This window comes from Ascaphus truei, chromosome 5 (genome assembly GCF_040206685.1).
Source record: "Ascaphus truei isolate aAscTru1 chromosome 5, aAscTru1.hap1, whole genome shotgun sequence".
Taxonomy (NCBI): Eukaryota; Metazoa; Chordata; class Amphibia; order Anura; family Ascaphidae; genus Ascaphus; species Ascaphus truei.
In genome coordinates this window covers 91,787,619-91,859,707 of record NC_134487.1, presented here as the reverse complement: position 1 = coordinate 91,859,707, position 72,089 = coordinate 91,787,619, and the positions used below count along the sequence as shown (strand labels likewise).

The 72,089-nt window shown below is 42.5% G+C and overlaps 1 protein-coding gene across 3 annotated transcripts; it reads right to left on the bottom strand.

Annotated features, from left to right (window-relative positions):
* Positions 1 to 42,647: 42,647 nt before the first annotated feature.
* NAP1L1 (nucleosome assembly protein 1 like 1) lies at positions 42,648 to 66,165 on the bottom strand. Of its 3 annotated transcripts, XM_075600215.1 has the most exons (16): positions 66,009 to 66,165; positions 58,505 to 58,541; positions 58,007 to 58,095; positions 57,118 to 57,220; positions 56,634 to 56,775; positions 56,461 to 56,541; positions 55,848 to 55,976; positions 55,451 to 55,522; positions 54,664 to 54,803; positions 52,729 to 52,874; positions 51,350 to 51,369; positions 50,591 to 50,713; positions 49,758 to 49,790; positions 45,409 to 45,459; positions 44,255 to 44,287; positions 42,648 to 43,348 (listed from the first exon to the last, which is right to left on the bottom strand). In XM_075600215.1, the coding sequence occupies exons 2-15, from the start codon at positions 58,519 to 58,521 to the stop codon at positions 44,282 to 44,284; spliced, it is 1,152 nt and encodes a 383-aa protein (XP_075456330.1). In that variant the 5' UTR covers positions 58,522 to 58,541; positions 66,009 to 66,165; the 3' UTR covers positions 42,648 to 43,348; positions 44,255 to 44,281. The 3 variants fall into 3 exon arrangements, with proteins under 3 accessions (XP_075456330.1, XP_075456328.1, XP_075456329.1); XM_075600213.1 differs by lacking the exon at positions 44,255 to 44,287; XM_075600214.1 differs by lacking the exon at positions 44,255 to 44,287 and having other exon boundaries at positions 55,848 to 55,973.
* Positions 66,166 to 72,089: the final 5,924 nt, after the last annotated feature.

The window sequence follows — 72,089 nt, the reverse complement described above, 5'->3', positions numbered from 1 at the left end:
ATTCCTAATAAATTGATTAAACCGAGTTGTGTGAAATTATTTAACCCTTGCTGGTGTTTATATCCCCTGCATGGGCCATATACAGAGGGGAGCAAGTTGGATAGGTATGTTTAGCCCTCTACAGTAAAATAAGTCCCAGGAATAGAGCTCATATTTACTCCTGAGTTAAATTAGTGGGGTTTTCAGAGAAAGAGGGGTTAGTCAGATCATATTCAACCCTGTACTATTTCTGTCTTTATGCTGTATATAGCTTAGACAGCGAGACATACAAAGGAGTAGCAATGAGGTCATAGAAATGGAATGTATAAAAATCCTTCATTTAACCCATCAGGGGTTAGGGTGGATAATGTAAATATCCATCTAGACTCCTTTTGCAATAATTTTTTATCCCAATCCAACCTCTAATGGTGGGTAGGACCCTATCAATTCCCTGAAATGTCAGTGAGTTGGTATTCCCCTGGTGATGTTCCCTGGCGTGTCTAGAGACTGGGGTGTCCAAACAGTTTTTGATAGAGCCTATATGTTCCAGTATGCGGCGGCGGCAGAATTCCCTGCCAGTTTTGCCCACATTCTGGATGCCACAACAGCAGGTGATCAGATAAATTAGTTCAGTTGTTTTACAGTTGAAAAAAACTTTTATGTGATATTCTTTACCATTGTTCAAAAAGGTTTTGCTGATTTTGATAAAGTGACAGGCCTTGCAGGACCCACACTTGTGGGTTCCTTGTGGTTTGGGTGGAAGCCATGTTGTTTGAAATTCACTTTTAGGTTTGGTGAAGTGGCTGTGGACCAGGACATCTTTGAGATTCCTGGACCGTCTACTCACCATAGATTGCTCAGTATTTAACACTTCTTGTAAATCTGGGTCCTGGAGTAATATATGCCAATGTTTGTTGTAAATATCCTTTATTTTATTCCATTGTGCACTGTATGTACCTATGAACCGTACGAGTTTTTTATCATCAATCTTGTTTTTGCACTGTAAGAGTGATTCTCTTGGAGTCATGAGTGCTCTATGATAAGCCTTCTTGATCGTTTTGTGGCTATAGCCACGTTGGAGAAATTTCACACAACTCGGTTTAATCAATTTATTAGGAATCTTTATGTCAGCACTACATTTACCTTGAGTTTAACTATCCGGCGCTGAGAGGCGTTCTTAGTAACACACATAGGAGGTTCTTCCCTCCGTCTCTCCTTCTCTCCCCCATCCCTTTCGGGGGAGCGTCACCATTAGAAGCGCTATGATTGGTGAGGAATCACAACCAATCAGAGAGCGCAGGTGTTTTGTAACCATGGCAACGCTCGCGCATAAAAACGTTACAGGAGCTCCTGGAACCCGCCCCCGATGAAGCCAGTTACGGTGAAACGTACGTAGGGTACGTCTGACGTCACCATCACGTGACGTCGGCTCATCGGAGAGGTGTTGGCCTGTGCTCCGTCTGAGTGCTTTGTAGACTGCGTCCGTGGGCAGCAACAGCACTCAGACTTTAAGGGTATACTAATCATGCTATCTAATATCTGTTCCTTTGGCTAATAGCAGCTTTTGTGGGGCTGTCAGAGTTATACTTACCTGGGCAGCTCCCTGAGCTTTAGAGCTGCAGACAACATACAGTAGAGGCAACTCTTATTCGAACAAAAACCAGTGGCAATTCCCCAAAAAACCCAGGAAACACCCAGGTACATTCTGAATACATGCCTTAAACTTTCCTTAAACTAGCCCCAGCATTTCTGCATTGATTAATGGCCTATCAGATTAACAGCGGGGGTCCCTGGCAGTCCCATTCAAACTGAATTGGAATGCCAGGGATCCCTGCTGTGTTAATCCTATGGGTCGTTAGTCAATGCAGAAATGCCTTAAACGTGCCTCAAACTAGCCCAGCACATACCCAGCACATACCCAGCACATACCCAGAATGTAACCCGGCTAGTTTACGGCAAATGTTAGAATAAACGTTGCCTCTACTGTACTAGCAGCCTAATGGTGGGGATTTATGTATGCTAATTTGGATTTATTATTGGCAATCTCTGGCACCTTACCCAGCTGGGTTAGGTTCCCCCAGGATTCATTAGCACCCCTTGGTCTGCCGTAGTGAGACAGTTCATTCAGGCAGCAAGCTGAGTGCTTACCCCCATCTACCATTTAGCCTAAAGGTGCATATACAGAATCTTATCTAAACTATACTTTGCCTATTCAGGATACACTTTATAAGTTATACCCACACCATTTGTGTGATACACTAAGTCTAGCAAACAGATATATATAATACTGTATTACTAGCACTTCAGCCCCATACCTCTTCGGCTCTTTTAATTGTTTTTATTACAGTTTGTGTTTTGTGTATGTGGTTCCCGAACAGTTTTATTTTAAGTGACTATTTAAATGGGCAGAACCATGTATATAAAAAAATTGAAGTAACTTATTGGCTGTATTAAAAAATGTCTTTACTTAATTAGTATATTTAAATGTTTAGTGTCCTATGAAGTTATTTTGAAAGTTCATGTGAAATTCATAATCTAACAAATGCTTAACGTCTTCCACTTGAAGATGCTGATCTGATGATGATCGTAATTACTTTCCAGAAGAATAAGAGATTGATGTTTTTCCTGTAGATACAAGGTCTAACCACAAAAAAAAACTAGTTGAAGATTATAAAAAAGGCCACCACAGCACTGAATTGCCATGAATTTTTTTTCCCTGATTCACACTTGTATTTTATTTACTGAATGAAGTAGCTCTATGGTCTTTCATGTTTTGCTATGTTATGACATGCCAACCATCTCACTTCAAAGCTTCTGGCATTTAACTCCAGGAAGTGACCTTAGTTATTTCTTTGAGCTGGCTCCAGCTGGACTACTGATCAGAGAGCAGCAGGCTATTATTAGGTTCTGAACCCGTAACCCCTTGTGCTGCCTGCTATATATTATTAAAGTCCCAGCATAGTGACATTACAGCTGCTATCCTCCCAAACGTCACAATTTCTTTTTACTAAGCCTAAACCTGGCGGTTTTCAGGAGCGTTCCGCGTTCTCCTTCCTGGCATTTTAATAAAATATTTCATATGGCAGCACCATTCTCGTTATTTATTGACTGGCTGGCAATGATGTGGCTGGAAGTCATGTTATTCTCCCCTCAAAATGTTAAGAGAACAAAGGCAAATATCTGTGAACAGAGGGGCTCATGAAGTTTAGACCAGCACAATCTTGCACCATGAAACCAATCAGCTCAGGTTATATAGAAATAAGAATGTGTGGATTCCTGTATCGGTATAATGCAACAAATAGAGGGACTATCCAGCTCATGTTCACTAAAACGAACCCAACAAGTGTGAATCTTAGAATTAGATTGTTTAAGAAAAAAAAAATATATATATATATACTATGTAAGGTTTGCATATTAATATAAAGGATTGTGTAACGCTCGGCCTGCCCACAAGCCAGACGAGACCCGGGGACTGAGGTGAAAAGGAGAAATACCACACACCTAACAGTAAACAGGGGCATGGCCGAAGTGTGGAAGTAGCGTAGTTGGTTCAGGGAACAAAAATAGAAAGAGTACCGTACTTGCCAACTCCAGCGTAGAAAGGTAAAGTCCGTAAGCCAGGTTAAGGTGTAGGAAGAGCAGTGTGGTAGAGTGTCCATAAACCTGGGTCGTGGAGCGTAGAGAGCAGCGTAGTAGAGGTCCGAAAGCCGTGTCCAAGGGATGTAGAAGACTGCAAGGTAGAGTCCAAAGCCAAATCCAAGGGTACCAGAGAGCAGCGTAATCAAAGTCCAAAGCCAAGGGTCAAAATCCAGAGAGGTAAGCAGAGAATCCAGGGACAGGAACAGGGACTGAAACACAAGATAGCCAGGCAGACGCAGACAGCACCAAAGTACAGAAGCTATGCAGAGCAATGTGGTAATGGCGAGGGGAGACTAAATAGTGGGCTGGGACCTATCAGAGGAAAGGGAGGAGTGGAGGTGCGGCCCAAGGGAAGCCCCGAGAGGGGAGAATAGTCTGGGGGGCGGACCTAATGGAGCAGGGGCACGCACCGATGCGCACGCCGCACCTGAGGAGGCGAGGTCAGATTCCCGGCGCCAGAAAAGGGAAGCCTGGGTCCGTGCACGCCCGTAAGGGTGACGCGCGCGACCCAGAAGTGCGGGAGCAGCCCCAGGGGAGACGCCGAGGGCCGGAGCACGCCGCCTGGGACCAGAGGCAGCGGGGTGAAGAGGTAAGGAGGCGCTGGTAGCGGGAGTCCCCGCAGCACGGGTCCTTACAGATTGCTTCCAGGACACCTCCATACAGTATCTAAGTCTTCCATTTCAATTAAAAAACCTGAGCATGATGGAGACTTTCAATTAAAAGTGACTTCATCGGGCGCGCACGTCTAGGGATAGAGCTCAGCAGACCGCGCAATCATACATATAGTAATATAACCCAAAAACGGCCTGAAATTAATTTTAAAAACATACCTACGGTACACTAAAGTACTCCAAAGAGTAAAAAAAGCTTTCACCATTGTGGTTTTAAGGTTTTTTTTTGCAAGGACAGCTGCCACTCCGCTGATTCGGGAAATGGCAGTGGTTCCTGCCGGGCCATGCGTGCGTCCTCAGACACGGATCTGGAGAGAGGAAGGGAGGTCGGCATTACAAAAAAGGACCTGGAAGAACTGCTAAACAGCATGAAGCTATCAGTAAAAACTCAATGACATAAAGTAGTGCTAGAGCTTAAGGCAGAAATATCTATGCTGAAAGTTAGACTTGCAGACCTGGAGCAGAAGGTTGATGAAGTATTGCAGTTACAAGTAAACACGGATGTATATTCCTCATCAGTTGGTATGGAAGTGGCAGTTCCCAAATAGGCTAACCATCTGTAACCAATCACAAATAACCCCCCTGGGTTTCCCGTATGGGCCCAGGTAACCCAGGTTAATACAGAAGATGGTACTTAAGTAATAAGGGGACCGGGACCGACATAAGCTAGGAACTAAGTGAATACACCTCTGTTGTAGTGTTATGTGTGAGCACTAATGGAAGCAACAGCAATCCTGTATGTTTGTTACAAAGAAATACTACGTCTATAGTTTGAATGTGAACGCTCCCCGTGCCTGGGAACCACAATAAAAGACTGTTTTATTACAAAACTTCCTGGCGCCCATTATTATACATCCTTGCTACCTCCTCGCCCAGCCGCTTGAAGCCAGTACGCTGAGTCAAAGTAATCCATGCTAAGTAGCCAAACATTACACAATGTAAACTCTCCAGGAGCCGGGCAGGGAGGGATGATGTCGTTTTTAAGATGGATGAAGAAATAGAGGACCTCAAAAACAATACGGAAGATTTGGAGAACAGAGAACGGCAACAAAATCTGTGTATTAGGAACATCCCAGAATCCGTCACAAATGACCAGATGCAAGAATATCTAAAAATATTCTTCAAATTAATTGACCCAGATTTGGAGAAGGAAAATATGTTGATGGACAGAGCACCAAAGGGCACTGGGCCCACAATTTGGAGATCGAAACAGAAACAGGGATATCATGATCAAGCTCACTTACTATACCACCAAGCAGAATTTTATTAGAGGATGCCACGATAAACAGGAAATACTCTTGGTGGATGAAAACTTGCAAGTATTTAATGACATTCAGGATAACTAGAGCGAGACAGAGAGAACTGAGACCCAGCACTTCCATGCTGAGAGAGAAAGGATGTTACTATAGGTGGGGATTTCCTTCAGACTCCTTTCAGTCTCAGGGGAAGGAAGACAGCACTCGCTCTGATATCCAAGGCAATTGGGGGGGGGGGGAATAAATGACTGCAGTGGACACAAGTTTGGAAATGGAGCCGGGTCTAAGTGGGCCCAAAATCCAAAAAGTTTAAAGTGAACACATTTTTCTACGAATGAGCCACACAGGGACTGAGGAGTTGGGGGGAGGGGGGAAGAAATACAAGCCTCTACATATGTGGCGTAAAAAGAAACTGGAGGAGGGGGTTAACACTAGAGATATGCAGATTTGGATGCACTGCGGATCGTCCGGTTCTTTTGGTTCGCAGCTTTCTGCAGATCACTATCTAAAAGAGCAATGTGCCATTTCGGATTTTGAGGGGAGTATCTTTTTTTAACAATCCGCAAATGGATTAAGAATCCGTTTGCTGATTCTTAAAAAATCCATCCGAATTGTATTCAATGACAGATTTGAATGAATCCACCTGGATTTTAAAGTATGCAATCCGTATGCGGGTTTTAGTGTGCGGGATAGATGTCAAAAAGATCCACGGAATTCCGGGAAACTGATTTTGACACTTTTGCCATCCCTAGTTTACACACACAGACTATTTGCAAAAGATCTCTGTTGCCTGAGACAAAGGGGTCCAGCTAGTTGAAAATATACTGTACTGCCTGTGGGTATCTCAGTGACAACTAAAAACATGAGAGGGAGACAATCATATAAATAAAGAGATAATGCTAGCACAATAAGGGGACTTTACCGCCAGATTTTGTGACTTTGGGTCCCACAACCTCTCCCCTATGTGAGACTTTGGTTACAGTTTTATAGAGTACAATGGAGTACAACCATACTACTGCCCGGGAAAGGTCAATCAAGGTCATGTGACTAAAGGTACTTGTTGTTGATGGTACTGTCTGGCACCTGTGGCAGGATGGCCTCACGGCGGGGTCAGTAAGACGCTAGACACGGTGGGAAACGTTCAACTATAGTGGTTTATTAGCCACAACCAAAATAACGTACGGGTGCACTGTCCCTTTAAGAAACTACTTTCTTGAAAATTAAAGCCTGTTCCCTTTAGGGAAACTAACTCACTTCTTGAGCCCTTACTAACAAGACAGCCAGCTTATCTGGTCATGCCCAAAACATGCTACACAAAGGTTAACCGATACGTATAAGAATAAAGTCTTATCTGTATAGCAGCTCCAGCAGCAAACAGGAACACGGTACCGGGGAGCAGGCTTTGTCCAGCCTCGCAGCAATCTGTATCTTTATCTTTACCCTGGGTTGGGGTCCCAGCTGGTCCCAGCAGTAGAGCTCCTCGCAGGACTGCGGGACCAGAGCAGCAGCAGCTGCTACGGCTTCCAAGCCGGGAGAGTTCTCTCCACCTTCCTGTGGAAAAACAAGCTCACCTTGTGTGAGCAACTTCCTGCTTTTTAAAGCACTTGTTTCACTCATGAGTTCAGCCCCTGTTTAATCAGTCTTCAGCTGTGCTTTCTCTGTCTGAGGAGATTAACACTCAGTGATCTGGCTGCAGCATCTCTCCATTCACTGTCACAGCCTACTGAGTCAGTGACTCTGTCACATATCCCTCTCCCCAGCGAAACATTGTCCTGTGGAGCGGCCCGTGCACCATTCCCGTGGACCAGCATCTTTGTCGCCAATGTCTGACGTCGGCCCTTCCCTCCCCCCTTTTTTTTTCTTGCCTTCCAATTTAGGCATTTTCTTTTTGGGGTAATTACCAGGCCATCTGGGCCTGAGGACTGGTACCTCACTATCTCCTTTAATTCAGATGCAAGACTGAAATCTTGTAAAACTATGGAGTCCTCCAAGGCTTGTTTGGCTTCGTTAAGCTGCACTCTTAAATTTGCAATCTTTAACTGTAATTTCCTTGATTTCGCGGCATCCGCTGGTATATCTACGCTAACAATTGGCTCTCGCAGCTCAGAGACTATTTCTGCCACAATCTGAATTCTCCGGTCATCATCTTTAACAATACGGAGCAATAATTCCACTAGACACGTTATAAGGGAAGTTGGTGTATTAGGTATTACAAGCATCTCTTGAAGGACAGCAAGAAGGCGTTTCCTGCCTCCTTCTTCACTGGTATCTAGACAGCCGACTATAAGAATCAGCTGCTGACCTATAAATTCTTTAATCAGCATGTCTTCAATTTGTGTCATATCTGCTTTTTGTTCTTCTGTGAGAACAGCAGGGTTTTGAAGATAACTTAAGAGATAGTCTGCATAGACAGTGGGCTCTGGTAAAACATGTTCCAGTGCAGCCTCCCCTTCATCATCCTTTGACTTTATCTCTACCGCCACCTTTTCCTTGGACTGCTTCAGTGACCCAAACGTCTGTCTTGGGCTTGTAAGCTTTTCCTCCAGCTTCATCTGAGAAACCTCCTGCTGGGCAGCAGTAGAGTCCAACGTAGCGTCCCGCTCAGACTTTAGAGACTCGAGCTCCTTGCCTAGATCACACTTTTGTTTCTCCGCCATCCTGCGGCCAGCCCGCTCAGACTACAGGTCCTTCCTCAGGTCTTGAAGCAGTCCTTCTGCCTTTCTTCTTTCACTCAGTGCGGCTGCTAGTTCATCTTCGTTAGAATTGAGTCGCGATTCTACGTCTTCTAGCAGACTCAGAGCAAGGCTTAAATCTGTCTCTCTTTCTTTATTCTGGACCTGCAGCTGCTGGTGCTCCTCCCGGAACTTGTCTAGCTCCAGCTGTAGCCGGGCCCCCTCATTGGTCGTGTAGTTCAGCCGCTTGTGGATATCAGCCATCTCAGTTTCATGGTGCAACATCAGGCAGGCCACCTGACGGACGGACACCTCCTCCGTCTTGGCGCGCTGCATCTCGTGCTCAGCCATCTGCGTTTTCAGCTCTTCAATCTGATGCTGCCAGTCCCCTCTCAGGGCCTTCACCTCTTCCTGGTGCTTACTCTGAGTTTGCATCAACGCCTCCTCCATCTTTTTGAGCTCTGCAGTTCTTGTCACCAGTATCACTGTTGCTTCTGTCCTCCAGGCTTCTTTCTCCTTGGCATACTGACCCATGGAGATGGAGTTGCCTCTCTGCTTCTCCAGCTCTTGCTCCAGTCTTTGGACCTTCTCATGTTCCCTCTCACACAGAGTCACCTGGCTTCTAAGCTCCGCCTCCAGCGATGCTCTTGTGGCGCTCAACGTGATCTTCAGCTGCTCCAGGGCGAGGCATTCTTTATCCAGCATTTTCTCTGCATTCTGCAGAGCAGCCTGTACTTCATTTTTTTCTTGCGCCAATTGTGTCTTCACTTTCTGCGCTTGGTGAAGCTTCTCAGTCCCATCACTGACCTGACCAGTCAGGTTTAAAACCTCTTCCTTCAGGTTTATATTCTCCATTTTCACAGTCTCTATATCCCTTAGGACCGTTTCATTGGCTTTCTTCAAAGTACCCAGCTCTGCCCCTAGTGATGCTCTTGTGGCGTACAGCGTGGCCCTCAGTTCCTCATGCTGTTCTGTGGGGACATACTGGGTACTCAGCCGTTCCTGTAGCACTCGCTGCTTCTCCTTGGCTGCTTGCAGACTTGCATGTAGCTCTTGCAGCTGGCTCTGCCATAAGTGCGTTGCCTGTGTGTGCTGCTGCAGGGAGACACGTTGCATCCTCTCTGCATTCTGCAGTGCTTCCTGCACCTCTAGCTTTTCCTGGATCAATTGCTTCTCCACTTTTCCTGCTTGGTGGAGCTTCTTATCACCTTTACTGATTTGATCAGTCAAGTCTGAATTTTTCTGCGTCAGACTTACATTCTCCTTCTTTACAGTCTCTAAATCCCTCAGGGCATTCTCATGGGTTTCCTTCAACATACCCAGCTCTGTGTTTAGACTGTGGCCCTCCTGGCGTGAGAGCTCCATCTCTGTTTTGAGCGCGCTAGCTTCTTGGTGAGAAACTTCTAAGTCTTTGATGAAGTTTTGCACATCTCTCTGGGACATCTGATAGCATAGTCTCCAGTCAGGACTTGTTCTCTCTGATTCCATGTTAGCAATTGCGGTGTTGGCTTTATTCAAGCTTGTCGTCAGCTCCTCCAACTCACTCCGCAAGAGTTGCTCTGTTTTCTTTAAAGCCGCATACTCTTGTATAGCTGGGAGTATACAGCTCTGTACCTCTGCATTAGCTTCTCGCTCCCTATTCAATTGTTTCTGCAAGACATCATAATCATGCTGGGCAGTTTGGAGTGCAGAAATTAAGGCCTCTTTTCCCTGGATCAAGGATTCAGCTTCCCTTTGCTCCTCTTTTTCCTTTGCCACCGTTCCTGTGACAATTCTGCCCATCACTCCGGTCTGCAGCACATCTCGGTGGCTTGCTGACGCCTGTTGTCCTGATATCGCAGGCTCAAGTGGTTTGGTCACTTCCTCTGTGACTTGAAAAATATTTTTCTTTTTCTTCTTTCTCTTTGTTTTATTAGTTCCAGACATCAGTGGTACTGGGCACACGCTCACTGGTATCAGCTTCCACATCTTGCTTGCACTCATAGGGCGTTGCTTACTTTTGCAGCTGTTTGTCTTTGAAAATTTTGGGGCACACATCTTCCATGTGACCTACTTTATGACAGGCCCAGCATACTAAATTCATCTGTGGGTACGGCTCTCCTCCAGGGGCCACATACGAGTCGTCATCATCATCACCATTGTATGGCCTGAAGGGACACTGTTTTGTATGGTTATGTACATTGCAAAACTGACACTTGACGGCGGCCATTTTAAAACCCCGGTTTTTTTTGTTTGTTTTTTCACACCCGACGAGGCAGACTTTGCACAACACACGTAAGTTGTATGAGCTTTACAATCTTTGAACATTCTGGGTTTTTCTTAGGGCAACTTCTTTGCAAAAATCCATTTTCACTTTCTTTTTTACCAGACAGGGCAAACTTTACCTCACAGCACTTGCTAGCTGCAAATTCACTCACTTCAACAAAAGGCATTAGCTTTACACAGCAATCCTTACATACCCGACAGGGCAAAATTTACACTCAGCGCTTGCTAGCTGTAACTTCCACGCTTCAGCAAAAATCATTTTTTTTTTTCCGCTTGAGTTCAGTGTCTCAACACATCTTCATCTACTGACCCCCAGAGGCGTAACATCCCACTTCTGACACCACCTGTGGCAGGACGGCCTCGCGGCGGGGTCAGTAAGACGCTAGACACGGTGGGAAACGTTCAACTATAGTGGTTTATTAGCCACAACCAAAATAAAGTACGGGTGCACTGTCCCTTTAAGAAACTACTTTCTTGAAAATTAAAGCCTGTTCCCTTTAGGGAAACTAACTCACTCCTTGAGCCCTTACTAACAAGACAGCCAGCTTATCTGGTCATGCCCAAAACATGCTACACAAAGGTTAACCGATACGTATAAGAATAAAGTCTTATCTGTATAGCAGCTCCAGCAGCAAACAGGAACACGGTTCAGGGGAGCAGGCTTTGTCCAGCCTCGCAGCAATCTGTATCTTTATCTTTACCCTGGGTTGGGGTCCCAGCTGGTCCCAGCAGCAAAGCTCCTCGCAGGACTGGGGACCAGAGCAGCAGCAGCTGCTACGGCTTCCAAGCCGGGAGAGTTCTCTCCACCTTCCTGTGGAAAAACAAGCTCACCTTGTGTGAGCAACTTCCTGCTTTTTAAAGCACTTGTTTCACTCATGAGTTCAGCCCCTGTTTAATCAGTCTTCAGCTGTGCTTTCTCTGTCTGAGGAGATTAACACTCAGTGATCTGGCTGCAGCATCTCTCCATTCACTGTCACAGCCTACTGAGTCAGTGACTCTGTCACACACCCCATTGGGAGAGCAGTGACTAAAGGTACCCGATTTGTTAGTACTGTCCGATATTTTTAATAAAATCACAAGACTTAAGGTATACTTTTTGTAGCTAACATAGCAGGCAACCAATTTCAATGTTTGCAAACATTTACGTTATTGATGAATATGATAGCCGCATCTAAATTCTTCTTCATCCAAGTGCAATCTGGAACCGGGAGAGCAAGAGTGAACAATCACTAGACTGGCATGTCACAACATCCAATAAAAAGGTTCAGTGCTTTGAAGTTTAAGATAGGTACTCGTGCAATCTAATTACAGGTGGTTGTCCAGCTAGCTACATGATTTAGAATTGCGTGCTTCTGAATCGGGGACTGCAGTTACAATGTATGCTGAAGAACCAGATATGAGGTTTAGTAATCTCAATCCTTATATGTATAGATCTCTGTTTCTTATACGTCAATACTTGCATGCATCACGTTTAAATACTGCTGCTGCTAATTCTAACACACTATGCCAACTACAAGAATCTTACAGTTATGATGTTAGTGATTACTATCTAGAAACATGTACTTAACTATTGATTTAATTTTTTGCAGTTCAAAAATTATTTTTAATGTTGTCTATTTTGCACATTTGGTTTGCACCGTAAACATGTGATGTTCTTCAGTTGTCAATCAATTGATACCACAGTATATGTACATTATCCTTACGTTCACTCAGCTTTATTCTATTTCTGTATGTGTTAATTAATGAATGCGTTACTTAACGAAATGCCATGGTATTTAGCGCTTGAATTAATGCATTCTTCACCTGGTTGATGTAAGGCACATTCACTTGAGACATGTATAAAAGTTGTATTGCACACTAGCTCACTCTATCTTGACAAAGGTCAGTGTTAATAACCGAAACGTTGATTCCTGTGAATTAGATCACTTTTTATAAAGACCTCTGGAGAGCCAGCTCTTCCTTCAATTTTGAGGATACACTAAACATATACTTATGGTCCTTACAGCCAGTTAAGATAGACGAATGCCTTAAATGTTTACCTGTTTCACATGTAAAGTTTTTGCAGAGGACCTGGTCACAAGGACACGGGTGAATTTGTTCCACTCAGCCCCTCCCCCCTTTTCCTCTGGGTGGATTCCGCTGTCCTACCTGACCATTGAAAAGTTTTTGATTATGTGTTCTGTGGGTGGTAACGTCCCATGACAGATGAAGTGCTCAGGGCGGTTTGCCTGACCTACTGGTCTTAATAAAGATTGGTCTGTTAAATTGTGTTAGGATGCCTTTTGTCCCTAATGTTCCATTTAATTTTAAGTTGTTTAATACCTGCCCCTCTGTTCCTCTCACCCCCCTATTTCCTGTTGCCACAGAGATGTACTAAGCCGCAAGGATAACCACAAACCAGAGAGTCAGTCCCCATAGAACTAGCTATGCATAACCCCAACCCAATAAAACTGATCTCTAAATGTAAAATTACTAAACTCAAGTAAAAAAAGAAGATTGGCATTAACGGAATTTAAAAAAGTGCAAGGAGATATTATCTTCCTTCAGGAACCCCATTTCAATGTACAAGACCCCCAAACAGTTTTTTTTTAACTTACCCAACAGCATTTTTCTCTTCTTTCAGTAGTAAAAAAGGGGGAGTGGTGATAATGATCAAACATGACGTTTCTTTTCAGTTGCTCTGGTCAAGGAGTAACCCAGATGACAGGTATGTAGTGGTACATAGCCTAATATCAGGAGTTGAAAGTACACTAAATCCTAAATACAAATGAACAATGGGGGGGGTGTATGATGTATTCTAGAAACAACTAATATCACATCATTAAAGTCAAAATAGTAGGGGATGACTTCAATATGGTACAAATCCAGAAATTGATAAATCACGCACACCAGGTTACTCACACACAGCTAATACAAACAATGAACATCCCCTCTGTTTCTTCCTCCCATCCTAGACCTCTTCTTAACTTTCCTCCTGCTTTCCTTGACTCTTTTTCTGATGTCTCGGAGGAGGATGTGTCACTGCTGATCTTCTCTTCTCCCTTTACAACTTACCTTCTTGACCCCTTTCCCTCCCATCTCCTAAAACCTCTTGCTCCTACTATAACCCCTACGCTCACACACATTTTTAACTCCTCACTCTACTCTGGTACCTTTCCCTCCTCCTTCAAACATGCAACAGTTATACCATTACGCAAAAACAGCACGCTTGACCCTATCTATCTTTCTAACTATCGACCTGTGTCCCTCCTGCCTTTTGCCTCTAAACACCTTGCACATTTTGTATTCTCTCACTTGCTCCACTTTCTCAACACCTATTCTCTCCCAGACCCTCTACAATTTGGCTTCCACACTGCTCACTCGACTGAAACAGCCCTCACTAAAATAACTAAATTACCTCCATGCTGCCAAAGACAGAGGTCATTACACTCTGCTCATATTACTTGACCTCTCTGCAGCATTTGGCACCGTGGACCACCCTCTTCTCTTTAACATTCTCCATACTCTTGATAATCATAACAAAGCTCTATCCTGGATCTCCTATTACCTTTACCATCGTACTTTCAGTGTCTCTTCTGCTAACACCTCCTCCTCTATCGATCTTTTTGTGGGGGTAAGCCAGGGCTCTTTCCTGGGACCTTTTCTCTTTTCTCTGTACACACTTTCTCTAGGTGACCTAATCACATCTCTTGGGTTTAAATATTACCTCTATGCTGACGACACACAAATTTACTTTTCAACCCCTGACCTTACACCTGCTGTACAGACCAAAGTTTCTGAATGTCTCTCTGCGATATCATCCTGGATGGCCCTCCGCCAACTTAAACTTAACATGGCAAAAACAGAGCTCCTCATACTTCCTCCCAAATCTGGCCCTACTTCCTCCTTCCACATTACTGTTGGAAGTACTATCATTCACACAGTAGCCCAAGCACGCTGCCTAGGGGTCACACTCGACTCCTCTCTCGCATTCTCCTCTCACATTCAAAATATATCTAAAACCTGTCGCTTTTTCCTCCGCAATATAACAAAGAAACGCCCTTTACTCTATTACTCTACTGCTAAAACTCTGACTCAGACCCTCATTCTCTACGTCTCGATTACTGTAACTTCATGCTGTCCGGCCTTTCTGCCTCTCACCTGTCTCCCCTACAATCTATCCCAAACGCTGCTGCCAGAATCTCTCTACTTTTTCCTAAATCTGTCTCAGCGTCTTGACTGAGCCCCTGTGCTGAAGCAGGCTATTTGACTGAGCCACTGATTGAGCCCCCTGTGCTGAAGCGGGCTCTTTGACTGAGCCACTGATTGAACCACCTGTATTGAAGCTGGGATATCCTTAAAACCGGACCTTTTGGTGGGTCTTGAGGACTGAAGTTCAGAACTCCTGCCTTAACTCATAGTAACCCCAAATATAATCCATGATGATTTGATGTATCATGTTTCTGCTGACCTCTGTATTGTCCCAGTACCTGACAGTTGTTCATTTTAGACTTTCTCCTTGACATTTGGAATACAATATCCAGCTAAACCATAAGAGATATGGGTAAGTAATACTTCCTGCATTTGTTTTTTCCTTGTCACATCTGTTCTATTAAATCAATGTACTTTTTTTTTAATATAATTTGAATAATATGCAGTCTGTTCAATAAATATTGATTGTGCTATTTATGTCCTCCTGTTTGCACTGCAAATAATTTATGTGAGTAATGTTGCCTCAATTGATTTATAGTCGAAAAGTCTTTGCTGCTTTGGATCATTTACTTCTTTTCTCCTTTCTTCTTTTCTTGCTGACTGATAGTAATGTTTTATGTGCTTTCAGCATTCACTGTGAATAATACTGGTAGGAAGAATAATATGTGCACAAATTTGATGCCATCGTTTTCTTTTGCATTCTTGAATGAAAAAGTCTACTACTACTACACCATTTGTTCACATTCATAAACCCTGAATGCACATGCGGATCCACCAAAACTCGAAGAGCTAATAATTCAAAATATTCAGTGTAAAGTGACAGTGCTACTTGACCAGGGAGGCTGCAAGGTGGCTCCCCCCCCCCCCCTCGTCCCGAACCCACGTGGAATGTACAAATAACGACAGAAACCGGAACTGGAGGTATAAAAGGCTGCGGTTATTTCTTTATAACAAATACCTTATGGCGTAAATGCCACTCCCTGCCAGAGTGCTCATTTGACAGGAGAGGGAGGGGACGGTCAGCTGGCCCTTGAACCGCTGACCTTGTGTCCCCTTAATGTCCAGGCCCCAGTGACCCGGTCGTTGTCGCGAGGGGGCTCTCGAAGTCATGTCTAAATGACCCTGCCCACTTGTACTCCCCCGGGCTCAAACAGTCCAGCTCCCAGTCTGGCAAGAACAAGCACCTACCCCCCCAAGAGATGCCACTGACGGGCCTATTTAATGCCCCCCTTAAACTAGGCCCATACCGCCAAATCCGCCTGCAAAGCCCCCTGCAAACTGTTGTTTAAAAGGTCTATCCCAATATATGACATGTGGACCCTGTCTGCCCTGAGTATACCCCCCAAGCTAGCATCGAAATCCGGGTGTCTGATTTCCAGGCCTCAGCACTGTGCTACAAACTTGTCTACGGCCCTATTCACCTTCTACCGTGCCCTGCCAACCGCCCGCAGTACCATCGGGCCCCTCCATGACTGCCTATAAACAATGTCCGACCATACGACCTGAACCGCCGGCCAACGGGCAAACATACGCGCTAAGTCCTGCTTAATGGAATCTATTAGGTCAACTGACCGCAAAGCCGCCACGTCGCATGAATGAGCAGAAACTGCGGAGGCCTCCTATCCCTGGCCAGCACCAAGAGCCACGGGAGCAGATGGCACCATCGCAGCCCCTTTCCCCCCAAACTCCCCCCTCCAGAACACCCTCACCAGATTCCGAGATTCGGTCCCTAAGGCCACCTGGCCGCCCGCTTTTCCGTTCAGTGTATCAGAGAGTCACCGATGATCCTGTTGAGCCACCGATGTGGCTGTTGAATCTGTGGGGCGGGAGGGGGGGAGGTGAGAAAGTCATACCAGCAAGACCTAGCCCCCGACTACAGCGGGCCTGACGTAGGACTGTTACCTGTCTGATTCCCAATGCCCGATCCTCCAGATAACCTCCCTCGCCAGCCCCGCACGTGCCACCTCTGTAGCGGCCCCAATCATGAAAGAGTGAGACCCGAACTGTGCCGCCTCTAAACCCAAACGTTCCAGGCATACCCGGAACACCCGCAGGTACTGATACCTAGATAATAGAACACTGTCCACATGCACGAAAATGGCCCCGCAAGGTCTCAAGCCCAAATACGCTCCTAGCGCAAATCCTGCTCCCTGGCAATCCTAGCAGCGGAACCCATGCTCCCCTACCCCCTTGGTCTGTTTTAGATTGACGAATGTGTAGCTGCAGCGAGCATGACCTGAGCACTGTGTCCCCCGCCTGCAAACCTTGTCCCCCTTTCTTAGTGGCGCAGACTAGTTTCCCTAGCCGCAATGCTCCTAAGAAGCCTAGGGTGAAAGTTGCATTAAAAAGCCTCGCCTCGAAGACTGAAAAACAGACTAGTTCCGTCACTTGGACTAGTCCTTCTAATATTGCCAGTCACCGGCCTCCTTTTGTCGCTAGACGGTGCCCCCTTCAGCATTCCCGCTACAGTCCGCTTGACTATAAACGCTTTCTTGTGTCTGCCCTCCCGCCTAGCTTCAAGAAGAATTAAATTCTGCTTAGCTTCTTGCCTACAGACCTTCCAGCTAACCCCCTGCATCCCAATACTAAAATGAATCGCATGACGGTCTCCACCCGTGCCACATCTCCCCCAAATTCCCAAGCCTCCCACGTACCCGGAGCCACGGAAGCTCGCACTAAATTCATCACTGCAAGGTCCCCAGCATCCATAAGTCTATCGGGCAAGGCATGCCGACTTGGTCCGCCTCTGGCGCCCACATCCGAAATTCTGTCATCTGCAACCGGGATAAAGAATCGGCAATGTTATTTAAAACCCCTGGCACGTGACACCCTCTGAAAGCAATGTTCAATCCCAGGCATGAGAGCATGAAGCTGTGTAACAGACTGAAAACCAGAGGGGAAAGTGAACCAAAGTTATTCACTGCCTCTAGCACCCCCATGTTGTCGGGCCAGAATATTACCTCCCTGTTTGTAAACAAATGCCCCCAGAGCCGCACTGCGACCAGCAACGGGAAAAGCTCCAGGAACGTTAAGTTCTTGGTGAGCAGAGACTCATGCCAATGTACCGGCCAACGCTCCGCGCACCATGCGCCGTTGAAATAATCCCCAAAATCCACTGACTCAGCAGCGTCTGTGAACAGCTGTAGCTCGGTGTTCCAAGATGGACGCCCTCGCCACAAGGTCCGACCGTTGTACTTCCTCAGAAAGTGCAGCCAGACCGCCATGCCCTTGCGGATCTCGGCAGTGACCCGGATAAAGTGATTAGGACGCCTGATCCCTGCAGTAGCTGCTGCTAGGCATCTGGAAAAAACCCTCCCCACTGGCATGATCCACACAGCGAAAACCAGATGGCCCAACAGTGATTGGAAATGATGCAGCAAGGTTTTCCTCAAGCCCATAAACTCCCGAAGAAGCTCTATTAGAGCCGCCAGTTATCCTGGCGGGAGCCTGAACTACATCAATCTCTTTCCCGAGTAAGCTAATTACTGTTGTTGGCCGCACCATTTTCTCGTCGGCCAGCGGGACCCCGAACTCGCGTGCCATGGCCGAAAATTCAAATAGCCACCTTGCGCATAGGTTTGATCCCACCTGACCCATGAACAAGAAATCATCCAGGTAGTGCATGCACCCTGTGGCTTGCACCCTACTACACACTACCCATTCGAGGAACGTGCTAAAAGTTTCAAAGTAGAAACATGATAGCGCGCAGCCCAAAAGCAGGCACAAGTCAACAAAGTACTGTCTGTAGAGCATACAACCTAACAGGTGAAAGCACTAAGGGTGCACCGGCAGCAATCAGAATGCGGATTTAATGTCTGCCTTCGCCAGCAACCCGCCTTTGCCGTTCTATTCAGTGCCACCACCTGGTTGAAGTTCGCGAAGCTGAGCATAAGTCACGATCGATGTCGTCGTTCACTGATGTGCCCTAGGGGAAGGAAAGGTGCTGGATCAGCCTGCATGCCCCAGGGTCCTTCTTGGGAACCAACCCCACTGGTGAGATCCTCAGGTTGGGGAGAGAGGGTACCCCTAACGCTGCGCCAGAGACTCCTGTCCCGACCGCCGTTCCTACTAGGATCGCGAAGGAGGCCAACGCCTGAGGCTCGAAAGCCTTTAGCATACCCATTAATGCTGCCGTGATGCTGGATCGAGGGCCTGCACCGAATCTGGCGCCGCTGGCAGCAAATACGAAGCGCCACCTGGGACTCCTCCCCCTGCCGCCTCCCTTTCGCACTCGGCATTGGAAGCTGCGCGAGCCTTCTGGGAGTCCATCAGCTTCCTAAACGCAATTATCCTGTCACGCAACCGACCCTTTTTTACCAGCGTAGGTTTCATACCTATCCTTGGAGTCGCAGGGGGACGCGACCTAGGTGGCGAACCGGGTCGAGCCTCGTCTTTGTCCATCGCCAGTTCCGCGTTGTCGAACCAAGCCGGGATCCTCTCACCTGTCGCCCGGAACTTTGCGACCCTAGCAGGGGCCCTTTGTGCCACTAGCTATTCACCACACCACCTGCAGCCTCTGCAGGTGGCCGTCTTGTTCTCCCACCACCCACGACTGCCACGGGCGGCCGTTTTGTTCTCCCACCAGCTGCAACCGCTGCAGGTGGTCAAATTGCACTGCCGCTGCCTGCAACCGCTGCGGGCGGCCATCCTGGTCTCCTCGAACCTCTTGAACCTGCCACTGTGGCGAGCAGCAATCTTGCCGCCACACCGCCCGCGACAGCTGCGGGCTGCCGTCCTGTAGGAACTCGCGCTCGCATGCTGCCGCATCGCCGACCCAGGGAGGACCGCCAGCAAACAACACCATGATCGGGGAAGCCTCTGCTCCCGATTTCCCCCAGCCGCATATCAGCACCAGCAGGGAAGGTGGCAGGACAGGAAACAGCGCTCGCACGCTGCCACCTCGGCATCCTGACAATCAAGAAGGGATAACTAGGCCCCTTAAAACATAAGTAAAAATGAACCTGTGATGGGGTCAAATGAACCCTTGCTTCCTGGTAAGTAAATAGCTGGCGGGCAGCGAACAGGCTGCGCTCCCCACCAGCAGGGCCTTAAATAGGCCTTGTGTAGCCCCTCCCCTGGTTAGGGGAGGAAGGTGTGGGGGGCGGGCCAGAGAGGAGGAGGCCCTCCCCCCGGTCAGGAGACCCCCCCCCCTGCCGATGGCTAGGGGGCCGCTTTCCTGAGTTTATAGTCTAAAATTAAACATGCAATATCGCGAATTCTAACTATTGGGGAAGATGGGAGTAAGGAACCCCCTGGTCTGTAGTCACATTGGTCATTGGTTTGCAAAAGAACAGTTCATCACAAAGAGCTGGATCCACAGGCACTCCAAGGTGATGACCATTTTTATGCTATGCCCAATGTACACACATTTCAAATTCCTAACTTTTAAGCCGGGGCTCCAAGAGACGAGGACAGGAGGGGAATTGTCTCTGTAAATCAATGTTTGTACATTATTTTAAGACTTTCTATTTTGGGTAAGTATAATTGTAACAGAACAAGTAGAGGAGAAAGAGAAGAAAAACTGCAATGGATCAGGGAGTAAAGAGAGAAGGGAAAGATGGTGGAGAAGCAACGACTGTGGCCCATATTCAATATGCTATTAAAGCCATTTTCTTCTTGTCAGGGTCTCGCGAAGTCCGATTCAAATGAATAGGTCTCTACAACACAGATGCAGGATCACCCTGGACAATTTCAGTGTTTGTCTCTTTTTTTTTTCACCCACCATAACATAATTATGTCTGGTTTGCCACCAACAGCAGCTTCCAAATGCAGAATCAGTCATTACTCATTATAACACGTACAAAAGCGTAAAATAGCTGTGTATGGGCCGATCGAGTCTATATTTCATTGACCCCAGCTTAGCTGCACAAGTGGTGTAATGCAGCAGGCAAAGGCTCTAAGGAATCCATGTTTAAATGGACTGGAATGCCAAAAGTGACATGCTTTTTTTGCATGTCACAGTCCATAATCACTGTCTGCAGCTTCAGCACTATAAAACATTTAACTATGGTGGGAATGAAGCAGACTTGTTGATCTATAGAAGACATTCAAATATACTCATGGGTATTCTACTGCTTGAGAAACTTCCACCATTGCTTTCCAAAGTGAAAATAATAATCCACTTTTTACTTTTTTACTTTTTACTAACATGACACTTAGATTGTAAGCTCTTTGGGGCAGCGTCTCCTTTAGCCTTATATTGTCATTTACCTGTGGCACGTATTCCCATTATTTGGAATGTACATTATTTACCTCCTATTGTAATTTTGTAAAGTGCCGCGTACATGGTTGGCGCTATATAAATAAAATCAGCCATACATAGATTGTAAGCTCTTCGGGACAGGGACTCCTTTCCCTATTTTTTTTTTTTATGTCTGAAGCACTTATCCCCTTTGTGTTATAATATTATGTCATCTGTATTGTAAAGTACTATGTACCTGGAAGGCGCTATATAAATAAAGATATACATACAAAATCCCCTTTTGGGAGGTCCCAGTCCCACCTCTTATAACCCAGCGTGTCATTTAATTCTCTTGGGTAGGAATCTACTCATGGAAAAAAAAATTCCTCGTCATAATGTTAACTGGTGTCTAAGTGTCTTATTTGTATATTCCAACACTGTAAAGTGTGGTGTTAATGGTTGGTAAAGCAAATGAACCACAGATATGTTGGTAAGTATTTCACATATTTAGCAAAATGCCTGTAGCTCTCTTTGAGTAATTATGCTCACTATGTATGGTATGTAGCTGAATAAAGCATATGAATATTTAATAATTAAATATAGATGAACAAAATAATACTTGTTTGAGTTGACTCATCACATATAAACATACTGTAAGAAGTATTCATTTAAAAATGTCTACGTGTACAATAAATATCTATTATGATTAGCTCAAAATATCATAATCAAGCATGTCAGGAGTACTGTTGTAGATTTTGCATTATGCTATGTAAAATCACTATCACTTTATTTCCCTGTAATAAATCCTGAAGTCTCAGATCTTTGTAATACTGAAGTGACAAACGGCAGCTCCTATTACTAAGGGAGTGAAATTATACCGTTGTTTTATTGTACTCCATACCTCGGTTCTTATTGCGTGTGAGACCTGAACAACATATAGTTAGCATAATATGAATATGAATCACTTCCGCCATCCACATCTGATGAAGAGACATCTGCAGTCTTGAAAGATTATGCACAAGACAACCTTGTATAATTGATATGTGGGTTAGCCCACAAAGTAGTATCTGCCCCAACATGCATGAAAAACTCATAAAAACAACATGGCACAACAACATTCCAAACACACAAAATGTCACTTACGCCAAGATGCCAAGTGTGTCATGGTTATTCATGGTTGATTCAGGGAGTAATCCGATTGCCAATTGGAATCAGGAATTAATTTTCCCCTTATGAGATATCATTGGATGATATGTCACTGGGGTTTTTTGTTTGCCTTCCCCTGGATCAATAAGTAAGTATAAATATAGGATAAAGTATCTGTTGTTTAAATTTAGCATAGGTTGAACTTGGACACGTCTTTTTTCAACCTCATCCACTGCACTATGTAACTTTAACAAACAAGGTGTACTGGTCCAACCATATTATCCCTGTCGTTCCCTGTAAAAAAAAAAAAAGAAAAAAAAAGGTCTTGGAGAATTGGCAAGTGGGAATATACTGTATCTCAGAGTGGCCAGCAAGAGAAAAACAAGGTCAACTTGAAAACAACCCTGCGACAGTGTAGCAACAATGTTCAGAGTTGGGAAAGCAAGAGGACTACACATACCTGAAGTACAGTATTTCACTGCATTTGACTTAAGAAAATAGTAATATTGCTATTCAACCAAAAATATTATAGGGATCCGAGAATGAAGCTATAATTCTGTGTCCATTCCAATTAGCTACAGTAGTGCATACTGAAAATTGAAAACCATGCTCTACATTGGCACTGACTGTTCCCTGCTGCTGGAAACACTTGAATGCTGCACATGAACACAATGAACATTGAACACAATGCTGCACATCTTTTTTTTTATGTACTAATTTGTGTCTTGTTCTGATGGATTCAGGCTGGAAAAAAAAAACAAACAGAAAACATGGTAATATGACAAGAAAAAGAAAGTCCATAGCCGCAACTCCAAATAGTAAAGTATAATGCATGTGCTGGTCCCAAACAAATAATGTAAACAATATTACCATCTTGCGTCCGGTAAGGAAAGATAGCACTCAGGTCCAGTAATCAAAACACAATGTTCTGTATTAAGTATGTAGTACAAAAAAATGCCCAAACCGACGTTTCGGTCCCGGAACGGGACCTTTCTCAAGGGAGTGTAGTAACAAACTGACAAACATGGAAATATACAGTATACCTTCACCAGTGTAACCAAACTCCTGTGTGCAATTACCTACCATGAGGAAACCCGCGAAAATGAGAAAAGGCTGTGCTGAACCAGAGCCGCCATATTGGAGGAGGTGTGTGCTGTCCGAACGCTATACTCGTCATGCACGTCAGAGGCGTCTTAGTTACCAAGGCAACCCCCCGCGCCTGCGTAGTGCAGTACCGACAGCGGGAGAGCTATCAAGAGCGCAGAGTGGGCCTAAAAAAATACAAGTGGGGGACAAACGTGAATAACGAGTTAGGGAAATAAAAACAAGGTCACACAGCGTTGCAATGAATCAGATGGAAACAAGTGAAAATATACCTGGGGCAAAAATCCTATCTAGCATGGGGATACACAACCCCTAGAGGGGGTGGGCAAATCAAGAAACACACAGAGGACGGCGGGCTGCAGATATACCTGACCACAATGAGTCAGATAAAAACAAGTGAAAATACACCTGGGACAAAAATACTATGTAACATGGGGATACACGTTTGTCAACCATTTGTGTTTTTTTAGGTCCACAATGTGCTCTTGATGGTTCTCCCACTGTCGGTTCAGCGGCTACTGTCCCTGATGGGCTGTGACTCACACGCGCATGCGCGATCTTCACCTGACTGGTTGTTATGGTGTTATGATGCGTAGACCTGGTTACGCAGCAACGGAGGCCGTCTTATCCTTCACACATAAGAATGGCTTCCCTCACACGCATGCGCAGAGTTTGTTCCTGTACTGGACTGTTCACAGCTGTCTAAGACGGCCGACGTACGTCAGTGATGATGCCTTGTGATGTCATGCGTTTTTCTAATTAGTCAATTAGCTTCCTCTAATTGATTACACTGGGTTCTGTTTTTTGGTATAAATATCTTTCTGTGCCATTGTTCTCCAGCACTACCCTGAGGAAGGTCCTTTGTGGACCAAAACTTTGGATTAAGTGTGCTTTGTATTTTTAAATACAGGTTTTCTTTGCATTATCTATTAGTGCTGTTTCTTGTTTGCTCTTTGGGGAAAACAGTTTTGATTTTATATATATATATATATATATATATATATATATATATATATATATATATATATATATATATATATATATATGACAAGCAAAAAAGAAAAAAAGCTGCGCCTCTAATAGAAGTGAACCAGTGTGGATATAATGGTTCTAGTAAATCCCAATCAATATGTACTAATATGGGAGTTTCCCTAAATAACATATGCAATTATTATAAACCCTTACAGATATTGAAGTGGGCACATAACAATAATAAAACAACATATGATTGAAATAAAAGAGCAAACAGGAAAGAAAAAAACAGTCCTCAAAATGTTCCAATAGTTGTAATGGATACTGGTATGCAGGGTCTCCGGCAGCTCTCAATGTGAACAACCCATGTCCACAGGGTATCTAGAAGGAAAAGAAGAGGAGAGAGCGCACGCCCATAGCGTAAAATAGTATTTAATGAGGGGAAGGGGGGGAGAGGGGGGGTAAAAAATGCACTTACAAAAGTACAATAAAATCAAGCATTTGTGAAAATAATCACCACCATCCGGTTCAAACTGCAAGCTCTTTGGGACAGTCCCAGGCTCCGTTGGTGAAGGATCAGCGTCCCCGCAGGTTTCCAGGGCTGGTGTGCTGTTAAAAGTCCAAGAAATCAGTTCCGTGTGATGAAATCTCTTTAGCACCTGCGCATGGATAGGTCCGCTCCAGCGCTTCGTATTGACTTCAATGTCAGTGCGTCTGACGTAATGACGCTCCCTGACGCGTTTCGTCAGTCACGGCCAACTTTTTCAAAGGGATAACAGGGGCCCGGAGGTCCTGAAAAAACAGTATAATGGATAATTGTGATCTACCGAATAAAGTGTTAAGATACTTATATAAATTTTATTTATGTATATGTGTGTAATGAATACTGAATAACTCATATCCATTGTGATTAATAAACAAATTATTAGTGAATGCTTAATTCTATTAAATGAACTTGTAGTTCTGTGTTATGTGTTAATATATTAACTAAAAGTGTACTCAACAATATAAACTATATGATGTGATTAATATCTAACTGATACCGTGTAATATAGCCCAATGATCCTAATATTATCTATACAGATATATATATAAAAGAAAAGTGTATGAGAATATATTAATTATGTGAATAGATGACGTGACCCAAATCCCAGACGGGAAAGCGAGGGGGGGGCGGGGGGGAAGGGAAATAAAGGGGGGGGGGAAATGGACAGGCCGACAAGGGGGGAGGCATAGTCATCCAGGACTTATCTGCCTATCTCATTGAGGCACGCAGACTCCTGGGTGACGTGGCTTCCTACACCTTGTTAGAGTCCGATCCAGTGGACACATACCAGTTGTTGCTGAGGGAACTCCTCACTACTGCACTGGGTGATGGGATTATTTCTAAATTAGAATTTAAATTTTTATTTTGTTCACATCCACGTACTCCTATTTTTTATCACTTACCCAAAGTGCACAAATCCCTGTCTAATCCCCCAGGTAGACCCATAGTATCGGGTGTGGAGTCAATGACATCGACACTATCACAATATGTTGATTATTTTCTCCATCCCTATGTTAATTCACTCAGGTCCCATATTAGGGATACGCTCCATGTCATTGACTCCATATCTGATATAAAATGGAAATCCACCTATCTATGGGCCACGTGTGATGTATCATCACTTTACACTTGCATTGAACATACCAGGGGGGTAGAAGCAATCAAGTATTGGTTGGACAGGGACCCACTATTTCCTGATAAGCACAAGTCATTTATCTTACAGAGCATTCACTTTATTCTCACGCACAATTATTTTTTATTTGAAGAAAATTTTCACCTCCAAATCTGTGGAACGGCCATGGGCACGAGATTCGCTCCTAGCTATGCCAACCTCTTTATGGGGCACTGGGAGGAATCCCATGTTTGGCAGAACAACTTGCTGGGGGCGGGTCTCGTCTACTATGGCCGTTTCATAGATGATATTATTATTATTTGGGATGGAGAGGAGTCAGCTCTATCCGGAATTTTGAGTTCCTTCAGCGACAACTTGTTCGGATTAAAATTTACATTTGAGATCAATAAATCGTCCATTGTCTTTCTGGATCTGGCCCAGAGCACAGACGCTGACTTAAATATTATTACCACCACACATTTTAAGTCTGTGTCTGTGAACAGCTACGTCCATGCGTCCAGCAACCATCATAAACACTGGCTTAACAATATTCCCTTGGGGCAGTTCCACAGAATACGTAGGAACTGCACAAGGGATGTTGATTTCAAAAGCCAGTCTGCGGAACTTGGGAAGAAATTTCTTTCCAAGGGTTATGATCCGGTCCTGATATCCGACTCTCTTGACAAGGTCAGTTCCACTGCTAGATCTACCCTACTTGAAAAATCCAAAAATAAACAACTGAAGGGTAATCGATCAAGTTATGTTACCCCAGGAGTACATACAGAGATAGAGAGGTCCACAGTAAGGTTCATTACCACCTACAACCAGGCATCCAAAAATATTAATAAAATCCTTAATGATCATTGGTCCATCCTTAAATGTGACCCCCATCTAGGACCTACTCTGCCGGATAGAGCCACTGTTACATATAGGAAGGCGAGAAGCATTAAAAGTATGCTAGCTCCCACTAGATTGAAGTCTTGCTCCAATCTCACGATTCCCAAGAGTAGGGGACCATTAGGCAATCATCCCTGTGGTCGCAGTCGATGCATCACGTGTAGGCATCTCCAGCATCAAACACATGTCGTCTCCTCAAATAGGGGTACCACCTATACCATCAATAGTTCCATCACCTGCCTCAGCACCTATGTTATATATGTCATTCAGTGTGGGTGTAGTCTAAAATATGTTGGACGCACCACAAGAACACTAGGGACGCGCTTCCTGGAACACAGGAGAAATGTAATAAAGGGTCTCAATAATCATAGTGTCTCTCGACACTTTAAATTATTTCACCAGCAAAATCCAAAGACCATGCAAATTATGGGAATAGAGACCATTTCTCCTTGTGTTCTAGGAGGAGATAGGTTCAAGACCCTGTCTAGGCGGGAAACCTTTTGGATTCACCAATTGGGTACCCTCACTCCTGGGGGACTAAACGAATGTTTAGATGTCAGCACCTTTGTTTGACTGGTCCTTGGACACCTCTTCCTGTTTTTTCCTCTGCTTTTCATTCCATCTTTTGTCTGGATCTCCTCCTGAGGTCTCCATTAGTTTTTTCCATTTCCCCCCCCCCCCTTTATTTCCCTTCCCCCCCGCCCCCCCCCTCGCTTTCCCGTCTGGGATTTGGGTCACGTCATCTATTCACATAATTAATATATTCTCATACACTTTTCTTTTATATATATATCTGTATAGATAATATTAGGATCATTGGGCTATATTACACGGTATCAGTTAGATATTAATCACATCATATAGTTTATATTGTTGAGTACACTTTTAGTTAATATATTAACACATAACACAGAACTACAAGTTCATTTAATAGAATTAAGCATTCACTAATAATTTGTTTATTAATCACAATGGATATGAGTTATTCAGTATTCATTACACACGTATACATAAATAAAATTTATATAAGTATCTTAACACTTTATTCGGTAGATCACAATTATCCATTATACTGTTTTTTCAGGACCTCCGGGCCCCTGCTCTGTTCGTGGCTTATAGATTCCAGATATTATTGATCTCCTTAATGCTCTCATAGATTAGATTCCCTATTTATAGGAGGATGATAATCATTGTGATGTTTATATGTGTGGTTTTCAGATGTCTTCTCTATGTATATATATGTTTTTTGGTTATACTATGTGTATAAATCTAGACTTTGTTTAGAATAATTTTTAGACTATGCTGTATGTAATTTGTTTAAATTGGAATTTATGTATTCACATTACGTATTTTGTACAAGTCTTGATGAAATTGATCTACCACATAGTATATATTTACCATTTGCATCCATAAGGATGTACAATATTTCTTTATTTAATTATTTTTTAAAATATATATATATCAGAAAATTCAATAAATTAGGTAGCCCGTTTGTGGTGCAATTCACAGACGAGTATAACAATTGTCTGGTGTAACCCCCCATATATATCCATCTACCAAGCGGTTTAGGATGTTGAAGGGTGTATACTTAAAAACATTTTTTAATTAACTACTACCTTGAACTGTCTCTGGAAATTACTATGTATATTGATCCAAGTATAGTTGGGACTATGTCTCTCAATATGGATATGATTCTCTCTCAAATACTATCTCCGCTTAACTCTTTCAAGTAACAATGTAATCACATATGGATTTTATTATATTATATATATGCAGTTCAACACACTTTAAATCAGTGACAAGCACTTTTCACCTGAGTGGGGGCGTTCCAAACACTTAGCATCATTATGCTGTGTATATATACTACAGGACCTCCCTCTCTCAAGTTATCCCTTTGAAAAAGTTGGCCGTGACTGACGAAACGCATCAGGGAGCGTCATTACGTCAGACGCACTGACATTGAAGTCAATACGAAGCGCTGGAGCGGACCTATCCAAGCGCAGGTGCTAAAGAGATTTCATCACACGGAACTGATTTCTTGGACTTTTAACAGCACACCAGCCCTGGAAACCTGCGGGGACGCTGATCCTTCACCAACGGAGCCTGGGACTGTCCCAAAGAGCTTGCAGTTTGAACCGGATGGTGGTGATTATTTTCACAAATGCTTGATTTTATTGTACTTTTGTAAGTGCATTTTTTACCCCCCCTCTCCCCCCCTTCCCCTCATTAAATACTATTTTACGCTATGGGCGTGCGCTCTCTCCTCTTCTTTTCCATATATATATATATATATACCTATATATATATATATATATATATATAGTTATACGTTACCTTTCCAAGGATTGGTAAACGAGCGGGCGCAGAGCGTCAGCGAACTCCAAACTAGTCCTCTCCAATGAACTATGTTAATGTTCAAAATGTGAGTGTAAATTTGAAACCTGTCTTTTTGCAATATATATATCTATATAGACATACTACACCATTGTGATTTTTCCTTGCTTTACTAGAAACACTGGATCCAAAGACACATATCCCAAAGGAGGATCCACTACAGTGCTCCCATCAGAGAGAGGTGGATTTCTGATATGCTTATCTATACCACAATTAATCTGTGAGTGGGACAAATACATCTTTCTTAGATAGAAGTTCCTTTTTCACTTCATTTGGGTAGAGGTTGTATACATTAATTATTTTTAAGGCATTCACATTTATCACAAAATATTTTATGTAAATTGGTACATATATATATATGTATCAGAAAAAAACAAAAGAAAATGAAGTAGCACCTCTAATATATCCTAAACAAAGCTATAAATTAATTAACCCAACTGTAAGTGCATCCAGTGGGGTGGTAAGAAATTAGCAGAATATTATTTACAAATCTGTGGAACGGCTATGGGGACCAGATTTGCCCCCAGTTATGCTAACCTCCACATGGGACTGTGGGAGAGTATCCATGTGTGGGGAGATGCTCGACTGGGGGCGGGTCTGGTTTTCTATGGTCGTTTCATAGATGATATTCTAATTATTTGGGATGGTGAGAGGGAAATAATGGAGGAGATTCTGACATCTTTTAATGATAACCAGATGGGTCTGAAATTTACCTATAATATACACCCAGACACTATAATTTTCTTGGATCTGGAGTTATTTATAGGTATTGAACAACAAATCCAGACAAAAACACACTTTAAATCTGTATCAACGAACAGTTATTTACAATATGATAGCAACTATTATAAAAAATGGTTGGACAATGTACCTAAAAGTCAATTTCACAGGATTAGGCGCAACTGCTCAATGGACACTGATTTTTTAATACAGGGCAAAGATCTGTCAGGAAAATTTCAGGAGAAAGGCTATGATATGACTATCGTTAACAAAGCATTTTCAGATGCCAGTCTTTTGAATCGTGATATACTGTTGGAAAAATCTAACGCAAAATCTAAAACATTATGTAAAACTAGAAACGAGGATAAAAGTGGGGGATCTACACCAAAATTCATTACGCAATATAACCAATCTGCTAAACAAATTAGAAAAGTTCTGAACTGTCACTGGAATATTTTGTGTAGTGATCCCGTAATTGGTCATCTATTGCCAAAATATGCTCCTGTGATTTTTAGAAAAGCAAGGAGTATCAAAACGTTGATAGCTCCAAGTAAATTAAAAACATTAAAAACAAAAAAATTGAATATTTCCAATTCAACCAGAGAAATGGGAAACTTTGGATGCGGGAGAGGCAGATGTCTTACTTGTAGACATTTGATAAAAACAAATAAATTTACATCATATTCAAATGGCACCTCATATGAAATAACAGACTATATCAACTGTCTAAGTGAGTATGTTATATATCTGATATCATGTGAGTGCGGCCTACAATATGTAGGCCGCACATCAAGGGCTCTGAGAACACGATTCTTAGAGCATCGAAGAAATGTTATTCATGGGTGCCAAACACATAGCCTCTCCCGCCACTTTTGTACTAAACATCAAAAAGATCCAAAATCCCTATTGGTTATGGGCATTGAGTACATTCCCCCCTCATATATGGGAGGAGACCGTTTCCAAAGATTATGCATGAGGGAGACATATTGGATGTACATTTTAGATACCACCTACCCAAAGGGACATAATGACCATATTGACATAAGTACCATAGTGTGACCACTCTAATATTGGGTGGTCCTTCGGAGGTCTGGGTTGAATGCTTTTTTGCATTCCCTCCGAACTATGGTCATGTGTCAGGTCTTTAATGGCATTACATTATATATATATAAATTATATCATTACATACATTTAAATATTGTTCTAATCATGGGAATATATATATAAAAATTGGTATTGGTGGTTGACTTATATGGTGTTAATACCTCTCTTGCGAGTGTATCTGTTTTTGGTTCACGGATGGTCTCTATTGGACTATTCCATTTTAATAACTTAAAATTATTGTATTATGTTTACACTGTATTGATTATATATATTTATTATAATTTTTATATTAATATTTTCATAAACAACACATTTTTCACTACACATATATTTTGCACCATATACAAGTTTCATAACATCATAGTTTATTAGTTAAGTTATATACATAGTTTGAATTATTCATATATTAAAAATACATATTTACATTACACATAAATATTCATGTTGAGATTTCTCCTGTTCTTGCTTTAAATCCATCTATTGCTACTCCTCTGACTTCAATTGGAATCTACATGCCTGGCATTCACACTATGTGTGACATCAGGTATGGTTATTATTAAGTGATGGGTGGAACAATTATGCCATCAACTAATGCTATGCTATATATAATATGTATTATGTATATTCCGTTCTATTTATAAGTTAAAGGTTAATGTCCTTTCCAGACTGAAAATTTATGGGTCATTCTTTTATTTTTTCATTTTTTTCATCATTCACTCAATTTTTATTTTCCCTTTTAAAGCTGCAGTTCAATCAATATCCTGCATGTGTGTTTTTTTTAATAAATCAGTTCTGTAGTAAGAAAAAATACTTTTAGCATTTTCTGTTTTAAAAACAACAACTTTGAAAGAACAATTTTCTTGTATTCTATTTTAACAACCATTTGCTAAGGCACTGCCCCTTCATAAGCCCTGGCACACCCCTTTGTCAGCCCTGCCCTCCCTCTAGCTCGTGTCAGTGCAGGAGTGCTCATGAATATTCATGAGCTTCCACTGAGTGACAGAGGCAAATAAAAACATATGCCAGCTCTAATTATGTCACCAAATTTTGTCTATCAATACATGGAGAACGAATTGACCGGCAGCTATACAGTTCTTTAGGTAATTAGAGATTGCACACATGAAACTATTGAAGTAAAAAAAATAAATTAAAAAAAAAAAAAAAAAAGACTGAACTGCAGCTTTAAACTCTATTGGTCTCAAAATATTACGTTAATTACTCCAAATCCCTATTTGTAATTAATATCAACAATGGTTATATCTATTAGATTGATTGAATCACTCATTATCTACAGTTCTTTATTTTTATTATTAAATGTAATATATATTTAAGTCCTGAGTTTTGGACTCGTTCTCTGAATAATTCATTGTGGTCCTCATAATTACTATATTATCATTGGTATTGTAGCATGTTTTAATGTTGTACACTGTTTAATTATATATTTTATTGACTAATGGATTTATGCAAATCATCTCCCTATAAATACTGTGGAGGGGCATCCAATGGGTAACCCCTGATGAAGTCATCATAGATGACGAAACGCGTAGGGCGTGGTTAGACAGAAGCTGTCATTTGCTCACGAAATCTGCAATTGCTGTATGAGAGACGCTACATGCTGTATGAGAGACGTTGGATCCTATTCCCCCGGTACATCACTGCCAGCACTGAGAATCCGGAGTTGCTGATTGCCGGAGGGACTTCCTGTGCTAGGCGCCAAGTTGGAGGGACGTCACTTCTGGCCATTCGGCTACACGGAGTAAAGACACGAGAGAACGTCATTGCTGAAATCGGACGGCGGTGTTGGCACATGAGAGCCTATCTCATATCTGCTTTCAAATTTTGTACCTTTGTGAGTGGGCATTTGATTGATTTTAGTGTTCCATAAACATTTGTTATAACGATAAGGCACTAGGTGTGCGCCTGTTTTCTTTTCTTTTCTTTTTTCATATATATATATATATATATATATATATATACACATATACATACCCCGCATTAACGTACCCAATGGGACCGGAGCATGTATGTAAAGCGAAAATGTACTTAAAGTGAAGCACTACCTTTTTTCCACTTATCGATCCATGTACTGTACTGCAATTGTCACATACATGCATAACTGATGTAAATAATGCATTTGTAATAGGCTCTATAGTCTCCCCACTTGAGTACAGCTTCGGTACAGGTAGGAATCTGGTATTGCTGTTCAGGACGTACTGACAGCGTGAGCTGCTTTTTGCCTATTGGGCGATATGTCCTTACTCGCGGGTGTACTTAAAGTGAGTGTCCTTAAACTGGGGTATGCCTGTATATATATATATAAAATTTTTGTTTAGTTATTAGCATTTGCTGTGTAATTGTTGCACTTTGCATTTTTACCTGTTAGATCTAGGATCGCCCGGTTACACCCCCCTTTTTTTTTACCAAAGGGAAAGTCCAAAGCAGTAGCAAATAAGGTGGGTTAACATTTAACTCATAAAACATATTAATACTGCATGCATTCTTTAATTTTTTTCGATGAACAGCCGTCTGAAGTACTTTACGGCCAAAGCATGCATCTGCTGAGGCCTGTACATCTAAATGATAGAACGTAATAAAAGTATTTATAGATGTCCATAATGCTGCCTTACATTATGAAGAGAATCCAGAGAAGCTTTTGCTGCCCAGAATGTAGCCAAGGATCTGGTGGAATGAGCCCTTAAACCTTCTAGAGGCTGCTTGCCTTGCACAGCGTAAGGACTCGTCCAGGGTAGAAGCGAGCGAGCTGGGCGTTTTCCTGGCCAACTAGTGTGTGTAGGGGGCGTGCCCGTTATGTGTCATGTGAGCGGTTTTCCCTCATTGGCTGAACCACCCACGTGACCAGGGCAAGCGCGACAAATACAAAAATATTTGTTTCGGCAAGCTTATCACCTCTGCACGTGCGCGTCCAGTATGGACGTGGGGATTGAGTTTCAGTGTTTTGAACGCGAGCGAGCTCTCACCCTGGACAAGGCCTAAGTTTTCTTACTGGATGAAACAATCGAATGACAAGAGTAGCTTTTGAAGCAGCATGTGCATTTATTTTTCCTGAAGGGAGAAGAATGAGACTTTCTGAACTTCTGAAGTGTTTTGTTATAGTAAACTATATACACAAGACACCTTACAACATCCAAAGAATGCAGAAGTTGCTCTTTGTGATCCACTGATTTCGGACAGAATTAAGGTAATATTTTTTCCTGGTTTAAATGAAAAATGACACAACCTTAGGCAAAAATTGAAACACTGGACTTAGTACTTTGTCGTGATAAAGTACCAGGAAATATTATTTTATTGACAGAGCTTGTAAATTTTTCTAGCTGACGAGACGGACACCAATAGCACCGTCTTTCAAGTTAGGTTCGGTGTGAACAAAAACACAAAAAAATAGGGGAGCACAAGGTAAATAGTGCGAGATATGTGTGACTCCTGTGAGGAGTTTAACACAACATGTGTCAAAAGGACATGGAGTATAGAATATATAAAAATGTAAGATGGTCGATACTAAGCTTGTTGCTTAAGTGGTAAGATACCACTTTATGGCTGTGCAACCATGCCTTTAATTTATTTATTAAAATGTTACCTCATTTTCAAGTATGTCCTGATCACAATTCAGAGCAACATCCCATAGTTGTATTTCTGAACTCAATATTCAGATGCATAGGTATGCAAGTATAAATATCATCAGTGATGAGATTCCAGAACAGCATTGTTGTTACTTACTTGTAGCCATGTACAGTAGACCCTGGTGCACATATATATATATATATTATATATCTGCCAGGTAGTGTAAGCCCTGGTAGTGGCAGGCAGTGCTAGTGTTAATCCCATCACGTGGTATAGCATGTGACTTGTCTCAGTTACAGGCCCTGTCTGCCTGGGAGGGTACTAACTGGGTCACATTTATAGTGATGTGATGCCTGTGATGTTAGCTAGGCCTGCCCAGATACTGGGGCAGATGGACTAACCCCTTCCCAAACTTGCAAACTTCCATTATCACAAGATTTAACCAAAGTTCTACTGTCTGCACAAACATTACCAGTTACTGTAGGAACATGGGACAACCAAGGTAGTAACACATCAACCAGTAATCATCTAAAAAATATATATATCAAAAATGAATAGACGATATTGTTCTGTGGCTAACAAAATGCTTTTATTTGTGCGAGCTTTCGAGATACACTGATCTCTTCTTCCGGCGATGTTACAATGAATAAAGCAAGCAAGGTTAAACTTACAAACAGTGCATATACTGTAGGAATGTTATCTGTGACTGGAACCTAACACCCTCTCAACCCCCTCTCTTTCTCCGTAGTATGCGATTTATGACTTGAGGTGTTAAATAGTCCCTGAATGTTACTAAATGTCATATAATTCAAACCCTCTCTTCTACTTACGCTCACTGCTGGGCAATGCCAACATGTAATTAAATTCACAGAGGAACCACAAACTAGCCAGTTAGACAAACCATATACTGTAGAATACAGAATTGCCAAAGTAGAACAAAACGGATCAACAATTTGCAGGTGGCTACAATACAGAAATGATAACTAATGAAAAAATAAGTAAATAGTTGCAGTTCATACACTACATGTATACAATAGTTCAGTTGAGGCATCTAGACTTGGACTTAAATGCCCCCTTGTGTTGAAATGTATACGCCACCAAGTCAAAATAACCCAATTTATTCTCCAGAATACTGAGTTATATTCAACAAATTGGATACTTTTAGCAATTGCCAGACTTGTAATAAAGTGTAAGCATTGGTCTTAAAATGGTTTGCTTTATATAGCAATAAGATTCTTAGGCTTACTTTGTAATACCTTTTGTAAAACTCAGACACACCCACAAAATCCACCAAAGCCATACACTAAACCAGGGAAGCGCAAGCATTTTTCCCTGCGCCCCCCTAATGGATGTCTCCTCCCCCCATTTGATGCCACATTGCCATGGCGACACGTCTCCAGAAGCCGTCTGAGCCAAGGGAAGTGTAGTTTACAGAGGCCTTCGCTGCTCCCCCGGCATCTAAGTGCCTTCGGGAAGCGCACGCGGTTAACCAGTACTACCAGTCTATTGAAAGCCGGTGAGGATCTGCACATACTCCTGCCGTTCACCGCCTCGCCTGCTGGGCGTATGCTTGATCAGCTTGTGCTGTTGATGTGTCTGTCTAATCGCGTATAGATGCAGAGGGGGGTAAGGGGAGAAGACAGGGGGGGGGGAGATCAGTAGCAGACACGAACCACAAGGAAAAAGAACACCAGGTATTTGAAAAAGTTAACTATTTTTCTATTGCACGCTTAAAAAAATACCAGGGGAAAAAAAAGTCTCCTCCATGTTTTGCACCAAACAGGCGCTTTCTAAGGGAGTACTCCAAGACAATTCCTATTTGGTGCAAAACATGTGGGAGGCTTCTTTGTCTCGTGTTTATTGCATGCAATAAACTTTTTTTTTTCATATGCCCGTGACTTCCTTTTCCTTGAGGGTTCACATCCGCTACAATCCATTTTATCGTTCCAATGTGAAAGAGAATAAACTCTAGAGCAGGGATTCATTGAGCCTGCAAAATACCATGCACCGTGCTGCATATAGTTAGTGCTACAAGAAAAGAAAAATCACATTTTATTAAAAAATGTACAATACAATTGTTGATCAGAAACAACAAACTTGGCACAAATGCCCTGAAATGAAGGTTGATGTTTTGTAATTGCAGGGTGCATGTCAAGTAAGCAACTTCACAGCTTTCATCGCTTTTCCACTGGTGCAATATTAAATGCACGATATACCTCCCCTCCAGAGCTTTGGATAACATCACAACATATATATTATTCTTTTTTTTTTTTTTTTTTTTTTTAAACTGCCATGTCACTTTAGAAGCAACATCTGCATGTTGTCAATTCAGGTGTTGGGAGAAGAGAGGAACGGGGGAAGTGGAGAAGGGGGTGGAGGTGGAAAGAGTTCACTTTAAACACATCGATTGTAAGAAATTAAATAAGCAACATAAAAACATTGAAATCAAGACATTTGACTCGTTTATAAATGTAATATATAGTTGAGACATTTAATCTAAAGTTGACAGTCAACTGTGTATTTCAAACATAAGACATTGAATTTGTTTACCACTTTCCTGCTCTTTTCTTAATTGACATTAAACTTTAATTGCATTTGTAATTAGTTTGATCCCAGCAGCACCCGAGTGCCACAGGACTATTGTGATCAACCATTTAATTGCTTTGCAACAGCTCACTTTCGCCTCCCAGAGAATTTGAGGGGAGCTCTATGGCCCTCTATCGCTGGAAAACAAGAAGAAATAAAACACGATTTAGCTGGTACGGCACAAGGACCCCACATGTGCCGACACCTGTACCCTATCAGGTCAGTCATAACGCTAGTGCAGGTGGTTTAAAAAATGAACTCAGTAAGAATGCTTAAATAAAATGGTCAGTTCCGTTTCCCGACACCATGTTTCTAAGGCCTCGTTCAGGGTGCTGGCTTCGGAGGGAGGGCGTGCTGCCGTGCGTGCTGCCGTGAGAAACAAAGTATTCAATTTGAATACTGGTTTTCAGGGTAGCAACCGCCCTGTCTCCGAAGCCAGGAGTTGAAGCTGACTACAGTTTCAATAAACGAAAATTTCGTTTTTTGGAGCTGCAGCAGCGTCACAGGGACCAAGGCAGCCAATGAAATCATTCTTCAGAATGATTTCATGACTGCAACTTGGATACTTACCCTGCTGTGTGTAACCCCGCCCCCTCCCCAACGCTGAAAAGTCTGCTGGGGGATAAACACAGATCGCCCAGTAAACTGCAGCACTGCCTCCCTCACGCCCTCCCTCCGAGTCCTGCAGCTGGCATCCTGAATGAGGCCTAACACTACTTGGGCGTAACACCAGCCAGGATCAAGAGCAATATATCAGCAATATTTATGATCCCGGAAGTTTGTTAACAGGCTAACACAAGGTGAACCCCGCTTTAGCTAAATACTAAATGTGTATAAAGGGATAAGGTGCTATGGGTGATACGGTAGGTAAACAGCAGAGAGGCAAGAACCCAATTGTAGCACTCAATACCCTCAAGATAATAGTAATGTGACAATATTAAAATACAATCTTTAATGTTATACTGATTCAAATAATGGGTTTTAAAATCCAACAAAGGACACACATATATTAACCCTAAGTTGAGTGTATATGACACTCCGGGTTCTTGGAAGATATGAACAGATGAGGTGAATTAGATCAAATAAGAATGTTCTGGAATTTGGAATAAGAGAACTTTGACATGGGGGCGTGACTCCTAACAGGCAGGACGTGCAGCCGTGGTGCTCTGTCCCAAACAAGGGGTAACTGGGGGAATTCAATGCCCAAGTAACCCCTAAAAAGCCTTAGAGCGTGGGAAACCCATCCCTAAGCGGTGGGCTCCGAAATCAGCCCAAGAATAAGTAGCCGGGTCCCGTGAGTTGTCCATGAACGGCCGCGAGCAAGGAACGCTGCCGCAGTGATTTAAAGATGGCCGGCGCTAGCGCCGAATGAGTCTGATCCGGCCAGAGGCAGCGACGGATAGCCCAGGCCGCTAATCCGCAGACGAGATGAGGGGCTGGTAGTCGGGGAGCCGCCTGTCTGAACGTACGTTGCGGCGCAACGGAGAGCGGGGTCATGCCGATGGGCGGGTGTGCCGGGAGCGGTCTGTCAACAAGTAGGGGCAGTCATCTTTGTAGGAGCTCCAGAGTGGCATTACCAAGGAGCAAGAGCCCGCCTCCCCCTTACTTACTAAAATTTTTTTTTTTAAATCGATAGTTCGGGGGCCCTTGCTGGATAGGTGATACTGTGGTGACCCCCTAAGCATACGAGCACGGGTTTGCACATCAGGACAAAGTTCAAATCCACACGGGAGAGTCCCACACCCCAAGATGGCCACCATTGTCCCCGAGGTGTAAAACCCCTGCTGCCGGCAACAGAGGCGGCCTCAGGAATGCCCCCTGTGCTCTGGATGGCTGCCGAAGGCTTCTAAAAAGAAGCAGAGAAACAAAGTGTCAGCCATTGTTAATAAAGGTGAACACACAGGCAGTCCCACCCGCACACAGATTCAATTAAAGCCCTCAAACAAAGCCTCCAGCTCAATATCCTCCTACAAGAGAACATCCATCCCACCCCTGGTTCTGTGGGTAAAAGATTAAAATAAACCGGAAAAGACAAGACAGATAAATTAACAAACGCTCAGGTCACGACTGGGATCACTTTCCGCGAAGCTTATATCCCTTCACAAGAGATCTAAGTGCACAAAAAAGCCTGTAGGACGTGAGCTAGGGTGTCCCAAGACACTTAGTCCGTAATACCACGGGATTCATTCTAAGCTTATGTAAGCAAAACAGCTCTGACAGATCTTCTAAAAATAAACATCAGACGTAAGTCTTATTCACCATGGCTTCGAAAGCGATTAAAACCATCAAAAAGAAAGAGTTTCGTAAATACTTTAAAAAACAAGGTCGACCAACACTGAAACAGGTGGAGTTTGGAGAGGATATCTCTGTGGAACGCCCAGACTCTGAACCAGAGGTGGTGATCAAAAATCTCTCCACAAAGGACGACTTACCTTCTTCAATAAAATTGAATCCCTATTACAAAAGGCAGTGAAGGATCTCAAAGAGGAAAGCACTAGCTGTCACAGTAACTTTTGACAAGATATAATATACACCAAAATACCTGGGTTGAACTGAACACGACTAGATATGATAAAATATAATTTATTCCTTGAAAAAGGTGAACACACGAGATATACAAATAACAGACAAAATATGCACTTACTTAGAATTGGAATGATGGAATAATCAGAAATCTTGATTAGCAGTTCATGCAGCAATCTCAGGATGATACAAAGACAATGGGCAGACTGAGCCTCATTTAAATACAATTTTCATCCCTATAACTTAACCTTAAGGCACCTAGCTGGCTAGTGGAGTTGTTTGAAGTAGAATCTTCCTTCCCTGCAAGTGTGAACTATGACACTTACAAACCACTCAGGCCCTTTGTTCTCCGCCCTAGTGTACACAATCAGAGAGGTTAACCTTTGATCAGAGGGCTTATGCTAAACCATCTGTCTGCCACCCTGACCTATTAGCATAGCAGATGGGCTCTGCGTTCTCATATCAGACCCAAAATACCATTCAGTTTAATATCTTCACATTAATATAAGCGGTTCCGTTGGGTCCCGTGGGCTGATTTTTGCCAGCTTATGTTGCCGAAACTGTATCTCCATTGTGGCCAAATCTCAGCCCGCTACGACCCCCAGAACCGGATACACAAATGCAGGTTAAAACATTTTTCAAATACAGGATTCTTCCCTTTAAAAATGAATCTCTGCTTTTCACTCTTTCCCCATTGAAATAAACGGGTTCCGCCGCCATAGCGTTGAATGGCGGAGCTCCGCCGTTGAAGTCAATGGGGTTCCCCGCCATAGACTTTCAATGGGGAGACGCCGCCATTGAAGTCTATGGAAAAACCCAAAAATCTTTACATTTGCCCACACTCCGTCTGGTTGTTCGGAGAGCTGGGAATGGCCATGCATTCTTGCCGGAACCTTGGCTACATGCCACCCAACTCCCAGCCCTCTGGTCCTTCCAGAACCGGAGATATGGACTTACACTTTTCACCATTTCGGACCTTGCCGTTTTCACGCCACGTGGCTTTCCCCCATTGGAATCAATGGCCGGCGCCGCTATAGACAATGCATGGGCGCATGCCGCCATTGGATTCAATGGGACCTCCGCTCCATTAAAGTCAATGGCGCGACCCTCTTTCTCCGCTCAACCCTTTACGGGGGTCCCTCATTCCTGGACCCGGTGGGGGTCGTGTGGGGGGGGGGGGGTTCCTAGGGGCTACAAGAATTTTATTCCCATGTGCCCTAGAACCTAAGATTCCCACGCCAATTGTCACTGAACTTGACCCAAGTGATAAAGCTCTTTTCAAAGACATTGTATCCGCTTTTGTGGTCTGCATGGCTGCCAACCTGTTCCTGGAGGCAGACGTCGAGGAATCCCCATTGACGTCAATGGCCCCATTGAGTTACAATGGGAAACCGCCGCTCCTCCTCTCGGACGCCACTTGCTGGTCGTCGCTGGAAACAGGTCCAAAACCGCTACTTCTGCCATTGGACTACATGGAGCCCCAATGGCGACCTATGGGACTCTGCAAAATGGTGCCTGAAAAGGCAGGAACATGGAACAAAGAGCTATAAACACTAAGTTAACCGTAACCCTTTCCCTCCCGTAGTAATCCCAGTGTATGTTTGGTGCAAACACTGGAACAGAAACAATACATTTTTACAGGGGAATCTACATTAGGATGCTGAAGCAAGGTAAAAACACATTACTGGACCACAGTCCAGTTAACCCCTTGCTTCCCAGGTGAGTAGGGGGTGGCCAAATGGGGTGTAACCCCTTTAATCCCAGGCCAAACCCCCTCTCCCATGACACTAGCACCCTGGAGTCCAAAGTTGATGCCACAAACACCCGGCAAGCTTTGATGCACGTTGAGCTTGGGGAAGTCCCAACTTCTGTATATCAAGGACAAAACATACAGGACCCCTATAAGCTCATATTGAACCCCCAAAATAACCACAACATATATGCGTTTAAGTGTCAAAGAGCATGGCAATATATATTTAAAACCAGAGACAGAACATGAAACACAGACAGAGCTCAGTTCTGTCTCTGGTTTTAAATATATATTGCCATGCTCAGTAGCACTCCTCTGACACTTATACACAGGTTATTTTGGGGTTCAATATCAGCTTATAGGGGTCCTGTATGTTTTGCAATTCTTGTTCAGCTGGTCCTAGCTGATTTGGAGAGTGGCTCCTCCTTCCCTAGTTTGAAGCTCACCCCCTCCCACTTTTAAATGGTTAAAGCTCACTCTTTTGCACCTTCCACACCCATGAGAACGTGCATCCAGTTTGATTGCGACAAATCTAATACAGAGTGCTTTTCCTGGTATTATACAGGTTAATAAGAGCTTCAATCAGACTTAGAACTATGCAACTAATTTTGACAGATTATAAATCATTCGTCCTGGTAATGTACAGGTTATTGAGAATCTATTTTAGTGTTAGGACCCTTGAGACATGGTCTGCCTTGGAGGAGCTCAAGGGCTTACAACACTTTGGCTAAAGAGTTAAACTAAAAGACCATTTTATTCAAAAGATATCTATATATCTATATCTAGGCACTGTACTGTGTATTAGTGTCTTTGGATGTATATCAAGGACAGACTGGAAGATTACAATTGAGGGGAAGAGGAGGCTAATAAAAATGACGAGAATAGATTTTCCATGGAATATGGAAACAGTGCTAACACAAAACCCAGTTGAGAATTTGGAAAGGTACATGACTCACTGATGACGCATATTCTGTCAGCTAAAACAGGGATAGCAAGATACTGGAAGCAAAATTAACCCCCACCATGCACCTTTCCAACACCATTAAAAACAAGATCAATTATATAATGATCATGGAAAAAACTTTTCAGCCTAATTCGAGACAGATACAATTGTTTTATTAGGATCTGGAAACCATTGGGCGACTTACTAGGAAATGAACCGAAATTAATATCTGACAGAAAGACAAAAGGTTGGAACGCGATATTAGATTGCCAACAATACTTAAAACGAAAAAGCAAAATGTAGGTCTTTGTTTGGAATCAACTGAAAATGGACCATCCCACTCCCTGTACCCCTATCCCATTCCCCACTTCTACTGGTTTTGCAAATTATAAGTTTAAATAATGAATAAGGAGACCATTTTCTGAAAATACTAGGTTTTATTCACACCCCAGTGGTAAACAATAATCTTATGTTGACCATCAGAATTTCCTTTGTAGATCACAGTCACATAAAATACAAAAACCCATACCATAAACAAGCAGACATGAGCAATGGACGTGGTCCGATTAGAAATTTATAGCCATGTTTGGTTGTTACTGAAATGTACCATCTCCAAGTTAATCACTGAATTTCTAGAAGTAATGAAGGCACAGCCATTGCAAGCAGACTGAAACCGGTTTAAACTACTGGACAAAAAATACTTTGGTTTCTTAGGAGTGGATATTGCTCTAAACAAGTACTGTACTGGTCTCTGTTAACAGGTCTGAAAATCTTCACAGCTGCAGTCTAATAGCTACATGACGAAAGACTTCACAAGAACCAAAACTATGAAGCGGTGACTAACATGCTTTAGGGAATTTCTGCATCCTACAGATACCTGGCAGAAAAGTACACTTAAAATACTAGCTTGAATGATATTACCATTTATACAGGGTTTTTAAATGTTTCATTTTATTTATTTTTTTTAACAAAAATTGTTTACTTGATTCTACCAAGATACAAAACATAAGGCTGTAAGTAACTAATAGTTGAGTTTAATTTATTACAGTGCAGGTAATCCTCAAGGCCTCATAGACACTGCTTCATTGTTGCTTGCACTCAGCTGGGTTTTGATCTTTCTGCAAGGGAGAAAAAAAAGTCATATTTTGTGAAACTAATAAAAATACAGTGGCTCCTACATGAGCATCACCAAGTGAATACCACACCAGAAATAGTCACCCGGTTAGTGCCAACTTTCCACAAAATACTATACACAACTAAAAATGTCAGCATCTGCTGTATGTAACCAATAGAGGCGAATAGGTCCAGCAGACAATGAGTGAACGTTATTTATCTGTCATGTTGAAAGATAGAATTCAGTTCTAAAAATAAAAATTACCAGCTAGGTGAGCCGACTGTACATACAGTAGCAGACATTTAAGGAAAGTAGCGTGTAAAGGGAAACCATTTCCACAGTAGAAAATCACTGCAATCATAAGGTTCTCCAACACCTGTACATAGATTCTCCAGTATGAACCAACTACATAAAATGTGAGCAATTATATTAATTTATAGGACCATCTACTTTTGTTATTGTGAGGAGGCAGAAGTGTTTATTGCTTTAGAGATCAAATTGTATACAATAACCCAAAAACAAGCTTTCAGACCACCATTATGAAGGTTTGATATTTCAGACACTACAGGATTTGCAGGGTACAGCAAAGTGGTCAACAACATTCAGAAACAGAACATTTAAATGTTGCCTCGCAGGAAACAAAACCTCCAACTGCTATGTAAACATTAAGACAATACAATTGCCCTTGAAGTCTTCCATTAAAATAGGTTTTTAGGTGTAGTTTTATTTACCCAATTTAGAGAACTTTCTTGCACCATTACTAAATTACAAGTTAAAATTTAATTATACAAAATAAAAATATACAGAGAGTGCGCTGCTGAGGAAATAAATTAGTGCTGTGTGTGAGGCATAACACAAAGACCATTAGTGTATTAATAGCAGAGGATCAACAGCAGCAAGATTTACATACCCAGGGCAAGAATTCTACAGACACCACTTAAACCTAATAAGGAAACATTTAAAGGAGGTACTCTTATTAATAAAATGCAAACTTAAAAATGCATTAGTCCAATGGATTTAAAATGTAAATAAATAATGCTATATATTTCCATATACATTATACATTTATAAAAAAAAAAAAATAAGGGGGGGGAGCATTACACATCCTTGTATTTAAGTTACTAGGGCTGCACACCACTACGGCACATGCAAACAAAAAGCAGGCTACACAAAGTGGTGTCTTCAAATGAGCAATCTAAGCATTCTAGCTTCAGTTATTCCATACAGATTTGAAGAAAGGCGTCTCCAGAGCCGAACCCCATTCATTTCAGCTCTGGGGACGACATGCTTACGGAGATACGGACCTCCAAAATGGAGTGCCGGTATCTCTGCAGTTTTCAGCTTCCTTGTCACATGGGCCAATAGGTAGCTGCACCGGGTGACAGTCATGGCTTCCAGGGACCTGCAGCTTTGAAAAGCAGCCATATAGTGAACCCTGGAGTGGCTACCAGCACCCCGTGTGGCAGTAAGTACCTCCGGAAGCATGGGGTCACTGGAGGTGAAATTAATGGGGTTCATCCATGAAGATCCCATTCGTCAATCATATATACACAAATTAACGGCTTGGATTGTCCCTTTAAGAAAAGCCTAAATGGGTGAAAGGCCTTTGGCTACTTCCATCTATTAATGGATTGAAGCAGTGGGTCTTCAGAACTGAATTGTTCATTTCAGCTCCTGGGACCCAGGTTTCCAGAGATACTTACCTTTGTAATGGTGCCAGCATCCCTGCAGGCAGAGGAACTGTGCTCCTTAATCAAATAGCGGCGCTTAAATATCCTACGGACCAATAGGAAGCTGTGACATCATCCAGCGTGGCTTCCTTTTGGCCCACGTGACCTGGACCTTTAAACTCTGCAGAGATACCAGCAACCCCTATTGAGGTAAGTATCTCTGGAAGCAGGGGGTCCCCCAGAGCTGAAATGTAACAGTTCAGCGCCGTACACCGTGCTAGAAACACATACATACTTTTTTTTTTTTTTTAAAACAAGGTTATCCCGTATTGCCACTTTAACCCCTTCCCCCAATGTCACCATATATAGATTACACAAAGATTGCATTTATTACCTTGGGTTCATAATCTGGATCATTTTCTTCGTCCGCCTCCTCTTCCCCTTCCTGAAAAGCAAAAATTATTTTTTTGCATGAAAGTAGAAGTTGGGCAGTTTTGTAAAAATACTATTTACTGTACAAACATGTAAGTGTTATACACTTATTACAGAGTGCTTGCATTAAGTAATGACAAAATTACAACTCACTAATTTTACACAGATTGTTAGATCTTGGAAAAGTTGTAAGGTCTACAAGTCAACACCCCAAATCCATGTGGAGGTACACATTTGTTAGGAGCAAAAATAAAGTGTTTACTCAACTGAAAAATTCACCATGGCATATTGGGTTGTAGTATTCATGTTAACCTGAGCCCACTTATGCGGTGCTTAGTGCTGGCTATGCAACCGGCTACGTGACCGTGTGACGTCAGCCATTGTAAAAGCGATTCCTGATAATAGTGCAGGAGACGAGAGGGCGATCGGGGGCGTGGCAGTGAGCGGTTCGTCCTCATTGGCTGAACCGCTGACCACGCGGCAATCGCCCCAAAAAGTTAATCCTTTGACTACCTGCGATCGCGCCGTCGTGGTCACACCCACTATGGACACCCGCAACGGACTGCATGTACATGCTACGGCGCAGTGCGACGTCGCAGTCGCCAGCACTATAAGCGCAGCCTTACTCTAGTCAGGCAGCACAGGGCTACAAACTGTTAGGGCTGGAGCACACACACCACTACACGACGTGCACGCGTTCGTCACCAATCCCTGGCGGCCAATGGTAGTGTTCATTGTTGAAACCACCATTGGCTGCAAAGCACGGCATTGCCGCTGCTGCAGTCGCTGGAGTCTTTCCAAACTGATTCCATCTATCTGATGGCAAATAGTAAACATTCTTGGCCCCTTAAAAAAGGTATACCTAAGGGGCAATTTATGCGCCTCAGAAGACTGTGTTCGACAGAGGATAATTTTGACAAACAGGCAAAAATGCTGATTACTAGATTTAAAAATAGGGGATACCCAGAAAAGGATCTGGTGGAAACTTGCACACTGGTCAAGGCAATGTCAAGGGAAGAGCTTCTTTTAACAAAGGTTAAGAAGAACAGGGGTAACAGCCCTCAATCCGTGCCTCTGTTTATCACAAGACAGAGTAGTCAATCAAATGATATTCGTTCCATCATAGTTAAACACTGGAACACACTGAAACTAGACGGGGATTTACATAATATTACAAGTGGAAAGCCCAAATTCGTCTTCCGTAGAGCCAAACCCCTATCATCATACCTGTCACCAAGCCTTTTTACAACACAAAGTACGGATAAAATCAGGAATATCCCTAAGGGCTTTTTCCAATGTGGACGGTGTAATATGTGCCAATATGCTAGACCGACCAAAGTTATTGATTGCCTTAAACCTAAGGTTCAAAAAACAATACAATGTTTTATTAACTGCAATAGCAGTCATATTGTGTACATGATTAGATGCGGATGCAACAAGACATATATTGGCCGTACAGTTAGAACTTTAAAAATTAGAATACAGGAACATGTACGGCTAATAAAGAAAAAGGACTTGTTGCACCCGGTCCCTCGACATTTCTCCTCTTGCCCATATGGGGGCCTAAAAGGCTTTTCCTTTCTGGGTTTGGAACATGTTCCCAACGCGACAAGGAGGTGGCAATAGACTTAAAACATTAAATCAGAAAGAAATGTCATGGATCTTTTGCATGGACAGCCTCCACCCACAAGGTCTGAATGTGGATTGGGAGCTGTCCCATTTTTTGTAAACTGTATATCATATACCCTTTAGTTAGATGTCTGCTAAATTATATGAAAGCACTGATCCTGCTGTGTTTATTCGGTTTACTGTTTATTACTATCCTTGTACAAAAGCCGCAATTATTTGGGTTACATTTTGGCATTCAGATGGAAAACTGTATGGTATTAAATATTTTCAATACTTAAAATACTCAAAATATTTTTATAATGTAATATTCTAAACTATTGTGGTCAGCATCATCCTTATATTTTTTAAATCAGTTTATTACTATCCTTGCACAAAAGCCGCAATTATTTGGGTTATATTTTGGCATTATCAGATGGAAAACTGTATGGTATTAAATATTTTCAATATTTAAAATACTCAAAATATTTTTATAATGTAATATTCTAAACTATTGTGGTCAGCATCATCCTTATATTTAATATAAAATTATTCTTACGGGTACCTTAGAATTGCAGTACCTATACTGTATCTGCTGCCAGAATCATGCTATATGATTCTATTTCAATGTCCCTAAATAAGCTTCTCCTGTTTTAATTGACATTTGATTTATAACATGCTTTTCACATGTTTTTTAAGTTTTTTTAATTTATTTGCACGAGGTGATATGAATATATTTAATTAATTAATTTTTTAAAAATAGATGTTTAGAGGTCTATATAGTTTAATATGATAAGGTAGCTATTTATGTCTGTTTGGTGTTATAACTCTATGTATCACTTATGTAATCTATGTTTATCACTTATTTGTTTATTTTCTGTAAAGTCTGTTGGTTTGTATTGAAATGTAATGTCTCCTATATACCAGTTTGCTTTAACAGCCAGAAGATGTTTCCTGGTATAAATACCCATTTACCTGACACTTATTGAGAAATTATATTACTTGCTGCATTCGGCAATAGAGGGGTTAAACCCTTCTGTATTAGGCCTTGTGAGCCGCTCCCTCCAAATTTGCATAATCACTAATTGGTCAAGATCACATTATAGTGGGCGTGTAATTTCAAACACTCGCGCGCGGGAGCATATGGGTATTTAAGGTACATCTATGGCTGTAGTATAGCACTCTTTGAAAAAGTCGCTCAGACGAAACGCGTCAGAGAATTGTTCTGTCATTTTAATTCAGGGCTTTTATGCCGCATTAAAGTTTTTTTGTTGCACGCCGCCGCCAGCCTGGTATTTTTCACTGCAGTGCTCCAATGTCTCCCCCTTCCTCTTCACCAAACTGATTCCAGGCTGCAGCGGCGTGACGTCAGTTTCAGCAGCCAATCAAGGTCCAGACGTTTACATTGATTGGCTGCTGAAATTGGGAAGGCTGGGAACGGGGGGGGGGGGTGCGGGGGTCGGGCACTGGTTCCCAATATAAAGTTTACAGCGAATTAACTGGTAAAAGTGTTTGAGTTTGTGGATATTTGGCGGTGGTTCAGCACAATGATTACCGCAGCCAGTGATACGGTTGATAGAAACAGACTGCGTCTGAATGTACAGGAGCTGGGCGGCAGGACGGCACAGCTCTGCTAATCTGTCAGAGAAATACGGCAGCTCCTCCGCCCACTCGCGGATCATTCCGTCTGCTGAGGATGTTCACACATCGCCCAGCAGACGGAGGCGCGCGCACGAAGCGCCGCACCATGTGTGCTCTTGCCCTTAGCAAAAGATCAGCGCAATAAATATCATCTTGCAGAAAACCCATTGACCAGGGTTCATGCATGTATAGAAATGTTTAGCGTCATTCTGCCACAGCAAGTCAGCAATTCTTGTAGTTGCTGTTTATCTTAAATATACCAAGTCTCCTGATCTTTAGTAGCCAAGTGCTGCTTGGCTTAGCCTTTTTAGACTAGTATTGCTTGGCCGGAGAGAGCATTGCTCTTTAAGGCCTGTATTAAAATATATTTTCATCTTAAAAAATAAAGAATAAAGTGTATTGCATTAGTCATGTCTGTACAATAACCGTTCTATTTTTGTACCAATGATTTACCAGAGTTAAGGTTGACATTAAGTTGCATTGGGAAAAAGGCAGAATTAGCTACAGGTACACAAATTGGCAAGTTCATTCACAAATGAATTAACATGACCAGTTAGCATGCAACTTTATTTTGTTACACTAGCGCACAAAAATGGATGTGAACAAGGGTGTGAAGCATGTCCAATTGTAGTTTCTTTAGCCAGCTCCATTGTTTTGTGCCAATCTAAGCTGCATATTAATACCAAATACACCACATTAACTGCTGGCAAAAAGTAATTAAAAACCACAGGTGATATCTGAACACCATGGGGTGGAAAAACAAAAAAAGAAAACAAAAAAACAGATTATCTGAAGTGGAGCTGGGCACTAACAAAACATTAATGACAAAGATAGTCAGTTGTTTCGGTCTGGAATTAGACCATTAGGGCAACATAGCACAGTCAACCACCAGGAAGTCAAACTATAGCATGCAGAACAGCACATGTCGAACTGTAACAGACAGGCCAAGGGCTGTCTTGTGGTTAGTTCTATACTTTTATTTTGTAGAGCAAACGTTTTTCAGATAAAGGCTCATATTTTAAGGGTGAAAATTTTAGTCAACTTCAAATTTGAAAGAAAAGTTACCTCATCATCAGCTTCCTCGCCTTCTTCATCATACTGGATGGGGGGGGGGGGGAGAGGGGCGAAAAAAAAAAGTTATGAATTGTCAAAATGGGCAAAAACAGTGTGACATTAAAGCACATTAGTAAAATGTACATTGTGTTTTAAATTAGCCAACACAAAGACTGTACAATGACTGTCAACACTGATCAAGACAAAATCACAAAAGAACCACACTTTAGTTAAATTACGGATTAGATATTCAATTAAACTACCACTGCAGGTCTTTCAAATGGAAATTAAGCATTTAATAAATCAATGAAAACATGCATCACATGCAATACATGTTTTCATTGATTTATTAAATGCTAATGTTTTACACAGGTGGTGAGAAACCAAGTGATTTCTTTTGGAGTATACACCTATGTGCCCATCATTTTGTTTTGACAATCAAGGCAGCAGCCTGCATAACCTTTTCCTACATTTCCTTCCCCAAACTAGAGGGTCTTCTGATGCATAACTGCCATGGTAATATGCCCAAGAACCACTATTCAAGAATTTTAAATAACTTGTCAGTGTAAAAAACATGGCCACTGTCCACGTTTGCCGTAAGCCAATTAATAGCCACATGAATACACACATGGCTTTGCAAATTACACATTCCAACAGGGCATATCTTATGTTATTCGCAACACTTTGCTAACAAGGAAGTCTTGTTTGCAGCCCTTTCATTTTCCCACGCAAGAGTAATGGTTTTATTTCTATAGATCTGCTTCAAAATATTACATCGGCATGTACTTATGACGAGTCAGTTAAAATAAGTCTCAAAAAATAAAATGCAAGTAAAAGCCACTTACATCATCATCGTCATCTTCAATAGCTTCACCAGTGAAGTACAACACAGATCGGGGTATGATACGCTCACGTAGGAAGTGCCCAATTTCAAAGTCTGCCGTGAGAATTGCCTCTGCATCATCATCCTGTATATATAAAATACAAATAAATGCTACACAGCATACAGGAACAATGTAAACTCCCAGTGAAGAAACCCATTAGAAAATTTCTTGTATGTTCAACACTGAAAATCTAAAGATTTCCTTCCAGAGATTCAGATTGGAGGGGAGACTGCCAAAGTACTCAAATTAGGCAGTGTATTACCCACAAGTAAACAGAGGTTTAAAAAAAAAAAAAAAAAAAAAAAAAGATTCAAATATTTTTTTTGATGAGACGGAATTTCGTATAATTTATAAAGGTCTGTTCAACTCATTCAGCCACATTATGAAAAGTCGAAGGTTGAATTAAAAATTAATAGGGAAACGAAGGACGAGGGCCTTGGGTGCCCGCCCTCCTGGGGGGGAGGGGGCGGGGGGTGAATGGCCTGAGGACACATCCATTAGTACAGGGGATGAGAACGAAAACGTCTGAACTACTCGAGATGCATGTAATTCCCATGTAATAGAACTAGTGGCTATAGATGTCTATTTCTAGCTCCCTGAGTATATACTATATTATGTTTGTTTCTCCCTGTAAAATCTCAATAAAATTTTTGAAAAAAATTTTTTTTTTTCAAAATTAATCTATTGTAGTGTTCGAGTAATGTTAATGCCACAACTTACCAGGTCTCCACTTTCAGGTACTAAAAGAGAATGGGAGTTTAAAAAAAAAAATAAAAAGTTAGTCAGGCATATAGAAATTAAAACTACAAGAATTATTAGTAATTTCATGAAAAGCAACAGAACTACTCGGGGGATTTTTTTTTTGAAGTGAAACTTCTTTAGTGGCACCTAGTTCTGATGGAGCAAAACTGGATGGATGGAGATGAAATATGAAACGGAAGTGACTTCATGTAATGGCCGCCACTCCCCCCCCACACTCCCTCTGCCACATGCGGCGGCGATAGCCGCCGACGTCGCTCCTAACGGCTGCCGTTCCCCGTCCGCTGCCCGCTGCCATGCCGCGCATGCGCAGTTGTGATGGCGCCGCTGACACGACGCCACACATGCGCAGAAGAGGCGAGCAGCGGCGCTGTTCCCTCCCCCCCCACACGCAAGCTGCCATGCCGCACTGCACCCCGTCACTCACAAACAGCGACCCGCAGGCACCTGCACAGACACGACAGGCAGCTGCCGGTGCGGCTGGGACAGCAGAGACCGCCCGACAGGGACACCCCCCCCCCTTTCCTAACCTGAATAGGACCTCCTTCTGACCTCTAAAGCTCCACCAGACACCCAGCAGTATTATAATAATCTGTCTTCTGTTTCCTGCTTTCGCAACATGACTCCTCCTCCTCACCGTTGACCCCTCCATAAGGAGTTCGGAGATAGTTGGTGGGTGAGACCCAGAGGTACAACCTTCCCCCACCCCTCTCCCCCCTCTATTCCTCCCCCCACCGGCATCATGGTGTTCCTCCCCGGGGGGGGGGGCAGCTACAGTCACACATGGGCCTCCTCGCCATCCTCCCTGCCCTGATCCCCGGCACTGCGGGGCAACACAACCTGTGCCCATCCCTCCTCCTACCACACTGATAAATCCACACTGAGGAAGCTATAGACAGCGCGCAGTCCTGCCTGCTTTGCCGCTGTGATCGGAGGTGCAGGGGCATATGCGAGGAGGTGCAGGGGGGTTCGCATACATCACACACACACAGTCACACATGCACGGACAGACACACACACACACGAGGAATTCACGCTTAGTGCAAATAGCAAATACAGGGGATGTGTGCCGAGCACGCACGTTTTAAGTCCAAATTTATTTGCGTTTTGTTAATGAAATTGTATTTTGATTTTTAATTAAAACATCACAAACACAATTTCTGTGACAAAAGTCAAAGAAGTTTCACTTACTATGAGCGTGCACAGCACACACAGCTTTTTTTTTTTTTTTTTTTTTTTTTTTTAATACTATAACAGGAAAAAGTTGCTCATCTACAAAGGCCTCTGATTTTAAAGGACATTTAAACAACCTGAAATGCTTCTCTAAAACAAAAATCTACCTTCAGGGGGACTGAAGAAGTTGAAGAATGAGTCATTGGGAACAGTTTTTGTGACAGTCCTTACGGTACCACGGCCCTTATGCTTTTGCTTCTTCTTTATGGTTTTCAGAGTAACATTCTTGCCTTTCTTCCAGTCAATCTGGCACCTGCATAAACCAGAACAGTATCATCAAGAAAGAGGAGAGGGGGGCAGCAGAGATGTTTAGTGCCAACTTTACCACACCTTCAAATATTAGGTTTCTTAAATCCAATTAGAACTATTTTTTAAAGATCTAGTTACTGTACATAAATATACAAATATTCAAAATAAAAAACATGAAACTGCAAATCTTATGAAACATTCATGCAAATCAAGGCAGGTAAACAAATATTGGATGCTTGAAACTCCAAATGTTGGTAATTAGACTGAAGACTGTATAGAAAGACACACACACACACTTTTTTTCCATGTTTATCTGTAGAATCCATTAACATTACTAAAAAGAATCAAGTCTGGACTTTAACAGGAGTACAATTTTGAACAAGTCTGAATTTTAAGTAGCCCGACAAGTATATTCCAAACTAACTATACGCAGACACTGGTTGTGGGCAGTATTTCACTGGAAATGTATATTATAAGATACCACTTGACACCTGATAAACCAGAACGTCAGCACAAACTAGGCTATCTGGTGATCCGTGAATACTGTACTAACCAGGATGTACAGAGGCGAGTTCCAGATCTGGTATATGTATATATGGAAAGGAGGTAGTGCACGCACTCAAACATACAGGTGATGGTGGGGTACTTCCCTGCCGGTGCGCTGGTTCTGGGGAACTCCTGGCACTACACCTTGAGAAAGGCAGTTTTACTATCGAAACGTTGGATTCCTTGGCACATTAAACCTTTTTTCATTCATGATTAAGACCGTGTGCCTGATTCTTTTTCTTCATTATATGTATATAAGCTTAACCCAACATTTATGAGTGAGAGATAACCACTCCTTTGATAAACTATTCAGTGAAATGTTGCATTACACAAGCACCAACTATCTTGGTCAAAACAGCAGATGCTACTTATCACCAAGGAGTAAAACCAAGCTAGATCTACTCATTCCTAGTGCCATTTATCATTCTATCATACAAAATATAGCCTAACATCTGGGATATTATTTAGCAACTAAATTGGCATTTGAGGCAATGCTCAACTCATCCAGCTTAGCTTTTTACTCTGGGGTGACTAGCAGATATTGGCTCCTGTCTATAAATCAACAGCAGACCTCGTGGTCTGATCTCCATTGGGGTTATACTTGAATATAACCCACCACTCTTATTCACCACACGAATCTATTTGATCCCCCTACCCAGAGGGAACAGCTAATGAATTAGACCAAGATATTTAGGTTGGGTCTTAGAGGACCATAGCTATTATATCGGTTACCACCTCTCCACCCTGTAGGGTCCACATTATCCACACTAGGGGCAATAACCCATATTAGCTGGGCTCATCTCTATCCCCAAGCCTCTATTGAGCTTTTACCCATGTGATGATTACATGTCAGTTCGTTCATCAGTATTTTAAGTTGCACATCCTATTACAGGTTAAGCTTTAATATAACCGTTTCACATACCACTTCCGCAAGTACTTGTATATAGGGACTCTTCTTGCTTTGGCAAGAATCTGTTTACTTGTGTACTCCTTGTCCCTAGCACCACCTGTAAAAAAAGTTTCCACTCTCCTCTCCCCGTCCCTAATTATGGTACTGAAGTACGCAGATTAGATATTGCATGTTTTACATATCCCTGGTACAAATGTTATTGTAAACACAATGCTTACTGATGTCACAATGACAGAAAATTTCCTGATTCAATTCTTTAAAGCACAAACAATAAAAAAAAATAAAACACCGACAATGTACACTTGTACCTACATTTAAAATTAAAACACAGCCTTACCCTGTACACCCCATGATTTCAGGTCCATCAAAAGAGAAGGGATCAGTGTCATCAGGCTCAGACCTCATTTTGTAGGTCTTTGTCAGCAATTCATTTGTAAAGTACTCATTGGATTCAAAGTGGAATTCTAAAGTGAAACTCTGAAAGAAAGCACATCTATATATAAGTTCAGCTCTATATGGTATTTAAACAAAAAAAAAAATTACCTTCTCGCTCTGACTTTTTGTAGCCTCAAAGAAAAGCAATTACGGAATGTATAAGGTGAGCAATAAACCCAATGGTTTTATGCAAACTTTCCTGTGCAGCTTTGTTTAGTTCTTGCCCTTAAATGTGTCATTTTAAAATAGCCACACGATTGGGACTTTCAATGTGGCATTCCAAAAATACTGCATATTTATATGCACTGTCCCAGTACGAATGATTAAACTCTACATGAATATATCCAAAGCTTAATTAGGCAAGACAGATTCCAATTAAAAAACACAGAAGCAGGGACTGAATAAGCACACTATATTGAGCCACCGCCGGTTTATTATTTTAATAGCTGAAGCAAAGGGCTTTGTGGATGGTTTATATTTGGATGTTTGTTACCTTTAGGTAAAACTGAAATGTTAAAACAAATATATATGGCCTACAGCAGGCCTCAGACAGTGGTCTGCTGAAGCTCTGCATCCACTTTATTTTTTAGAAGTTGCGTCCTCTATACTACTTGTGTGATGCTAGCTACTTCATTTGAGCAACATAACCATGACTGGATTAAAGTCCACAAAATCAAGTAATGTCTTACCATTGGTTGACCCGCTTCAGAGAATTTTACTTTTATGTCTTTCAAGCTCTTCAGAATTGGTTCATCATGTTCCTGAGTGGGAAAAAATATATATACACATACATGTAATGGAAAATTCAACAATTTATGCATTACAATTCTAACTGAAATTCTCTGGCATCCGTTTCTACGGATGCCAGAGTGGGTTAAAATAGGACATCTCTCTACAATTTAGAAAGATTCCCCGCCCCCCCCCCCCCCCCCCAGTCCCCAACAAAGCACATTGATGTTGCAACAAATGCGCTGCACGGGATAAGAATACCATTAAAAATTAAAACTATACCTTATACTATTCATTTTGTTGCCAGCAGTGGTTAAAATAAGTGTACAATACAAAAGAACAGAAAGTATTACTCACCTGAACCATATCACTTAGGAGATCAACATTCTTAAATACGGTCAGCCAGAATTCAGGAATTCCCTTTGGATCCTCCTTTTCTTCATCTTTTTTCTCCTCTTCAACTTTTGCTTTCTCCTTCATGTCCTCCTTGATGAAATGTGAATACTGTTCAATCCCTCCAAGTTGCCTATAGCATTAACTACTTAATATTGCACCAAGGGCTCATAAAGACCACGGACGTGCAGCTCTGCAATCTAAAAAGTGCCATGGTGCATTTTTCACAGCTCAGAGCTGCAATTTGTCCTGCAACCGAGCTACACCAAATAAAACAAATCTATTTTTAGCACAAGGCAATATACAGAACATTTCAGCAGGACAGAATGAAAAGCTTCCTCTAATTATCTATTAACTGCACCAATGGGGAAATACAAAATTAAAAAAAATATATATAATTAAAAGCCAATTTTCTACACTGAAATAACATTGTTAAAAATTAAAAAAAAAAAAAAAAAGTCCCACATCTCATTTTCCCTTAATCATACAGATGATTAAGTCAACAGCTCCAAATACAGATTAGCATGAAGATAGATATAGATCTAATGCCAAGATTGAACTTCATTTATTTACTCACTGAAATTTCCTCCTCTTCATCCACTTTCCACTCGCATTCTTCTTCTGTGGGTTCGTACGTGGCATTTATTATATCACTTCTCTAGAAGGGGGGGGGGGGGGGGAAATAAAACACACATTTACACAATGTCAAACAATGTACTTTTATTTGAGTACACCACAAAATATAGCTACCTTATCAAACAGGGGCTGATATAGAGCAGCGTACTTCCTTTCCAGCTCATGGACTTCTTCATAGAATTTAGCTTCAATCTGTGCACATTTGACTTGAAGATTCTTAAGCGCATTCACTCTTCGTTTGACTACTTTAGGCAAGCTGTAGATTACAATATGTGTAATTAATAAATGGATAGAATTCACATTGCGACTTGAAGGCGGCAATATACTACTTTTAAAAATAAAAAAAACAGTTATGTACCATGAGAATACGTGTAGATTTTTTTTTTTAAATTTAAGTAGATGTGCAGCCAAAAATTGCATACTAAGCAATCCTGCCAGTTTACATCTTATGTTGAATATTGGCAAGTCTCAGTACTTAAGCAAACAAATATTGTGAAGGAACCTGCACCCAAAACATATGCAAGGCACGTGGTCATTTATTTAGAAGGACAAGACAACTTGTGCACTAGGCTCCTGTCTATAGATTAAGAAATAGTACCTTTCAATATATCCTGTTGGAGTCCCCACTAGGTCATCCAGCCTCTCTTGAAGTGCAGCCAGAATCTGGGGATTCTGCATCATTTGGGCAGTCAGTTGCATAGCTTAAACGCAGAACAAAAAGAAAGTTTCAAGTTGCATACACATTTACATGAATGAGAATTCCCATTAGTACGACAATTTATTTCAGATACTTGGCAAAAAGCCCATTTAGGGAGCACTTGTAAGCTGTAGGAGCAAGAGTTTCAGAAATATGCAGAGTTTATTATACAAATAGCTCAAGTACTTTAAGCATCTGCATATTCCTTAGGCATTAAATTACTAGTGTAAAGCTATACAGGCATACCTCGCATTAACGTACGCAATGGGACCGGCGCATGTATGTAAAGCGAAAATGTACTTAAAGTGAAGCACTACCTTTTTTCCCCACTTACCGATGCATGTACTGTACTGCAATCGTCATATTCGTGCATTACTGATATAAATAACTCATTTGTAACAGGCTCTATAGTCAACGCTTGCGCACAGCTTCAATAGAGGTAGGGAGCTGGTATTGCTGTTCAGGACGTGCTGACAGGCGCATGCGTGAGCTGCTGTTTGCCTATTGGGCAATATTTCCTTAATCGCGAGTGTACTTAAAGTGAGTGTCCTTAAACCGGGGTATGCCTGTATTTGAAGTGTGAAGTTAAGTTCACAATACCATTATAATTTTTCTACAATTTTAGGTGCAGAACGTTGTACCCTATGGTTATATTTTGCATAGTAAAAACAAAATACTCCACTATGGTTCCATAACCAGTTTCACAGTAGATGAACATTGCATTTTGTTCAGACTGCAGCTTTAACACTTCCTACAGTGTGCAAAGCAAACCATGGTCAGTTTATGATACCTTTACTGTTAGCATCCTCTCCAGTTTCTTCTTCTTCTACCTCTTCCACATCTTCCATGTCTTGTTGGTCAAGTTCTGCTTGCTCTTTGCTACACAAATAAATAAGTATTTGTGCTCAGTGGTTTATTTGTATGCAAATTAAATTTGAAAGTTCTAAACTCACAAGAGTAACCATACAGCCCAATATATTCAAGGGTTAGTTCAGATGTACATTTGGCACAAAAACTTCCTAGAAGAGGTTTGTGTTACCTATAGGTATGTGTCAAACTGTTTATTGCAACTATATAGCAGTACACCAGGGCAATGCAACAGAATGCAGTGTTGGGTTATAATTAGGGCAGTTTGATGAACAGGGCAACAAAGTAACAGAATTATTTTTTTTAGAAGACCTAAAAATGGCTATATCTTACTTTGCTGAACTTCACCTATGTGTACACATTGAGAAGCAACGTCTCAGGACAATGAAGTCAAGATGTAGGGTGCAGAGACAATACTTACTTGTCTATGTTGGCCATTCTGTTCAGCTTTGTAACACCTTTGGGGAAAACAAATTTAGGAATCAAATTAACTGTCACAGTAAAGAATGATTGAATGTTTTCAACTGGGAGAGAAGTGCAAGACATCAAGTCCAAAAAAAAGGCTCTTATGCTAAAAGATTTTGTATGTGTTTATTGTTTTATAAAAACACATTAAACAAATCTGGCATCTTTGAAAAACTAAATTCTCAGGTGAGCACCAGTTATAAAAGCAGAGCTGTTAATCACAGCTAAGCTTCGCAAAGTCATGCCAGAACACCCTGCATAGCGCCAACCAAAAGCACTGAGGGGTACTACTTTGAAAAGCAGCAGTGATCGCTCCGATTCCGAAAGACATCACGCAGCAGCAGTCCATCAGCTCCACAGTACACCCAACTTTCAACAAGTATTTTTACCAGTCATGCTCAAGGCCAGCTTCATTTAGCCCAGTCAATATTCAATAAATTGAACTGAAGACCGGGATGACTAGAATGGTTCAATAAAAATACTTCAATTAACAATGACATTAAGTATTTCCCAACAAAATAGTGATCACTAGATAAAGATGCAAGTCAGTGCATCTTTTCTAGAAATAATTTAACTTTAGGAAAAACCTGCTGATTAAGACTTTAAAACACAAATAAAAATGCATTATTCTTTCATTAGCCTTCAATGCGTCAGCCGCCGCGATCGCTGGAAGCCAGAAGATTGATATATCCAGTGATCGAGGGGTGACGTCATGTCCATGCCCCCCGGACGCGATATCTGCTATCCTGCACCAGAGTGCAGGAATCGCTGTAGGACGGATGACGTCACGCGGTCCCGTCACAGTAGACTCTACAATAAACTCAGCCTTGCATAACGATTCTCATTGATTTCTTAAAATTTATCATGGGCAGTAGGTGAGAGATTATTTTCTCTTCACGATTCAAATACTGAATCCATATAGGGGCTAGAATAAAGCCGGTTTCTAGTGTTTGGAGGCTAGTCCCCACCATATGCTTTAATGATTCAGCCAGTTTTTTTAAAGGCTTGCATAGAGATCCTTTTACCCAGTAAATACAACGATTCACCTGGATAGGTCTTCTGTTGCAGCTCGTTTCAGGCAGTCTATACATTATTTTTTTTAATCTGCCAATGGTTGTTCACATGCAATACACATCAAATGCTTGTTTTGTGCTGTAAATTTTGGGGTCTTGGTCCCTTTGATTCCAGTAAAGTAGTTTGTAGCAGAGCACAGCTAGCCGACATCCAAACTTGGGGGGGGGGGGGGGTTATCCGAAAAATCCAGGGCAGCTCAGAATTAGGCGTCAGAGTGTCTTAGACATGTGGATGTTCTTTTTGATGCAATAAAGTTTTTTTCGTTTTATACGCCTGGTTGGAGAGTTTTTTCCAGAGGAGCAGTGACCGCCGTTTTCCACCTTTACTTACCAGCTCAGAATTAACATGAGTTTTATAGCAAGCAGAAAAGAGGGCCTAGATGAACGCACCTAAACGTTTCCCGGCATGAAACGCGTAGGTGCGTTCATCTAGGCGCTCTTTTTTCTGCTTGCACTAAAACTCATGTTAATTCTGAGTTGCCCTTGATTTTTCGGATTTTTCCTCCAAGTTTGGATGTCAGCTAGCTGTGCTCTGCTACCAACTACTTTACTGGAATCTTCTCAACACTCCAGACTGCACGCTGTGGATGCTACAGGATTGTTATTGAAGCTGACGGGCTGGAGTGACCTGTTATATACTGTTCTAATTTAACTATATATTGTTTATATGATTGGGTGCCTATTGCTGTGTCTCAACTACATGGTTGTCAGGTGGGCACCACTAAATACACACATACACCTTTCAAGTGACACTATTTCTCCTTTATTGGACAGTTCACTAGCATCTGGACATCAATAGAAAATCAACAAGTTGTTTATAGAACCACATATTATGTGAGCACCACCCCCCCACACTACATATTTGGTCCCTTTGATAAAGGTTATTTAACCCCTTCAGGATTTGAACTTTGTGGCATAGACCTTGAAATAGGCAAATTTCAAATGCAGAAGCAAAAAATAAATATATATACTTTTTTTTTAAGTTAAGCAGAAACGCAGGAAGCTTCCACATGGAAGCTGAATAGGATTAAAGTTGTGCAGTCTGCCAACAGACGAATAGATTTAAGGATACCCTCCTGCTTGTGCATGGCAAGTAGAAAACGAAGACTTTCATAATCACATGTCAATTTTATCAGACCCCATATCCAGCATGGTAAAAATGGATTTAGATATGGGGAGGATGTTAGACATTTGGTGCCAGCCTATTTGATGTGGAAAGTGGCAACAGCATGTGGTAAGCATTGAGGAGAACCCGCTTCATTACAAGTGCCCACTGCATAGGACAGCCAATTCACAAAGGTTCAGACAGAACTTCAAATGCAGGAGATGCCAAAATAAACAAACACACTGAGCAGGACTAAAACACAGAAGAGGTAAAACACATTGTCCCAATGGATGAACATTTTCCTACCAAAATTAGAGGGACAAATTCAAAGAAGTGCACTGCCATTTGGAAGGCAAATAAATTCCCAAAAAGGTGAATGCCAGTTTAAAGCAACGGTCTAATTTGTATGTGGCGACTAATGTTTAGCTAGTTACTCAAATTCTCTTACTAAACCTGGCATCATACTTTGCCAGCAATTTATGCCATAGAACGCAATCACATCACAGGGACGGGCACGCCGAGGGTCCCATGACAAAGTGACTACGTCGTGCTCAAGACAAACTAACAAGTGAGAAAAGGAGAACCGCGCCAGTTTAGTCCAAAATGGCTGCTGCAGTCACCTGACAGTGGCCATCTGATCACACCACCCATGGCATCATGACCATCCTGTACTCAAAGGGTTAAAACAGCAACCCATACTGCAACTTTTGTTTTACATTTACCCTAATTTCCAACAAGGTCCCCCCCTGGAGCTAAATGATAGTACACAAGAGTTGGTGACCACCTGGTTCCTGAGATCTAATTTTGAAATTACTTTAGAAGTCATCAGGTCTAAATAATATGGTCACTGATCGGTCTCACTTTGGCCACCAATAGAAAGTAGTGATAGAAAGCACCCTGCAGCCATCTTTGTTATTTATTGCAAATACTGGCAAAAACATTTCTGCAATCCCGGTTTCCCCAAAGCAAAGTTACTCTGGAGGACTGTTTCATAGCGTTTAAAGGAAAACCTGTGGAGTGCTTACAGCTTTAATATATGTTCTTCCCAAGACCTAATGAAAAGTAGTCTGATGAGAGTTTAAGAACCACTGAATACAGGTTGGGACACCGCTTTTATCCACTTCACTGCCAGCAACACAGCGCTGAATGCATTGCTGGTCCTGCTGGCAACATAGTGCAAAATGCATTTGAATTCACATGAGCAGTCGGGGGTGACTTTTATTCAACGCTTGTCATTTTTTTAGTGTTAAAGCATTCTTTGATTTCTATAGCAGGTTTTAGCCCATCTCCCAAGCAGTGCAAGATCTTGGCAACAAATTATCAAACGGACATACAATACAAACAGGAAAGTGTTGCAAGTGTTCCTGGCAGTTTGAACTGCAAATTGTAATAGATGTTACCATAGTAATACAGGGCGATTCAAAAAGAATTGAACACTTTAAAAAAATGTATTACTCAGTAACTAGGTTATAAATCAACATGTAGTATGCAAAATTGTAGTTACCCTTACATTTTCTTCCAGATTTCAGCACTTGAAAGTTTATGTATTTCTGCCACGAGGGGGCACCCCAGAGTTCATCATGTTGACAACAGAAGAAAGAATTGTGTGCTGGAGTTTGCTAAACCTGGTTCTGCGACTGCAGTGCAAAGATCATTCTGTGTATGATACAACAAACCTCATTCCGTGTACGATACAACAAACCTCCAATTTGTAACATTTACCGCTGGTACAAACAAATGTAGCAGAAAGGGTGTATCTGTAAAGGACAGAGCACAGGGCGGCCATGTGTGTCTGAGGAAGCCGTGAATCACGTGTGTGTCACCATTCAGCAAAGTCCCAGGAAATCTACAAGAGCTTCTTGAGCTAAGCATCCCTCAGCCCACCGTGTGGCACATTCTCCATAAGAGGCTGAAGATGAAACCTTCCCGCTTGCACCTTCTGCAGGCAAATAAGGCAAAACAATACAACTTCTGCAGATTTTAGAGTCACATAGAAGATGACTTTGCAGGTCGCCCAACACTCAGTTATAGGGCTACGTTTCATTTAAGCCGAAAAGTGAATCAGCATAATGGCCGCACATGGGGCACACTGAAAACCAACATGTTGTAATTGAACATATAAAAGGTATTCGCCAAAAGTTAATGTCGTGTCATATCACGCTCACAGGTCTTCGGTCCATTTTTTTTGTTGCAAAGAACAGTGAGCACATACCTGGACATGCTGACGGAGTGGTTTATCCCACAGCTACAGGAAGTCTAACATTTTCCAGTAGGATGGGGCTCCGTCTCAGTTCTATCGCACAGTCCGGAGGTTCCTTAATGAACATCTTCCAGAGCGCTGATTGAGCGTACTGTTTAAAACATGGACCTGCCTCTGGACCAGTGGCCACCCAGATCCCCTGATATCACACCATGCAACTTTTTGTGGGGATACGACAAGAACCTCGTTTGTACCACCTCTTCCTAGCAGCCTTGAGGAAATTAAGTAACGTATTGTGGTTGCCATTTCAACCATCGACAGAGATATGCTACAAAAGGTTTGGGGTGAATTAGACTACAGGATTGATGTGTGTCGTGTGACACGAGGGGCCCATATCGAGCACTTAAGAGATTATAAAAAATAACTGTTAGTACCTTTACAAATAGTTTTTGACTAGTGATGTACCAACTACCCGGAAATTACCCGGACCCGGCACCAGAGGGCTGGAACCAGCGTCGGGTAAAAAATGGCATCGGGTAATTTCTGTTCTGCTCCCCCAGTCCTCTTGGTGAACAGCAGAACACTTACCTACAGGCAGCTGCAGAGGGTGAGTAAGACTGCTGCCGAGGACCACAGCGACATCTTGGGAGCAGCGGCAGACATCCTGGTGGTGGCCGTGGCAGCAGAGGACGTCCTTGTTAAGCTGGTGGGAGCAGCGGAACACATCACAGCCGGTGGGATCCGGGGAACATGTGACCGGAGTAGGCGCATTACTATTGGACAGCACGGCTCTCCTGCTCCGGTCACATGTTCCGACTCCCACCGGAATCAGCTGTGATTTGTTCCTCGGCTCAAGGACATCCACTGCTGCCACCCCCAGGATGTCCGCTTCTGCTCCCACAATGTCACCGTGGTCCTCCTCACCCTCTGCAGCCAAGCCCGCAAGTTTCCAGATACCCAGCAATCCTCAGGACCCGGTACAACACTAGTAGTTGTGACTACATGTACATGTTCATATATATATATATATAGCCTAGTTACTGAGTAATACAGTGGTACATCGGAGGATTATTATAATATATCATACATCCTCCTTTCTTTGGAATATTGATATTCTTGGGATTATTATACCTCTGTGGTAAAACAATGTACTTTGAGTGCAAATTATAGGGATCTGGATATAGGGATTCTTTCTCCACAATTTAGTTTACGATTTGACCAATTTATCCCTGTGCACCTCAGTCTACTAAACACATATTTACTTATAGGCACTTGGGACTGGGCAGCGAGTTCTCTATACATAGTTACTGAGTAACTCATTCGTTAAATTGTTCAATTCTTTTTAAACCACCGTGTAGAAGTATACATTGTAGCCAATTAGTTACACTTACTGAAGGATTGATTTAAGCAGAAAGGCGGCCATTAGGTTACAATCAGGATTTTTACAACAGGAGCACCAAACGATTGCCATCTTAAGTAAAAATGTAAAATTATATTTTGTCACCTGCTTATAAATAAATTATAAAAAAAAAGGGTGGGGGAGATATTGCCGCCGCCAACACTGATGGCAAAACGACATACAGTACTGTTGTACCAATTTAATAACTGCGGCAAAACTGATTCTCCAAGTCCTGCTCCACATTGTAGTTACAGATCGCAACTAGTCACCTCACCCGGGCCGCTGAGCACGTGCTGCAGCCGCCCTCCTCTCACGTTGTCTGATTCGGGGGACAGAGCCCGTTCCGGCAGGAAGAGACCCGCACGCTCTGCGGAGAGCTTACACCACCTCCAGTATAGGAGGGGCCTGCAACGCACTGCTGGATTTTTTTTCTCTTCCAATAACACATAGCATTACACTGCTGTATAGTGTTGCGACTTCCTCTGATAATGAAGACTTTTCATTGCTGCGGGAAACCGCTAGCCACCCCCCCCCCCCCCCCCCCCCCCCCCCCCAAAAAAAAATAAAATCGCAGCACAACATACCCAGCGATTTTTGTCCATAATACACAAACCGACCCACGCAGTCAGGAAAAAGGCGATGCACTCCCATCCCACGCACACTTACCGAGTCCTGGGACCCCTATCGGGCCCTAGAAACGCCCAGGGCGCTCACACGGAGGCCATGTTTAACGAGGGGGTGGGGGGAGAGAGAATATCTCCAAAAACCCGACTTCTGGCGTCCATGATGATCAGCGCCCCCACAACACATCCCCTCCTATACCTGCAGCTTCCCTCCGGCTCCATCCTACCGAGAGTACTGCAGCGCGTTACCCCGCGCACAAGGCCGGACTGCAGGCCTATCATCAGAGCCAAGCTTCTCCCCTACCAATCCCTCCCCCACTGCTGGGGCGGCCAGTCCCCCCCTCACTGCTGGGCGAGGAGGCTCCGCTGCTTTGCCTAATAAAATGAACTTATAATACAGAATGCTGGTGGGCGCCTCCCATACAACCAACTGCCCTCATATTACCCCCCTCCAAATACAATCCGTGCAACACCCGCTCCGCACCCACACTGCAAACCGCTACGCGATGCCTGCATGAGGCACACGCCACGCATCGCCCACGGACTCTGGCTGCCCCAGTCACTACATGGGGCGCCGGATACCCGTAGACCACATTTGCCCGGCAGCCAGAAAGCTATCGAGACCGAATAATGTTAACAGGTTAATGCAGATTTTATTGGCCCTTAACAAGGTACAGAGGGGCCCTCTCCGCTGGTACACAGAGGCTCGTGTTGGGGAGAGACCCGTGCCCACTGAGGGACAGCGCCGCATGTATTTTTAGTATTCTAGGCCGCTGCGGCGGCCTTTCCTATGGCTTGCTGACAGGCGGCGGCACATCTCGCTGCCTCCCGGGATCTGTGACTGCCGCCAGAGGTTTATCCTCTAACCGCCACCGCCCTCCATATACAAAACAGTCAGCACGGCTCGCGCCACCCCACAGGCGCACGCGGCCATGACTTGCCCTGCACCGTTACCTGTCCCAGGGTGGCGCGTGGCACAGCTCGCGCCTCCACAGCCCTTCTACGAAGAATGAGAAGGCATATCAACACAGGTCTCCCGGCGTAATGGGAGAGCTCTTACCGGGGAGGACAGACAGGAATCCGCCGCCGCGCAGTGGCTCGGAGCTGAGAGAAAGGAGGAAGCGCCCCTATGGATGGCGGCAAAAAAAAATTAAGGACCGGTGATCCCGTCGCTCGCGCTCATATAGATCTGGCGTCACGACGTAAAGCCCCCTCCGTCACCAAGGCAACGCGCGCGCTGTGTCTTCTGTTCGCGCTTGTTCAGAGAGGGTGGGGCCAGGCGCGTGCTGCCCGATCGTCATTGATGTGTGAATTGGATTTAACCAATTGAGCGCCAAATGGATAGATTAGCAATGTGGGGGGAGGGGTATTGTTGGAATATTAATCAATATTGTATCTATTTATTTTATATTTTTTATTTTTTGTTTAGAATTGATTTATAGGAAGTGCTAAATGCAAGGGAGCAACATTTGCAGAAGACACAAAGATGTGCAAAATTGTTTTTTCAAAATCAGACTGTTAAGAGCTACGTAGGGGTGCTGGGGCAGTTTAACAGCAAATTATGTTCAACATTAGTAAATGTAAAGTAATGCATACTGAAGAAACAATCCAGAATGTAGATATACACAAATGGCAGCAGAATTATCTTCAATACGAGAGATTTAAAGAGCGCTCCTCTGGATACATTCTGTTTTTTTTTTTAAAAGATTTGGAGCAAGGGGTCTCAGCAGCTGAACTGTGTTGATTTCGGGCCTAGTGTCCCCCTGCTTACCGAGATACTTACCTTCGTAGGTCATGCCGGTATCTCCACAAATAAACGATAATAATAATCTCTGTACAGTTTAAACAGCCCGCATCACATGGGCCAATAGGAGGTCGCAAGGGGTGAAGTCACAGCTTCCTATTGGCCTGCAGGACATTCAAATCCGCCATTTCTATAGCCCCGACTAGGCTTCCCATCCGAGTTAGGCATCGCAGAAAGCAGAGGGTCTCCACGCTGCAATCGATGATGTTCAGCTCACTTATGAGCACATTTACATGTCTCTGACAGGTCCACAACCCTGCCTTTCCCCATAATCTCTCGGTGTACAATGCTTCCACGGCAGCTAGGGATTCTGGGTAATATCATGCAATGAGCGCTCACAGACATTAGGCTGCGGTCCCAGTGCGTTCTACAGCGCACAAGCACCGCCCCCCAATCTATCCGGGCCCAGTACATGCATCGGCGCGCATTTAGCAGCCGCGCTTTACTGCAAGTTTTTACACATACAAAAAAATTGTACGTGGAACTTGCGACGGAGGCGTTGCCACGCCCCTCTCGGTGATTCAACCAATGAGGGCGAACCAGCCGTGTGAGGTCATGGCTCTGCCCCCGCAAAAACCCCGCCCCCTCCCGACGCAAACTCTTTCTCTCTCCCAGGACTGCGATCTGCGATGAAGCGCTGTGCACGCGCCACCATCCCCCCTCCCCCACCGGGCGCGCATGCTTAAAACGCACTGGGACCGCAGCCTTACCCAGAATCTCTGGCTGCAGTGGAGAGATAATGGGGAAAAGCAGGTTTGTGAACCCGTCAGATATGTGAATGTGCTCATAAGTGATATTTTTATTTGCTGTATGGTTGAGAGTTTTTGTCACTTTTTTACTCATCATAACTTACTATGTACTTTGTGAATAAAACAAAAGACAAAAAATACCCAATGATACATCCAATTTGGCAAAATACATAGTTAAATACTTCAATATTAATATTCTCATGAATAAGGATCATTTAATTAAACCCTTTGGCCAAAGCGTTATAAGCCTGCAGCCACGTCACGGCACGACCAGTATGCAGGTCCTAACACTACCTGTGAAAATTCTCATTTCACTGGTAGTGTTAGGACCTGCAGCTGCAGGCTTATAACGCTTTGGCCAAAGGGTTTAACTAAATAACCCTTATTCGTGAGAATATTAATATTGAAATATTTAACTATATTTTGTCACATCGGATGTAGCATTGGGTATTTTTGTCTTTTGTTGTATACATTTGGTTACACTCAGTAGCACTCCTTTTGACACAAATATATATATACCAGAAGAATGACCTAGGCGCACGGGGAGACAAAAGAGAGAAAAAAACATAGGGTAGTATGTCTTAGAAATGTAACCAATAAATGGTAAGATATGCACTCACAGCATGTTGAATTAATTCAGGCGTTTTATCCACCCTGGGATCTGGAACTCTGTCAGTATATTAGGAACGTCTTTGAATCTGTGTCCTTGGATCCTACGACACTTCTTTTCAGCCAAGTCTCCTCCTCATGGGTGGTGATGTATATATAGGGAGAGGCAAAGGACACACAGGATAGTGTAACACAGTTTTAATCATAAAAAAATAAATGAATCACAATAAGTAAAAAAACTCTTTAAAAACAATTGAGAATTTCAAAGTCTCTCACACTCATATGATATAGCAATTCTCAGCTGGGCTTATTGCAGTCACTGATGACATATAGGTATTCCTATACACCTGAGTTGTTATCCTGGTGTTTGGTATTGTGTAGAAACACTGTTCAATAGCTGTGATACTCTCAGTACTAATAAGACCTAGTGCAGTTCTCTTATGGTGAGTCCTATTCAGGTTTCTCACCGCACTTTCAGTACTCCTAGTATTTTGTTTCCACACACAGCGTGAGTCACTGCCACAGCTCTCCAGCATTCAGCAACCGGTTCCTCCGTCCTCTATGCTCCTCAGGTACCTCCGTCAGACGTGGTGACGTCACTGAGCTTTCGCGTGAGCACTGCACTCCAACGTGGGGCGTCGCTGATGCCGGGATCAATAGTATACCAAAAATAGTTTAAAAAAATGTTTAAAAAACGTTTAAAAAAACGTGTAGCTCTTAACACTACCATCCACTAATGTGCCACTAAACACTGTATAGTCCACATATATATATATATATATATATATATATATATATATATATATATATATATATATGTAGAGGTATTTGTACTGTGTTAGCCGAGCTTTAATAATCAAAAATGAATAGACGATACCGTTCTGTGGCTAACAAAATGCTTTTATTTGTGCGAGCTTTCGAGATACATGTGGGGGGTTCTGGGGTTAGAGCTTGAATGGGTTGTGTGTTCATTAATTTTGTACTTTGTACACCTGAAAAAACACGTTTGGAATTATTGTACATAAGTAAATGAAAACAGCACAATGTGCAGTTACAGTCGAGAGCAAATACAGTGTTAGGCACAACCAAAAAGACTTGGAAAGTATAACAGAAATTATATTAATGACGTGCAGCCACATCTAGGAAACAGTGTACAGTTCTGGCCACTTCAGCTTAAAAAGGACACGATGGAGCTGGAGAAAGTGCAGAGAAGGGCAATAAGATTGATGCAGAAAAATTGTGAGGCGCTCCTTCAAGAGGTGATAATAACAATGAACAAAAAATAATAAAATAGTACACACTCAAATAAAATTATGTGCGAGTGCTCATATGTATATATATAATGTGAATAGTGAAACGTCGCAGCTCAACCCTAAGAAGAGACGGTCCACACCTGACCATAAGATTGATAAAAGGTTTTGGGGCACTTACCTGTTGAGGATAGGCTGAATGGGAAAAGGGGGAGAGTTATCAAGGCAAATTTAAAGCAAAATAAACACAGATGGTGTTAATTTAATGTTCATAATCATTTAACCCTTAGAGTGCCAGAGGGGCCATGACACCAGAATGCCACGGGCCCTCTGGTACATCGGGATCACATGACTACTCGGAGTGGTCACATGATCCCAGCGTCACTAAATACGGAAACAGAAGGGGAGTTTTTTTTCCATCTCCCTGCGTGCCAGCTCGCATTCACGAAATCTCCTGCAGTGAAAAAGTCCATGAAGTAGCCTGTATGAGGCCCCTGGTGTGCCAGACCCTATGATGTAGTGGGTACATCATCAGGAGCTCAACGGGTTACAGAGGCAGCCCAAGCGATACTTTAATAATAATTTAAAAAAATAATACTTTTTGTTTTATTATATGAAGCCTTTGATGACCTTTATTGAAAACTAGTTACCTACTTTACATTACCAATTGATTCGTTCTCCCATGATCGATCAGCAAAGATCCTGCTTCCAAGGGTTCATAAAATGGCTGCCTTTTAGTTTCAATCAATCCGTCAATCAGTGTAACTCAGCAACTACAATGTATTGTTATATTACTAAGGTAACATTATATATTGCTACAGTTTGCAGCTCAAACTGCTGGGAATATTGGCAACAAACTATCATAAACAGGAAAAGTGTTGCAAATATCTTGCACTGCTGGGGAGGTGGGCTAAAACCTGTTAAAGAAACCAAAAGATTATCAGTGTATTAAAACTAATTAAAAATGGCATTAAGAGTTGAATTTAAAAAAAAGGTAGTAAGTATTTTCTAACACTACAGAACTGATTTATTTAAAAAAACCTCACATGTAGGATATTGCTTTTATTGTGCCTTTAAAGCTGCAGACCAAGCAATATTGTGTGTGTGTGTGTGTGTGTGTGTGTGTGTGTGTGTGTGTGTGTGTGTGTGTGTGTGTGTGTGTGTGTGTGTGTGTGTGTGTGTGTGTGTGTGTGTGTGTGTGTGTGTGTGTGTGTGTGTTTTAAATAGATCAGCCTCTGTACTATGACAAAATACTTGTAGCGTTTTTTTTTTGTAAAACCCACAGTGAATTACATTTTTAATGGGTTATAATGTAACACACATTTTGTGTTTCTATTGCAACCATTTACAAAGTCACATTCCCTTCCTCCTCTGAAACTAGCTCTAGCACACCCCTTTTGGAGCCCTGTCCTCTCTCTAGCAGTGCACCAATTATATCTAGTGGCTGCCTGGTCCCATGATCTTTCCCACTGAACGTTGATCCTCTTCTGCTGCCCCGACAGCCATTTAGTGAACCCCCGTTCCGAATATTCGCCGATCGATCACAGGAGAACGGTTCAATCAGCAACTTAGCTAATTACTTATCATTGTGTGGATTGTATTGATGCACATATTAAAGAAGAAGAAAACTGTCAGCTTGGACTGCTGCTTTAAGAGAGAAGGCAAAATCCTGGGAAAACAACACAAATAAAATTGATTACTGCATGCATCTGCTGATATGCATTTTTCAAGCTTATTCTGACATTTAATGCCTTGTTTGCGTGTCTTGCGTGACATTATGTTTATAGAAACGTTAAGTTTTTTTATATGATTTTATATTTTACTTAAATAACCATTTTCCTCTTTCTTTAAATATGAATCTATTTGACTTATGTTCATATAACCATTCTATATATCTACATTAGTCTTTTCCTTAATATCTTTCATTCTCTTATGCACATTCCCTTTCCCTCTCCTGCTTTTATTCTCCGATACACTCTCTTTTTCCCATTCAGTCAATTATACTTTTATCCATTTTTCCTGTAAACTTTTTTCTGCAATTTCGTCCTTTTTAAATTATTTTATGATTCTCGGAGCTCTGTTCTGGGACATCTCCTTTTCTCTCTCTACGCAATATCACTTGGGCCCTCATTAACTCCTTTGGGTTTAGGTATCATCTGTATCTGTAGGTCTCCTAACATACCACTTGGGCTTGGTCCCCACTGGCTACAGAGGGCGCAGCGGGGACAAGAGCCGCCCCTCAATGGGTCCGGGACCGTTGCGAGGGGGGCCAGCCACGCTGCGTGGTGCGTTTTTCAGACTTACGATAAAATTGGGATTAGACCTAGCGACTGAGCGCTAGGCCACGCCCCGCGCCGGTTCAGCTAATGAGGGCAAACCTGCCGGATGACATCATGGCTGCGCCCCTCTCACTCCCACGTCAAGCCCCCCCCCTGTCTTTCCCCCTGCAGCTCACTGCAGACTGGAGAAATTCGGCTGCACGCGCCGCCAGCCTCGCAGGTGCGCATGCAGCGCAGGCACTGGGGCCGTTGCCTTAGATTGTAAGCTCTCAGGGACAGGGATTTCCTTTTCTGTTTTCTGATTTTGTTTGTTGCACTTATTGTATTATAATTTCCTGTATTGTATTGATTATTTTATAAAGTGCTGAGTACACTGTGAGCAGACAGAGGGGGGTTGAGGCCTGTGGCGTCACTGAGGGGGTTAAACGTTATCTGTGAAGAAGCAAGACC

Coding starts and splice junctions, on each gene's coding strand:
- NAP1L1 (XM_075600213.1), bottom strand. Junction 54,804..55,450: donor CTGAAGCGGGTCAACCAATG/GTAAGACATTAC, acceptor GCTTTCTTTCAG/AGTTTCACTTTAGAATTCCA. Junction 45,460..49,757: donor GCGAGGAAGCTGATGATGAG/GTAACTTTTCTT, acceptor TTTGCTTTTCAG/GAAGGGGAAGAGGAGGCGGA.